Source organism: Vipera berus, assembly GCF_964194415.1.
Source record: "Vipera berus genome assembly, chromosome: 1".
In the NCBI taxonomy this organism is placed as follows: domain Eukaryota; kingdom Metazoa; phylum Chordata; class Lepidosauria; order Squamata; family Viperidae; genus Vipera; species Vipera berus.
In genome coordinates, this window is record NC_138202.1 from 96,766 (window position 1) to 163,995 (window position 67,230).

The 67,230-nt window shown below is 56.6% G+C and overlaps 3 protein-coding genes across 3 annotated transcripts; all 3 read left to right on the forward strand.

The window, feature by feature from the left end:
* Positions 1-5,949: 5,949 nt before the first annotated feature.
* LINGO3 (leucine rich repeat and Ig domain containing 3) lies at positions 5,950-33,162 on the forward strand. The gene is made up of 2 exons (XM_081320360.1): positions 5,950-6,179; positions 30,873-33,162. The coding sequence occupies exon 2, from the start codon at positions 30,907-30,909 to the stop codon at positions 32,725-32,727; it is 1,821 nt and encodes a 606-aa protein (XP_081176486.1). The 5' UTR covers positions 5,950-6,179; positions 30,873-30,906; the 3' UTR covers positions 32,728-33,162.
* A 1,946-nt stretch (positions 33,163-35,108) lies between these two features.
* Positions 35,109-44,579, forward strand: LMNB2 (lamin B2). The gene is made up of 12 exons (XM_081313076.1): positions 35,109-35,739; positions 35,849-35,985; positions 36,932-37,088; positions 38,629-38,754; positions 38,875-39,045; positions 39,153-39,278; positions 39,543-39,763; positions 39,909-40,179; positions 40,295-40,402; positions 40,630-40,749; positions 41,341-41,463; positions 41,759-44,579. Exons 1-12 carry the CDS (start codon positions 35,515-35,517, stop codon positions 41,798-41,800), a joined length of 1,827 nt encoding a protein of 608 aa, XP_081169202.1. The 5' UTR covers positions 35,109-35,514; the 3' UTR covers positions 41,801-44,579.
* Positions 44,580-45,222: 643 nt separating this feature from the next.
* On the forward strand, positions 45,223-56,781 carry LOC308660183 (inactive serine/threonine-protein kinase PLK5-like; the record flags this gene model as incomplete). The annotated part of the gene is made up of 16 exons (XM_081314414.1): positions 45,223-45,339; positions 45,452-45,820; positions 46,554-46,661; positions 47,469-47,585; positions 49,832-49,961; positions 50,491-50,578; positions 51,017-51,112; positions 51,427-51,625; positions 52,451-52,589; positions 52,784-52,857; positions 53,299-53,402; positions 53,486-53,538; positions 54,125-54,290; positions 54,527-54,656; positions 54,765-54,875; positions 55,562-56,781. 16 exons carry the CDS (start codon positions 45,223-45,225, stop codon positions 55,748-55,750), a joined length of 2,190 nt encoding a protein of 729 aa, XP_081170540.1. The 3' UTR covers positions 55,751-56,781.
* Positions 56,782-67,230: the final 10,449 nt, after the last annotated feature.

A 67,230-nucleotide genomic window follows, 5' to 3' on the forward strand; every position in this document is an offset into this window, starting at 1 on the left:
CTATCCCCTCATCCAGATCATTGATGGAAAAGGTTGAACAGCACTGGGCTCAGGACAGAGCCGTGGGGCACCCCACTGCACACTTCCCTCCATGTAATAATAATAATAATAAGTTGGAAGGGACCTTGGAGGTCATCTAGTCCAACCCCCTGCTAAGGCAGGAATCCCTATACCATTTCAGACAAATGGCTGTCCAGTCTCTTCTTAAAAACTTCCAGTGTTGGAGCATTCACCACTTCTGGAGGCAGGTTGTTCCACTGGTTAGTTGTTCTAACAGTCAGGAAGTTTCTCCTTAGTTCTAGGTTGCTTCTCTCCTTGACTAGTTTCCATCCATTGCTTCTTGTCCTGCTTTCAGGTGCTTTGGAGAATAGCTTGGCTCCCTCTTCTTTGTGGCAGCCCCTGAGATATTGGAACACTGCTATCATGTCACCCCTCACCCTTCTCTTCATTAAACTAGACATACCCAATTCCAGCAACCGTTCCCTATATGTTTTAGCCTCCAGTCCCCCAATCATCTTTGTTGCTCTTCTCTGTACTCTTTCTAGAGTCTCGACATCTTTTTTACATCGTGGTGACCAAAACTGGGTGCAGTATTCCAGGTGTGGCCTTACCAAGGCATTGTAAAGTGGTATTAGTACTTCACGTGATCTTGATTCTATTCCTCTGTTAATGCAGCCTAGCACTGTGTTGGCTTTTTTGGCAGCTGCAGCACACGGCTGGCTCATATTTAAGTGATTGTCCACTAGGACTCCGAGATCTCTCTCACAGTTACTACTATCGAGCAAGGTACCACCTATACTATACCTGTGCATTTGATTTTTCCTGCCTAATTGCAGAACCTTACTTTTTTCACAATTGAATTTCATTTTGTTAGATAGTGCCCAGTGTTCGAGTCTGTATCTTAAGCCTATCTTCTGGAGTATTGGCTATTCCTGCCAGCTTGGTGTCATCTGCAAATTTGATGAGTTCCCCATCTATCCCCTCATCCAAATCGTTGATGAAGATGTTGAAGAGCACTGGGCCCAGAACAGAGCCCTGGGGCACCCCACTACACACTTCCTTCCATGTAGATGCAGTTCCATTGAGGACCACACGCTGAGTACGGCCTGTCAGCCAGCTACGAATCCATCTGGTGGTGATGCTATCTAACCCACATTTTTCTATCTTATCAAATAGTAGGTTGTGATCTACTTTATCAAATGCCTTACTGAAATCCAAGTAAATTATATCTACAGCATTCCTCTGGTCCACTAGTTTTGTCACTTGGTCAAAGAATGCAATAAGGTTTGTTTGGCACGATCTGTTTTTGACAAACCCATGTTGACTTTTAGTGATAACTTTGTTCGCATCAAGGTGTTCGCTGATTTGTTGTTTGATTATCTTTTCCAGAATCTTCCCATGTATTGAGGTCAGGCTGATTAGGTCTGTAGTTTCCTGGATCTATTTTTTTCCCTTTTTTGAAGATGGGAACTACATCAGCTTTCTTCCAGTCCTCTGGTAGTTCCCCAGTGCTCCAGGATCTTTGAAAAATATAGTTCAGTGGTTCTGAGATCACGTCTGCCAGTTCCTTGAGAACCTTGGGGTGTAATCCATCTGGTCCTGGTGATATGAACTCGTCTAGGCTGGACAGGTGCTCACTTACCATTTTCTTGCCTATCTCTTGCGTTTCTATTCTGTTTTTTATGGCACTGGTTTTGGTAGGTTGGTCTGTTATTTCCCTTTGTGTAAAGACAGATGCAAAAAACGAGTTAAATAGTTCTGCTTTCTCCCTGTTGCTTGTCACCTTCTTGCCACTTTCCCCCACTTATGGACCAATCATTTCCTTAACTTTTTTTTGTTTCTTATATGTTGAAAGAAGCTTTTTTTGTTATTTTTGACTTTGGTCGCAAGCCTTAGTTCATTTGGAGCCTTAGCTTCCCTCACTCCATCTTTGCAGGCACGGGCTGTTTGCTGATATTCTGCCTTAGTTATGTGCCCCTCTTTCCAATTCTTATACTTGTCCTTTTTATCTTTCAGTTTATCAGAGAGTTCTTTATGCAGCCATGCTGGTTTCTTTTGAGAGCTGTTATTTTTCTTCTTTGTTGGTATTGTGCTAGACTGGGCCTTTATTATCTCACTTTTCAAAATTTCCCAAGCTTCTTGAGTTGTTTTCCACTTTAGGATTCTCATCCATGGAATTCTTCCCAAGGTCTCTCTAAGTTTATTGAAATTAGCTCTTTTAAAGTCCAAGACTCTAGTTTGGCTGTGTTCTATTGCTTGTGCTTCCAGAATGTTGAATTCCAATATTGCATGATCACTTCCCCCCAAGGTTCCTGTGGCTTTGACACCTTCTATCATTTCATCTCTGTTTGTGAGAATTAAATCCAATATGGCTAATCCCTTAATTCCCTTCTCTACTTTTTGGGAGAGAAAGTTGTCTGCTAGGTTTGTCAGGAATCTGTTAGATCTTCCACTTGGTGCAGAATTTGTCTCCCAGTTGATGTCAGGGTAATTAAAGTCCCCCATTACTATTGTGATGCGCTTCCTACATACCTTAGTTAACTGACTAGCAAAAAGTTCATCTATTTCCTCTGTTTGGTTGGGCGGCCTATAGTATACACCTATGGCAATGTCATTTTTTCCCCTTTTATGTTGACCCAAATACATTCAGGTTTACAGTTTTCATCATTGTTGTGCTCTATTTCTGTAGAGATAAAGTTATTTCTTATATATAGAGCAACTCCACCTCCTCTTTTGTTTAGTCTATTTCTTTTAAATAATTTAAATCCCTCTAGCTGTGTGTTCCATTTGTGGGTTTTGTCCCTCCATGTTTCTGTAATGGCAACAATATCATATCCACCCTCATTTACCTGAATTTCTAGTTCACCCTGCTTACTGTTCATACTCTGTGCATTGGTGTACAGACATTTGAGTCCTTTATGACTGACCCTGTGTTTACTTGCTACGTAACTTTACTTGCTAGTGATGACCTATAAAGACCTAAATGGCTTGGGTCCGGGATATCTGAGGGAACACCTGTTGCCGGCATCAAGTTCCCTTCGTCCTGTGCGCTCCCACAGGGAGGGCCTTCTCAGGGTGCTGCCGGCAAAGGATTGCCAGCGGGCAACGCCCAGGGGGAGGGCCTTCTCTGTGGGCGCACCTGCCCTCTGGAACCAGTTACCTGTAGAGCTTAGGACTGCCCCTGATTTTCGTTCGTTCCGCCGGGACCTGAAGACCTGGCTCTTTGAGCTTTCCGGCCAGGACTGAGGATTTTTTAACTTTTTAACTTATTGTAATTGGGTTTTTAATCAGAGTTATAGGGGTTTTAGATTTTAATTAAGGATAATTTAATCTATTTTAATTGTTATTAATTTTTGTATTGTGATGTTTTAATTGCCTTGTGAACCGCCCTGGGTCCTGCAGGAGAAGGGCGGTATATAAGTTTAATAAATAATAAAAATAATAATAACTTGTGTGGTGCCTAAGTTCCCCTATTTTCTTAGATTGCCGGGGACAGTGATGTTCTGTATCAATTAACTCACTGTCCCCATTGTTTAGTTTAAATATTCCTTCAGAAAAGCTGTGAATTTAGATGCAGTTCCATTGAGGACTACACGCTGAGTACAGCCGGTCAGCCGGCTACGAATCCATCTGGTGATGATGCTGTCTAAGGATCGCCTCACATTTTGATCTAGGACCACCCCACATTTTGTTTGTGTACATTGCTGACATCCAGCCACACTATTTTCACACTACTGTGTTTTCAACTGAGCTGGTCCCTCTGTTGCAAAAGAGGGTCAGGTTGGAATTGATGTGACTTGATACAACAGGCCTCCAACTGGCCCTGTGCACTGAGCAGGAACCGTTTCCTGAAACTGCCACGGTGGCCGTCTTAGGCTTATCCATCTGTCACTCTGCAGCCCAGATTTGGCTTCCAGGCGCAGCAGACAAGCAGGCCGCCCTCAAGCGATCCCAGCCCTTACCGGATGCCCTGCTCCACAGCTGAGAGCTTGGTGAGGGCTGCTGCTGCTACTGGGAAGACAACCCTACGGCCCAACAATAGCCCCTCCGCAGCTCCTGGCTCTTCCTGCCGGGCATTGATTAGGGTTAGGTCAGCATGGAAATTGTCGGCCCTTTGCACCTCTGCAGAGCAGAAGAATTGGCTAGGACGGGTTCCCGACCCCCGATCCCTGGACCAGTATCGGGCCCCGGCATGCCAGCAACCGGTCCGCACAAACAAGCAACACCCCATCCTCAGATGCAGGCAGCACTCAAAACCACGCACTCTCCAGTCCAGGGAAAAACCTCTCTCCACGGAACCGGTCCCTGGTGCCCAAAAGGTGGGTGACCTCTGGGCTAGGAGGTAAGCTTTGAATAGAGGAGGCTGGGCAGGCTGCACGAGGGTCCCAACAGGGGTCCCAGACATTCCATTCCTGAGGTGCAGCATCTGAAGGGAACCCCCTCCCCAAGAGAATCAGTCCTGGGGAGGCCCTTGACGGCAGCCTGTCGAGCGAAGCGCAGGCTGAGCAGAAGGGAAGAGCACGTTCACAATGACAAGCAAATATCCTGTTCTGGGAGCTGTTTGGCACCCACTGTGTGTATTTGACAAACAGATTCCACTGTTTTGTCATTTTGCCTTTGAAAGGAGGAAACTAAAACTCGAAAGGGGGGGAAACGATGAATCCCAAAATATCCCTAAAATACAGTTAATGCAGATGACATAAAACGGAGGAGGGGCTGCCCGATATCCCAGAAGACCAAAAGGAAGGCCAAAGCAATCTGGAGGGGGCGGAGGGGAGGGGAGCCGCCTGCCAGGTCAGCTTGGAAGGACCCTTCCCTGCCCAGTCAGTTGGGGGGGCTACAGGAAGGGCCAAGGCGACATCCACAAAGCGACCCTTTCGGATCACTCCAATCGGGGAAGGAGAGCCCCATGCCCCGCTGCCCCCCTCCTGGGAAATGGGCCCAGGGAAGGGTCCATCAGAGGCTGGAAGAGGGGGAAGGCGCCGGAGAAGCCTCAAGCCAGGGTCTGCCGTCCGCCCCCTTCCCTTCTCCCTCCACAGCACGCGGCCGCTCGAAGTTCCCGAGTCCGGCCGAGGTACTTCGCGCACTTCTTCACGGGTCTGGCCCAGGAAACCCGGCCCGGCCCGCTTCTGGGCTCCCCTTCGGCAGGGAAGGGGCGCTCGCGATAGCCAGGAGGCGGAAGATGGCCGCACCAGGTGGCTACCCCAGGGCAGTCCCGGAGGGCGAAGGTGAGGGCTACCGTCTCCAAACGGGGACCCCTCTTCCGCCACCGATCAGCACCTCCCCCCCCCAAGCTCCAGCCCCGTGCCCTCCTTTTGCTCGGGTTTGGGCGTTGCGAATGGCGGGCTAGGCTGAGGCGGGCGGCGGACGAGTCTGCTCCTTTCCCAGCCACGCAGGGCTCTTCGCGGGCCCCGGCCACACCGGACCGCAGCCCCCTTGGACGCGCGGGTGGCGCTTTGGCCTTGGCAGCGGCCCTTCGCTTCTTCGAGGAGCCGGGGGCTGGGCTGGGCGCCTTCGGCTCGAGGCCAGCGACAGGGAGCCGGGTGCCCCATTAGTTTGCCTCCGCCGGCGCGGCTCCAGGGCCGGCGCTACCAGTCTAACAGGACACCAGGCCGTTCGCCGCCCGTCTGGCTCCACGTCGGGGCGCCCCTGCCCACCGAGGCTCGCTTACCGGAGGCGGCGCCCGAAGCCCCACACCGAGCCCGGAACGGAGCGCGCCGCGCGAAACGCCTCCCCCGCAGCCCCGTCCGTCCAGGAGGGCGCCCTGTCGGACGCGGCGCGGGCGCACGCACGGCGCGGCGGCCGCGGGAGCGAGCAGGCGGGCGCCGGCGGGGGGGGCTCCAGCCCCAGAGGCGCTCGCGGGGCAGAGCAGCATCCCAGGCGCGCCGCACGCCCCGCCCGAGCCACACGGTAGCCGGCCGGCGGGGAGGAGAGAGCCAGCGGGGCGAGCGGGCAGAGATCGCCGCCCCCGATGCGCCACGGAGCCCAGCCGGGGAAGAGGGCGGCTGGCGCGGGTCACCCTGCCGCTCATCCAGCCGAGAGCCGCCGCCGCCGCTCTTCCTCCTGGTGCGCAGCGCCGCTGCTGCGCGGCCGCCGTCCCGCTCGCCCCCCGCGGCCCTAAGCTGCTCGCCTCGGCTCCCTTCCTTTGCCCGCCGAAGCCCAGCTCCTCGCCCTGCCCGGTAGGTGTCCGCCGGCTCCCGCTCGGCTTCGGAGCGGCGGAGTCCCTGCGGGGAAGAGGGACGGGCGGGCGGGGGCAGGAACCGCGGCGCTCGGCGCCGATGAACCGACTCGCCGAGGACCGCAGCCGGGCGGGGCTGGGTCAGCAGGCGGGCGGGCGGCGGCAGTTGCGATTGTCCGCCGCCGACCCTTAGCAAGCTTCTTTCCTGCCGCAGCTGCCCGGAACTTTCGGCTCGGAGGGGGGGGGCGTTTCTGCCCGGCCTCCTGCTGCGCCAGCGACGAAGAGGAAGGGGCTTTCGGCGCGGGGGAATCAGACCCCCTCCGCGGAGCAAAGGGCCCCGGAGCGGGAGGAGGTGGCTGTGGAGGCGGCGAGGGCAGAGCTGGTCGGCGCCGGGTCCCGGCCGGGCCTCTAGAAAAGCCGGCTGCTGGTCGGGGGTGATCCTGCAGGGCTGAGGGCCCAGCGCTGCCAAGTCCCCCGGCTGGGCGGCCCAGGGGCTGCTTCCGATCCCAAGCCTGTCCTTCCCTCCCCCCGCCCCCCAGGCAAGGGGCAGCGCGTGGGAGGGGGAGTTCTTTGCCGAGAGCCCCGCTTATCCCCCCCCCCAGAAGAGGCTGCGGGCTGGTGAAGCGCGCGAGAAATTCAGAAATCTGGGCTCTTGTTCCCTCCTGGGTGCCTCTCTAGCTGCTCTGCGGCGGCGTTGGTCCCCCCCCCTCCCTCTTTTCTCTCCCAAAATGCGCCCCGTCCCTGAGGCTTCTTTCCCTGCAAACCACCGGGGACTTCTAGCTGTGCACGCTGCCTCCCATTCTCCCCTCCCCTTTAAACTTCTGCCCCCCCCATTTCCTCTCTGAGCCCCTTCCGGGTGTGGCACCTCTGCCTTCCAGTGCCCACCGACTCCAGAGAGGCAGAGCGGATCTGAGGCCTCCAAGGCTCTTCTGCCTCCCCTGAACCACCAGCCCCCCCCCCCCGTTTCAGATCGCTCACTGCACAAGGGGAGGGGGGTTGAGGCTGGCGTGGATCTGAAGGACGGAGGAGGGGAGCCTCTGCAAGGGACAGATCCCACCCCAACGGAAAGCCGGGCACAGAGCAGAATCCCCGGCCAACCTGGGGCACCTGGGGCTGCCCTGGCTGACGGTTCCCGTGTGGTTTTCTCCCGTCCGGGGTGCAAATCATTCCGGGGCGCTTCCCGGGTGCAGTCTCTGTTTTCTGGCAAGCTGCCATCTTTGCAGGCTCATCTGGCCTGTGAGGTTTGACACCCAATTGTCTCCGCCCACTTTGAGCCAGTTGTGGCCAGTTGTGGCCCAAATCTGTCTTCTGGTGCTCCAGTCATGTCCAATTGCCCAGAGCTGTCCAGTCCCGGGAAGGGCTGATCCGGCTGCACATTTGCATGGGACCCTCCTGCGGCTCCTCCAGGCACCCTGCAGACCGGGCTGGCCGGGACAGAGGGGGCGCTTGGCCCCTCCTCCCCACTTTCCCTGCCTAGAGGGAGAGCCTGCTCCTGGGTCAAAGCTTGGCCTCCCCAGGAGATGGAAAAGGCCCAGCACTCCTCCGAGTGGGGGGGGGGGCTTTACTTGCCTCCAAGTGGAAATTGCCTGAAACTGCTCCAGAGGGGACAGGGACTGGGCCAAGGCGATCCGAAGGCGGAGCAGTCAGACTGCCTGCCTCTCTCTGGCCCTGAGAGAACCAGGCCTGTCCCAGGGGACCCCCTTCTGCTTAGCCTGCAGTGGGTGGAGCCCCTGGACTCTTTGTGGATCCCTCCCGGTCTCCCTGCTCCTGCTGGGGCCTTTTCCTCTCCTGGGCTCCCCCCCCCACACACACCATGACGTGATAGACCTTTTTAATGGGGAAACTGACAGGGGCGGGCAGAGCAAAGTAAGTGGTGTTCAAGTGAGGGGAAATTAAGATCAGGGACTGGTCTGTGCACATCTGGTTTACATTTCTTAAGAGAACATCTGGGCTGCCATTCTTAGGGTGCTGTGGAGCTTCTCGGCGTCCCCCAGTCCTGCCATAGCCTTTGCCTCTCTTTCCGCCTCGGAGGGGTCTTATCTCTGGCGTGTCATGCAGGATCCTTTAGGCTGCCCCTCCCTGTCTAAGGTGGGGGAGGGTCGCCATGTGTTCCTCGGCCCATGGAGGCAGGTCCACACACACTTTGTGCCCCTCTGATTCCTGCCTCTGTGCCAGCTGGCGATGGAGGGGAACTTAGGGGGGAGAGGAGGCTGCAGTCAGCTGCCTGCCTCAGTCAGGGCTCGGGGGGGGGGGGCTCTTCCTCCATGGATGCCGAGGACAGGCAACCTACCTCGGAACAGGAAGAGTCCCTCAGAGGATCAAGCAGTGTGTGTGTGGGGGGGTGACTATTCCTTGGGGCAAGAGGCAGGGCAGAGACGGCCACATCCGCATTTTTCCGTGGCCTCTTGGGCTTCAAGGAATGCCAGCCTTAACGATGGCAGTGGTCCCACGAGACAGTCCCTGGGCGCCCCTCCCCTTCGCTTTTCCAAATCAGCCCCACTGCAGCCCTCAAATTGTACCTGCGCCTTGTGCGATGCGCTCCTTTGACGGCATATAGATATAGGAATATAGCCAGCCGTACCAACAGGCTGAAAAATAGCTTTTATCCGTGGGCTGTTAGGCTTTTAAATGGAACATAATCTCTGTGAACGTATGCAGAATTGACTTGGGAGGCCGGTGTGTGTAGTTGGTTCACATGGTGTAGTAGGATGGAGGGTTTGTTGTCACTGTGTGTTGGGGGGAAGAGAGCAGGGGGGGGGGGAGGCTCAGCTAATCTCAATGTACACATGTTGTACTTTGACAATAAAGGTTTATTATTATTATTATTGCCACTGCAGGGTAGGAGATCCCACGTGGCCAAGGAACATTTCTCAGATGGATCTGAATACTTTGATTCATCCGGCTTGCTACCTGCCCGGTCCTGGTCAGGGGTCAATGGGAGGATGCAGGGATAAGCAGGGCTGCCTGGCTAGGTGTATACCTTTCAGCCTAAAGCTGGACCAAGGAAAGATGGCCCCGACGGCACCCATTTCCTGGGTGGGCATCCCCACCTTTGCAAGAGGCTGCCATCCCCCCATGTTACCTTAAGGGAGAGAATTTCTCATCAAAACCCCTTGGGCTGTCAATCTGGCCCCTTTTCTGGGTGGTGGCTGGTCTGGGCAGGGTTGTCCTGTAAGAGGAGGGGCTGCAGATGGACACAAAAGGCCCATGGGGCACAGCAGGACCCAGCAACCTCTCAGATTCTCCAGTGACCTTCCCAGAGGGGCCTCCCCTCCCCCCCATGGCTCTCCCAAGCATTTATCCTGCCTTAGCAAGAGGTCTAAGGCTGCTGGAAGGCCAGAGGGCACTGAGGTGTGCACGAGGAAGGTCAGGTTCCTGCCCTCAACCCCCTTTGGCCCCAAGGAGTGGATGGAGGCTCCCAAGAAGGAGCTTACCAGCTTTTAAGGCAAGAAATTCAGGGTAAATGGAGAAAACATATCATGCTGAACCTCCAGTATCAGAGCCAGTCTACCTTGGATGTGTGTGGATGTGGGGGCCCTCATTTGTATTGCAGGAGACGTGCTCCTTACAGCTCCGTCCCAGACTCCGATGGCCATCCTCCCCCCTTCGCAGCTCTTCCTTCCTCCTGTTCTGGGCGGCACACCCAGACTCTCCGGCCGGGGGAGGGGTCCCCTAACGAAGGCCTTTCTTCACTGAGCTTAGGGTTGCAGCACCCCCCCACGCCCCCCCACGTCTCGGCAACCTCAGGCGAGTCCTTATGCTGAGATGACCCCCCAAAAGTGATGGCCAGGTAGGTGGTGAGGGATGCTGAAACTCAGGCCTCCTCCACCCCCAGGGATTTACGGGTGCCACCAGCGAGGAGAATTCCTCTGTGCAGATGGCCCCAGAGCTGGGAGGGAGCCCCTGCTTTGGACTGGCTATCCCAGGCCTCCCTCAGCATCGGCTGACCAAAGGCCGGACTGTAATCCATCTTTTTCCAGTCCTTCCTTGCAATCCCCAGCTGCCCCTTCTGCTCCTTCACACCCCCCCCCCCGCCTTGCTCCCCCTCCAGTCTGCTGAGCATCCCCACCCCCAGCAGGCAGGCAGATGGCTGTTAAGCCTCCAAGACACCAAGAGCCAGGGGCTCAGAGACACCCCCCCTCCCCCACACCTGGTCCTGGGCTGGATGGGGCCAAGAATGGCAGGAGGGCAATTCCTCATTCCAGCCAGCTGCTCCCTCCCTCGCCCTGCTCCCCTTTTGGAAGCTGCCTGGACTTCCCTCCCTGCTCCCGGCTGGCTGCAACTAGGATTTTTTAAAAATAGCTCTGGCCTTAGTGAGACAAACGGAGCAGCTTCCCCTCAAGGCTGGCAGCTGTTTTATCCACTGGAAGGATTTCAGGAAGGGGAGCTGCGCGTTCCAGGAGCTGCGTGTTCCAGATGTCTCCGTAGGTAGACTTTCCAGGTAGGGATAAAGGAGGATATTCGTAGCTCGGGGGTCCCTGGTGCTCTCTGAGCTGGGCAGTCTTCTTGCAGAGCCTTCATTACCCAAACTAGGCAACGTCAGTGCCAGAAAGGAGGAGGGGGGGGTCTTGCTCTCAGCTGATGTTCTAGAGTCTCGCCCTGCTGGCGTCGGTGGGGGTGGTCTCGGAGCTGCTCTCCTTGGGCTGGTTTGGCAGTTTCTCACTGTTCACTGTTTTTGATCTGATGTTAAATCTTGGAGTTACTCTATGCTCACCTGGGCCTTGATTGCTGGTGGGGAAGTTGTTCCCTTTTTGGCTTGTTGAGTGTTTCCTTTGCACAATATGTAGATCTGGTTTGTGTGTCCTTTTGATGGCCAATCAGTCAGAGTGCGAGCCTTGTGCGCACCATTGATTCCATGTGGCTGTAATAGTCTGTTGGTGGTTTCTTGATGTATGGCAGTGTGATCCTTTTTATGGCTTGTGTTGGTTGTGCTGTATACCACTCAGCCCAATATAGCACCACCAACACAAGCCTAAACACCCTGCTAGACGAACTCCAAATTAACATCAGACCCACAACCAAGAAGTAAACAATGCCCCAATCCAGGAATGGCCAAACAAGCCAACAGTAAACAATCCAACCAGAGAACCTCTGAGACCATCCTCCGACAACACTGACAGGGTGAGACACCAGAGAAGAAGTGATAGAGGGAGTTGAAGTTGCCAGAACCTTGGGTAAAAGTGACCAGGTCGACCACGTCATACTGGAATTTAATATAACGCAAACACTAGCAATAGAAAACAATCCAACCAACATCCTAAACTTCAAAAGAGCTGACTTTAACAAACTCAGAGATAACCTAGGAAAGATCCCATGGATGAAAATCCTAAAGGGGAAAACAACCCAAGAAGCGTGGGAAACTCTGAAAAATGCGATCATGAAAGCCCAGACCAGCACAATACCACTGAAAAAGAAAAACAAGAAATTCAAGAATAAACCAGCTTGGCTGCACAAAGATCTCTCTGACAAACTGAAAGACAAAAAGGACAAATACAAAAATTGGAAAGAGGGGCACATAACTAAGGCGGATTATCAGCAGACAGCCAGAACATGCAAAGTCAGGAAAGGAAAGGCTCAGAACAAAGACTTGCAACAGAAACCACAGATAATAAAAAAGTTTCTTCCAACACATTAACAACAAGAAAGAAGTCAAGGAAACTGTAGGTCCCCTAAAGAGAGAAGATGGCAAGGAAATTACAGGCAACAGGGAGAAAGCAGAGCTGCTTAACTCATACTTTGCATCAGTCTTCACACAAAAAGAAACGATAGCCCAACATACCAAAAAAACCACTGCAAAAGACAAACTTGAAACAAAAATTAAAATAAGCAAGAAAATGGTAAGAGGACACCTATCCGACCTTGAGGAATACAAATCACCGGGACCCGACAGATTACATCCCAGACTTCTGAAGGACCTGGCAGATGTTATCTCAGAACCCTTGCACCACATCTTTCACAAATCCTGGAGCACCGGGGAAGTACCTGAGGACTGGAAAAGGGCTGATGTGGTTCCCATCTTCAAAAAAGGGGAAAAAACGAATCCAGGAAACTACAGACCAATCAGCCTAACATCAATACCTGGGAAAATCCTAGAAAAGATAATCAAAAAACAGATCTGCGAACAACTAGAAGCAAACAAATTTATAACTAGCAGCCAGCACAGGTTTGTTAAAAACAGATCATGCCAAAACAATCTTATTTCATTCTTTGATAAAGTGACTAAACTAACAGACCAGCAAAATACTATGGACGCAGTATACTTAGACTTCAGTAAGCATTTGATAAAGTAGACCACAACCTACTCTTTGGTAAGCTAGAAAAAGATGGAATAGGTAACATCACCACCAGATGGATCTTTAGCTGGCAGGCAAACTGTACTTAATGAGTAGTCCTCAATGGCACTACAGCCACATGGAGAGAATTAAGCAGTGGGATACCCCAAGGTTCCGTCTTAGGCGAGGCATTAGTACCGCTTTATAAAACCCTAGTAAGACCACACCTGGAATACTGCAGCCAATTTTGGTCACCATATCACAAAAAAGATGTTGAGAGTTAGGAAAAAATTCAGAGAAGAGCAACTGAGATGATCAAAGGCCTGGAGACTAAAACATAGGAAGAACGGCTGCGGGACTTGGGTTTGGCCAGTCTAAAGAAAAGAAGAAATAGGGGAGACATGATAGCAGCATTCCAGTATTTGAGGGGCTGCCACAAAGGAGGGGGTCACATTATTCTCCAAAGCACCAGAGGGAAGGACAAGAAACAATGGTAGGAAACTCATCAAAGAGAGATGCAACCTGGAATTAAGGAGAAACGTCCTGACAGTAAGGACAATTAACTAGTGGAACAGCTTTCCTTCAGAAATTGTGGGTGCTCCATCACTGTAAATTTTTAAGAAGAGGCTAGACAGTCACTTGTCTGAGATGGTATAGGTTCTCCTGCTTGAGCAGGGGGCTGGACTAGAAGACCTCCAAGGTCCTTTCCAACTGTTCTATTCTACTCATTGCATTATTCTATTCTATTCTATTCTATTCTATTCTATTCTATTCTATTCTATTCTATTCTATTCTATTCTATTCTATTCTATTCTATTCTATTCTATTCTATTCTATTCTATTCTAAACTAAGACCAAACTCTACTCCCTTCTAACACTAATGATGTTATCTAGTTGGGTAATGAAATGTCTGCAAGAACAACCCAGCTCTGGGAGCCCGAAGCACCCCATAGATTCTCCAGGGGTGCCCTCTGCACCACCTGCTATGTCAGGCCAGATGGTGCTTTCTACGCATCACACAAGTCCTCTGCAAAGGCTCCTCCCCCATGGAAGGTGGAGAGCAACCCCCCCCACTTAGCAGCTGGCAAGAAGAGCTTGGCCCTTTTGCCTAACCTCTGCCCCCCCCACCCCGGCCACAGACAGCGGGTGATTTCAACTACTGTTGAAGAGGGGGGGCAGCAGGGAAGAAGGCCCCATCTTGCTTTCCACAATGGATTTCTGTTTGCTAGAATAAACTCTTAGGCTGCAACCCTTTAAAGCTTTCCCCCCCCCAGTGGGCAGTTGTTGTTAGTTGCAAAGTTGTGTCCAACCCATCGCGACCCCATGGACAACGTTCCTCCAGGCCTTCCTGTCCTCTACCATCTTCTGGAGTCCATTTAGGCTCACACCTCCTGCTTCAGTGACTCCATCCAGCCACCTCCTTCTCTGTCGTCCCCTTCTTCTATTGCCCTCAACCTTTCCCAGCATGAGGCTCTTCTCCAATGAGTCCTTCCTTCTCATTAGGTGGCCAAAGTATTTTGAGTTTCAGCTTCAGGATCTGGCCTTCTAAAGAGCAGTCAGGGTTGATCTCCTCTAGGACTGACCGGTTTGATCGCCTTGCAGTCCAAGGGACTCGCAGGAGTCTTCTCCAGCACCAGAGTTCAAAGGCCTCGATTCTTTGGCACTCAGCCTTTCTTGCGGTCCAACTTTCACAGCCATACATTGCAACTGGAAAGACCACAGCCTTGACTATACGCACTTTTGTTGGCAGGGTGACGTCTCTGCTTTTTAGTGTACTGTCTAGATTTGCCATGGCTTTCCTCCCCAGGAGCAAGCGTCTTTTAATTTCTTGGCTACAGTCCCCATCTGCAGTGATCTTGGAGCCCAGGAAAATAAAATCTGTCACTACCTCCATTTCTTCTCCACCTATTTGGAGAATAATTGAAGCCTTGGTGGAGCAGTGGGCTAATGCCTCCTTAAGTAACACCAGCTGCCTGCAATTAGTGCAGGTTCGCATCCCACCAGGCTCAAGGTTGACTCAGCCTTCCATCCTTCCGAGGTAGGTAAAATGAGGACCCAGATTGTTGGGGGCAATAAGCTGACTTTGTAATAAAGCCGCTTGGGGCCCCCCGAAAGCCCTAATAAGCAGGCATATACATAGAATGAAGGCTATTGCTAAGCACATTGATTTGTGCTTAGATTGTAAGCCGCCCTGAGTCTTCGGAGAAGGGCGGGATATAAATGGGATTAAAATAAAATAAAAATAAAATAAAAATTTGCCAGGAATTGAGAGGGCCGGATGCCACGATATTGGTTTTCTTAATGTTTAGTTTCAACCCAGGTTTTGCACTCTCCTTCTTCACTCGCAGCAAGAGGCTCTTTACTTCCTCTTCACTTTCTGCCATTAGAGTGGTATCATCTGCATATCTTCCCGGTGGGCAGACAGGAGGGCAAATCTCTGCTGAAAACACAGATAGGCCTGGAGGTTCCAGGGGCTCCGGCCAAGGGCCCGCCCTCTCTGAAAGCCCCAGAGGAGTGTCAGGTTAATTTGACCGCTCAGCCCAGCCAACTTGCAAAAGGCCTAAAGGCTGGCAGCCCCTCCAGCTGGTCTTTAGACTGGAGAGGAGAACCAGGCTGCGCAGAGGCAGCTTCCAGGCGAGCCGCTTGCAAGCCTGAGTGAAACGATCGGGTGGCTTCTGCCCAGGCAGGATGAGGCTGCCAGCCCAGAGCCGTCCCTGCTCGGGTGGAAAACACACCCTCCGTCCCCCTCCAGCAACCCTGCGATGTTGCCGGCCTTTCCCAGGCAGTCGGGCTCTGCCGCCCTGGATGCAACCGGAGCCGAAAATCCCTGCTGCTTCGGGTGGCAGGTCACCAGCCTCCCTCTGCCAGCCGGGCAGCTTGGCCTTTCTTCTCCTGAGCGGCCTCTTCCTGTGATTTCCCTGCCCCCGCAGGAAGCACCTTTCCCCCCCCCCCAGCCCAGGAGGACGCAGGCCCCGAGCCCGCACAGGGCCCCTCCTGCCTGGCTCTCTGGAGCAGAGGAGTGGGGGGGGAGCCGGCTTCTCGGCTGCTGGGGGGGGGGGGTGGCAGCTGCACAGAGGTCGGCTCTGGAATGGGCCTTGGCTCTGGAATGGGCCTTGCTCTTCGGCACCCCTCCTCCATGGGGGGAGGCGGAGGGGAGGCGGGTCCCAGGAGGCAGGCGGGGGAAAGGATCAGGTCCCCGGCTCTGCCTTGCATCCTCAGAGCTGCGTGTTTGCTGCATGTTTTCCTGAGCATCGGAAGAGAAGCCGGGCAGTGCCGGAGGGGACCCTGGCCTGTCTAGTCCAGCTGCCTGTTCTCCCCACGGCCCATCAGCTGCCCAGAGACAGCCTCCAGGGGTCCGCCTGTGAATCTGAAAGCCGCCAAGCCAGGATCCTGGCCGCTTCTCATGACAGGTGGAGAGAGAACCGAGCAAGGACCTGCTACACCAATACATTCAGTTCCCCCCAAGCTTCTCCCTCCCCCCCAAACCTGCTGTTTTTAGTGACCTTTTAGATGTTGCATGTCCTGTGTCCCCCCCCCACGCACGCAGTTGTGTGTTTGGATCACTGCCAGCAAGAGTGGGAATCCCTTGCTTTGTGGTTTCTGCTTTGGAAACGCTGGGATGAGCTAGATCTCCTCCTGATCTGACGGGGAGGGAGCTGGACCTCCTCTGACCAACTCAAAGCAAGGCTCAATCCTTGTGGTGGGGAAGGGGGGGTGTCCGCACAAGCTGTGTTTGGATTGTGTCTGGACCGAAAGGCTGCCTCTACATCTGGCCACAGCACCGAATTGCAGCACTCGGCCTAAGGGGGGGGGGGCCTTCCGAGCACCGAGATGGGATCCACCTGCGGAGCCGGCAGCAGCGGCCTTTCTTTTGCCAAGCAGACAATCCAGGGGGGGGGCTCCCTCACCTGCAAGGTGCTGGCCCGTTGCTAGGCAACCATGACCAAGGTAATTTAATGCCTCCTCTCCTCCTCCTCCTTGAAAGGCAGGTGGGGATGTGCCTCTGCAGCACTGCAACCACTCCGGCCCCTTTGATCCGGGGACCCCTGGGGGGGGGGAGAGAGAGAGAGCTCTGAAGCACGTGCCCAGCCCCTCCCTCCGCTTCCCCACCAGGGAGCCACTGCCGGAGGCCAACATTACGGCCAACCAAGGAGCAGCGGGGCGGGGGGGGCCCTCCAGCTGTTTCAGGGGAGTTCGGTGCAGGGGTGGCAGCCCGGGGAGGGGCCTCAGTCCCAGGCAGGGGGCCTTGGGTCGTACCTGGAGGCATCTGAAGGGGGGGGTCTCTCGGTTTGGGCGGGGCTGCGCTTAGTTGCTGGCTGTCTCAGAACGGCCAGGACGGGTTGGGGAAAGGGGGGCGACCTCGCGTGAAGCCCCTTCAGGCTGGGCTGCTCCCCAGCCGAGGGCCAAGAGAAGGCGCGCCTTTGGAGGGAGCGTGAATGCCTTCCTCGCGGCAGGGAGAGGCGAGAGCCCCGGGGGAGAGCGTGTGCCAGATCTCGGCGCTGCTATCCGGGGCAAGAGGCTCCCGGGGCCTCGCCTCGATTGTGGAAGGCCGGCCGGGACAGAGAGACCCATTTAGCGGCGCGTCCCCGCCGCCCTGCGCGCCCGCCCTCGTCCTTGGCCCGGGAGTGGAGAGCGCCGGCCGGGAGACTGAAGACGGCCGCCAGCCCCGGCGGCTTTTTGCCCCCCCGAGTGACCCGGAGCTTCTCCGCCCTGTCTCCCCGAGGGGCCGACGGCTGCAGCCGAGGACGAGCGGGGCAGCTCCCTGCTCGTTTCCGGGCGGCGGGGAAGGCCGGAGCGTCTTCCTTCCAGCCCCCACCGGGTACTTCGAAGGGCGGGGGACGAGCCGTCAGGCTAGGGAGGGAGGCGCTGGCCGGCCCACGCGGGACCCTGCCGCGGGAGGTCTCCAGGGGAAGCGCGGAAGGGCTCCTAGACCCACAAGCCGGGAATCGGAGGGGCTTTCCCCAGAGGGCATCGGCCGCCCGCCCAGGAGCCCTCCTGAGCTGGGCCGCTTGGATGGCGTGGCCACCTTCCCCCCACCCAGCCTTCTCCGAGAAAGTACTTCCACCCCCCCCCCCACAGCCACCCTGCCAGCCAAAGAGTGGGTAATTGGGGGGGGGGGTGAGGGTTGTACTGCTGCTTCCCCTCCTGGCAACTACTGAGTTCTGCAACCTACATAATGGATGAAGAACAGCAAAAAAAAGAGCCTTGGTGGAGCAGTGGGCTGATGCCTCCTTAAGTAACACCAGCTGCCTGCAATTAGTGCAGGTTCGCATCCCACCAGGCTCAAGGTGGACTCAGCCTTCCATCCTTCCCAGGTAGGTCAAATGAGGACCCAGATTGTTGGGGGCAATTAAGCTGACTTTGTAATAATGCCGCTTGGGAGGTGTGTGAAAGCCCTAATAAGCAGGCATATACATAGAATGAAGGCTACTGCTAAGCTTGTAAGCCGCCCTGAGTCTTCGGAGAAGGGCGGGATATAAATGGAATTAAAAAAAAAAATCCTATGCCGTATCTGCCAAGTGCCTGTTGGCCAGTGTCAAGGAGGCAGACTCAAGATGTCTAGGTTGGCTCCCCCAATTTCCCTGCTGCCTGGAAGCCTTCTGACACCCCTCCCCCCAGCACTTGACCCTGGAGAGCTCAACAGCCCCCAGCTACCCCCCTTCTTTTCTTAGTTTTTGGCTTTGAAAAATTAGGGACTTAATTCCCCCCTCTGAGAAAGGTGTGTGCGTGCGTGTGTGTAATTCCAAGACATCTCATTGTCCTCACACGAAACTATATGGAGCAGTGGTGGCACAGTGGTTAGACTGCAGTATTGCAGGCTAACTCTGCCCACTGCCAGCAGTTCAATCCTGACCGGTTCAAGCTTGACAGCCTTCCGCCCTTCCGAGGTCGGTAAAAGGAGGACCCAGATTGCTGGGAGGGGGCAACAGGCTGACTCTGTGAACCGCTTAAAGAGGGCTGTAAAGGGCTGTGAAGCAGTATGTGAGTCTTAGTGCTGTTGCTACAGTGCAGATGGGGCAGGACGAAGTGTTGGCGGTGCTAGAGTTCGATACGGTCAACCCAGTGGGAGGCCTTTCTGTGATCAATGAGACGGAGCCGGGTCAGCCTTTGGCCCTCTCGATTACCCAGAATGCATTAGCCGCATTGCTCCTCAACCTTTCCTAAAACTGGCCGGAGCATCTGCCGCCCACCGGCTTTTCCATATCTGGACTCTAAGCTGCCTCTGATGACCCTAAGCGCTCTTGCTGGCGTCGTCCCAGAGGTTTTTTGTGCAGATGTGCTGACATCTCCACAGGGCAGAGTCTTCGTGCGCTTCTTCCACCCCTTTCTCTCCGCCTGTCGGGCTCCTTTAGCAGACCCGCCTGAGGTTGGGACCTCTTTCCGCCAGGCCCAAAATGTGGTCAGTTGACTGCGGGGTCAGCTGTCTCTCAGAATTTGGAACCAGGCCATAGGTAGCTTTTGGGAGGGTCGGTTGTAACTTTGAATGGCCACTAAGCGACCAAGTCTTAAGTTGAGGGATGTGTCAGGACCCACTTCAGTCCCACATCTTAAGAAAGCAGAACTCTTGGAAACGATTTCTTCCAATAGGAACTTTTATGAAGAGTAATTGATAGCAGGCATTTCCTGCCCAGAAGGTATCCCCAAGCAAGACCCCACCCCATAGTCCATCCGGCCAGTGTGGGACAGCCAATCCCCAGGTGTTAGGTCCATCGTGGGAAAAGGGGAGATAACATCGGCCTGTCTCCGGTTCACACACAGCGATGGTCTGGTGGGCGGCTTCTTCACACCTTCCTCTGAGCGGGTAGAAACAAACAAGGCACGGAGGTTACATTCCTTATACCCTCCCTTGTTCTAGCTGACAGTTTAGGGAGAGAAACATGGGAAAGCAAAATGTTACATTGTAGCAGATAGAGGAAGCAGAGGCCATAACCCCTTGGGCACATCCCCCCTCCCCCTTGGGAGTATGGCAGAACCCAGGGAGAGGCGAGATTTGATTCTGGGTCAGAGGGGATAGATAGAAATGGGATGGGATGGGTTGTGACAGGATGGCTGGAATGGACAATTCCCCCCCCCAACTAAAGCTGTAACTCTCTGCCCTGGATAGGCACATTCTGAGAGAGTCTAGAGGAGTGAGCCCCTTCCTCTCTGTCCCCTCCCCCCCTTAGCTGCGGTCCCCTCCGATCTCTTAATCTGGGCTTAACCCAACCCTCCCTCCCTCCCTCTCTCTCACACACACACTTCCCCAGGTGCACCTCCTCATTTTGGAAGACTTTCCTTGGGTTTCTGTTTTCATTTCCGCTGCTGACAGATTTGGCTGTAACACTCCTACACATCTCCTCTAACTGCTCTCTGAAATACTTCAAGATCCTTTCTGAGTTTTATGTCTGTGAGGTGTTCTCACGAGTGAATCGTTAAAGGGGCTTCCAAGCAAAGGCATCACGCAGAGATGCAATCATATTAGCTTTATTCATGATAGATCAAAGAGAAAGAAATACTTGGCATGAAAGCATTCATGCCTGCATGTGAGAGAGAAATAAAATAAAACAAGCTAGCATTACATAACTAAAATAGAGGTTAGGAGTAGAGATAGAACTAGAAGGAAGAAGGCTAGAACACAGAACAGCCCCTCGTGCAGAGGTATTTATGGGGGGTCTTGGTCCCTCCCTGACCATAAAACTCTCTCGCCAATGGGGCTGTGGGTCCGAGACCCTTGGCTCATCAGTGGAAGCAAAGAAGCCTCTTTGCCTCCATCTGATGATCCTTTTGGGGAACTGCCAATGGCTGACACTAAACATCTAACAATTCCCCTTATTGCCAGCCAATGACAGGGACCAGTGAATGTATGTGAGGGGTGAGCAGGTGTCATAGACATGCATAAAAACATTCAGAAGGCCAAACACAAACGCTTACACAGAAGGTTGTGCCGGTCAATGGGAACAGGTTTGGTGAACAGATCAGCTATCTGGTCAGCTGTGTTACAGTGCTCAACATGTATAAAACCCTCTTTCGCAAGCTGCCTGACATTTTTATAGCGTATGTCTATGTGGTGAGATCTAGAGCCTACTGCATAAGCGCCCGAGATTGCAATAGCGGCTGTGTTGTCCTCTAGAATTTGGATGGGCAGAGGGGGAGATGCCCAGATGCTTGTTATCAGCTCATTGAACCAAGTCAAATCATTGGCCGTGTCTGACAGGCTGGCATATTCAGCCTCAGCCGTGGAGCAAGAAATAAATTTTTGCTGCCTAACATGCCAATGTATTGGGCAGCCATTTAGCAATATGAGGAAACCAGAAGTGCTCCGTCTACTTTTGGTGTCGCCAGCCCAGTCTGCGTCTGAGTAAGCGGAGAGCTGGGCCGTCTTCCCCTTCTCTGGTTCTAGCATAAGGAGAGCATCAGCTGTGCCCTTTAGGTATCTAAGCACCCTTTTAACAGCAGCCCAAAGAATTCCTTTGGGTGTTCCACGTGCCTGGACAATAGATTCACAGCTAAAGCTATGTCAGGTCTGCTCCAATTGCTGATGTATAGCAAGGAGCCAATCACAGATCTGTAAAGCGTGTTATCTGTGAACTCAGGACCGTCCTTATGGGTGTGGTTGTAAAAGTCGCTTTGCATTGGGCTATGCGTAGGATTAGATTCTGTCATTTTGCATTTGGCCAGTAATTCCTCTATCTTTTCTTTTTGAGATAGAGCGAACCCCCCCTTAGTGGCCAAAATTTGCACACCCAAGTACTTGTCAACCCGCCCCAAAGACTTCAGAGTAAACTTTTCTTCCAGGACCTTGGCAAATTCATCACACCTTTCCTTGTTAGGCCCTACATATAATAGGTCGTCCACATAAACTAACACCCGTTCTGTGGTTCCCTTGGAATTGCGTGTGAAAACACATTGATCTGCATGAGATTCTGAGAAACCAACTCGTTCTAAACTCTTTCTAAGACAGTCATACCATAATTTCCCTGACTGCTTAAGACCATATAACCCTTTGTGAAGCAACCATGTATTTCCCCCTTCTTGCTGGTAGCCAGGAGGAGCTCTCACGTAGATCTGCCGGTCCAAGTTGGCGTGGAGGTAAGCCGTCTGGATGTCAAATTGGAAGACTTCTTCTCCCAGGGCGGCTGCAGTCACGAGGGCGGCCTTGACGCTCTCTGCGCGGACGGTTGGAGAGTACGTCTCGGCGTAGTCTTCCATATAACGCTGAGCGAAGCCCTGGGCTACCAAACGGGCCTTATATAGGTAGAGGCCATTGGCAAGTGGTTTGGCCTTGTAAACCCACCTTGTGCCAATGACTTTCCTCTCTTTTGGAGGTTGCTGGGGGGTGAAGACTTTGAGTTTCTTTAAGCTTTGCATCTCCTTCTCCATCGCGAGCTGCCATTTCTCCTGCTCTTCGATGGGCAGCTCCTGGATGTCAGAGAAGGATTTTGGGGTGACCACAACGCTGTTGACAGACGCGATGTGGCCAATGTCAATTCTCTTTGGCGGGACCCCTTTGTTGGACCGCTTTGACCTCCTTACCTTCTGCCACTCACCGCTCTTTTCTTCCGCGGGTCTCTGAGGTGTCGCTGGGGGTGAAGACGGCGTGTCTTCTTCCATGGGACTGGACGCATCTTCGTCTTGTTCCTCACTTTCGTCGATGGCAGGGTATGTGGTCGTCTCAGGTGATGTCGTGGTCGGTGTGCCTCTGCTGGGTCGGTTGGCATATGGGCTCAGATCATTTGAGTGGATCTGGGTCTAATTGGAATCCTCTTCGAAAGAGGCAGATTGGGAAGTCACAGGCCTGCCCCCTTCTCCCAGGAAACGATAGGCCTTGGAGCCAGGAGCATAGCCCAAGAACCTTAGTCTCTGGAAAACAGATCTCCCCTTCTTCCGCAGCTGCTTGGGGATGTGCACCCATGCATAGGAACCAAAAACACGCAAATGTGCCAGATTTGGTTTCCTACCGTGAACCAGGAAATATGAGGTCTGGTTCACAACACTGCTCCAGGTGCGGTTTAAGGTGTAATTGGCATAATGGACCGCCTCTCCCCAGTATGATTCTGCGACACCTGCGTCTGCAATCAGACTACGCATCATGGTTTGCAGGATTCCATTCCTTTTCTCAGCTACACCATTTTGCGAAGGGGTGAATGGTGCAGTTAGAAAATGGCGGATGCCCTTACGCCTTACCCAGTCCTGGAACTTCTGAGACATGAACTCAGCCCCGCGATCGCTCTGCAATTGTGCGATCTTGGTCTTGTACTGGGTCTCTACGAAGTTGTACAGTGACTTTATGGCGTCAAAGGCTTCAGATTTTTCTGTGAGAGTATACACGTGGCCGTATCTTGAAAAATCATCAACGGCAGTGAGAAAATACTTTTTCTTTCCTAGGGATGGTGTGAAAGGCCCAACTAGGTCAACATGTACTAGTTGGTATGGGTATTGAGTCTTACGTAATGACACCTTTGAGGTCGGGGCAGCCTTCCTCTTTGTTTTCTTGCAAATGGCACAGTCCAGAAATACGTCACAGTCCTTGAGCTGGACTCCCTCAGCAAATTCTCCCATCTTTTTAACTACAGGGAAGCTTGCATGTCCTAGCCTTCTGTGCATGAGGTGGACGCACTTATTGTGAATCGGCTTCCCCATTGACACCCTCTTGGCTCTAGTTGCTTTGAGTGGTGCTGTAGGTGCCTGCTGAGATTCAGGCTCCTTGCCCACACTGCCCTTGGAAAGCCTTGGGGCAGGCTGTGGTGGCTTGGGAGAAAAATATGGTAAGCCGTTTATGATTGTAATATTTCCAATGACCCTCTGGTCCCTGGTGACATGACCTCCCCCCTTGCGAAATAAAACTTCCACTTTGTCATCGTCACACAATTTGGTAATGCTTAATAGGTTGTTGGCTATGGAGGGAGCGTGCAAGACACCTTCAACTTTCCCAAGACCAGGTACAGAAACAAACCCCTCCCCAACAACTGAAGCAGTATCACCGTTTGCAACCTTGACAGATGAGTTAATTTTCTTTAACCTTTTAAAACCTTGACTCATATTAGTAATGTGAGAAGAAGCTCCAGAGTCCAGTAACCATAAGTCAGTGGAGCTATCAGCCTTTGTTGTGGGGGTGAGGGAACAAGTATGCAGAGAATTTCCCTTGCCCCTGCCACGCCCCCTTTCTTGCCCCTTGCCACTTGATTGGGACCACGTTTAGGGGCTTGATGTTGATGGGGGCAGTCTTTCTTGAGGTGCTCCTCAGAGCCACAGATGAAACACTTAAGCAGAACATTAATTTGCTCTGAGTTGTGGCGCCCCTTTCTGGCGTGCTGAGTGGTGACTCTGGCGTATTCTCCGGCATCTCGTCTCCTTCTATCCTCTTCGATCAGTCTTCCTGTGAGGTAGGACAGATTTATGTTTTCCCTCTTGACCGCTTCGAGTGAAACAATGAAATTGCTCCAACTCCTGTCTAGGGAAGCAAAAATGATCGCAACCATGCTCACATCATTTACAGGAAAGTCTCTGGATATTAATTCTGACCTGAGTGCCTTTAATTTTGCAAGATGTTCAGGCATGCTGGCACCAAGCCTCAGTCTGGTTGTATGAAGCTCAGTTGTAAGTCTGGTGACGGAACCAATGGTATCGCTGTTGAATAAATTGTATAATAGCCGCCACACTTCATCAGCTCTGAGCCCCGCTGGTATGCTGGAGAACAGGTTATTATCCAGAGAACTGAGCAGGGTCGAGTAAGCCTGCAAATGTCGCCACTCTTCTTGACGTCCCCATGGGGAAGGGGGTGGTTTCTGAACCATTTGTAGAGTCCCATTCTTTAAGAGATATAGCTGTATATCTTTACTCCAACTGTTATAATTTTCCCCTCCCAGTTGTAGCTTTTTAAAATCGTTTGGAAGATTTGCTGCCGGAATATAGTCCTTATCAGACCCACTTTCAAAAATTTCTGAAATGTCCATTGACATAAAAGGGAAAGGGAAAGGCGTTCCCACAGTGAAAGGGGTCCCTCTAGTGGTCGAGGAGGGAATCCTTTCTTGACTATTTAGTAACTCCAGATGGGCGTGCCCGGAAACCATGTGATCCGGGGGAAGGCGTTGTTCAGGATTTCTCCCTTCTTCCCATGAGGCATTGGGGGGGCGGAGCCCAGATTTGCCAGCTCGCAGATTGCAGCCACATGGATTTTCATCATTGCCTGGTTTGCCCTGAGGAGCCCATTGCTGGTCCTGAAGACCTGAAGAGAAGGTGGGAGGCCGCGGGGGTTGATTGTTGGGAGGCTGCAGGCTGGATTTCCCCCGGCAGTTGGGCCCTGGGGAGAGGATGGGAGGCCTTGGGGGGGGTGTGGGCACCCCCGACGTCTGCTTGGCCCCCAGGGCCGTAGTCAGGACTTGGATGGCCGTTTTAATTGCATTTGTATTTGTATTAGTATCGGCTGGGCAGATCTCATCGCCATCATAGGACTTTAGGCTTTGTGGTGGGGAGAACTCAGGAATTTGCATGCTGCCTTGGTCGGATGCCAGGAATTGCATGTCATTTCTGCTGTATGCCAGGGACTGCTGGCTGTTTTGGCTGGATGCCGGGGACTGCTGGCTTTCCAGGCTTAAAAAAGTCTTGTCTTTGTTAGACCGTGTGGGGTTACAGGGGGCCGCCATCTTGTTTCCTGTTCCAGACCATGTGGGCAGAGCCATTTTGTTTCCGCTTGCCCCAGGAAGCTGTAGCTCACAGCTGGGCAGGGGGGTTCGCGCCAAAAGCCCTGGGGTCCCGGGGTCACTAAGGGTGGCGGGCGCCATATTTGGAGGCCTCGTGGCCGCTAGGGAAAGACTCACCGCGTGTTCGGAGGCTTCCTGCGCGGTTTCCTGGGCTGCCTCCCCCCTCCCCTGCATTGCAAAGATCTCTTTAAGCAGCTCTTCACGTTCCTGTGCAGTCAGCTTACTCACGCGGCGTTTGGTTTCAGCCAGGTCCGTCTCTGCAGCATCTGAGCAGTCTTGGACAGTCTGCAAACCTTCTATGCTCTCCTCTGTGGTGTTCAGTTGTAAAGAGGCATGTGAAGGGGTCCTAGACGCTCTGCTGCGTACGGATCCTCTGACGGAATGAAGGTCATTTGTGCTCTCATCTGCAGCTGAGATTGCTTCAGGGGCTGGGGCTGTTGATCTTGATTGAAGACTTCTGGTCACAATCTTGGATCTCCGGCCATCCATTTCAGTTTCAAATCTAGGCATCTTACTGCTATCTGCAAGCTTGGAAGCTTTACCTTAAACCATCCTCTGCTACCAACTCGTGAGGTGTTCTCACAAGTGAATCGTTAAAGGGGCTTCCAAGCAAAGGCATCACGCAGAGATGCAATCATATTAGCTTTATTCATGATAGATCAAAGAGAAAGAAATACTTGGCATGAAAGCATTCATGCCTGCATGTGAGAGAGAAATAAAATAAAACAAAACAAGCTAGCATTACATGACTAAAACAGAAAGACTAAGAGAATAGAAACTAGAAGAGAAAAAAAGACTAGAACTAGAACAAAGAACAGCCCCTCGTGCAGAGGTATTTATGGGGGGTCTTGGTCCCTCCCTGACCATAAAACTCTCTCGCCAATGGGGCTGTGGGTCCGAGACCCTTGGCTCATCAGTGGAAGCAAAGAAGCCTCTTTGCCTCCATCTGATGATCCTTTTGGGGAACTGCCAATGGCTGGCACTAAACATCTAACAATGTCTTTGACGTCTCTTCTTGGCATCGGGTAAGGGTTTGTTCTGGCAGCTTCTGTCCATGGTGGATTTCATTTCATGGCTCCCCATTCCTTATCAATGAGATTCAGAACTTCAGAGCAATTCCTGGTACCTTCCTTGAAAATGGAGGGCACATCATCCAGTAATGTCCAGGTATATACGCATCTTTTTGGTGGTTTGAAGAATGTATCGGCAACTTAAGAATCATTGGACTGGATCTTCAACTGCATCCATGTCCTTCCTATGGCAGCCGTTCCCCTCCCCTTTTCACGTCCTGGGCAGTTAGCGCTGCGATCCTCTGGCCGAAGGCACCCAAACCCATCTCAACTCGCTGATGAGTAACACCATGACCCTCTCCTGCTCCTGCTTTCGTTCTCTCTTTGGCTGCGTTGAGCTTTCTCTGCCGCCCGTGCTTCTTGCCTTCCGTGTTCCTGCTGCAATTCTGTCTTTGCAACTTTGGGTCTCTTTCCTCAAACGGCGACCTCGGCAACCGGATGTCCCGAACCTACCCGCGTTGTAAATGCTACTAGGACTCAGAAAGCTCCTCAGCCCTTCTGATACGAGGGTCCATTCGTCATCCGGCACCCTCTCCGCCATCAGCTCCCCTTCTCTGTGCAGGGTGGGGTCTTGGGCTTCCCGTGGCCTCCCCCCCTTTCCCATCGCCACTGAGTGAGTCCCACCTCCAGCCTCCTGTCTTGCTGCTGCCCAAAGAGGGGCCTGCTGGCTTTAGTGGGCCAACGAGATGACCGTCACACCTTGGGTGACCCAGCTGGGATCGGCCGCTTAATTTGGCAAGGCTCAGTTCGGCTTCCAGTAACCTCCCACTGTGCTTTCCAAATTCTCACAGCCTGGTTTCAATACAGTCTGTCCAGAAACAGACTTTTTTGTAGTTTGCCGGACCCCCACTTTTTTGATGAAAGGGACAACCATCATCCAGTACTTTGTCCTTTCAGCAGGACAAAGGGCACCGCAGGCCACCATCTCCTCTGCCCAGTGTACTGGGCTGTGATTCGTCCACTCCTGTAGAGGGGTCACCTCCTCCTTGGCAGGGTCCTGGGGGGGGGCTGCCACATCCATTCCCACAAGCAACAGGAGGAAGGAATGGTCAGTGGTCATTAAGAGTTGGGGGGGGAGCCCATCTCTCAGCATAGGCTGATGGATGGTTCCAGCAGTCTTTGGGGAAATCTCCAACCTCCCCCCCCTGCCCACCCATCCTTCCTTCTCTTCCTCCTCCACCCTGACCATCCTTCAGTTTCTAGATCAGGGAGCCCAGAAGCATCAGGAGGCGGGTGGTGCAGGCTGGGCCCCTGGGCCTGTTCAGAGAAGAGCCGGTCCTTTGCATCGATCGCAGCCTTCTCCGTCCCCTCACACACACACACACACACACACACACACAGACACCCCAAATCTGGCGCTTTTGCTGGGCCTTCAAGAAGCTGTCCAGGAAATCTTTTCCCAGAGGACAATCAGCCTGCACTGACAGCTCATCTGATGCTTCTGGTCTCCAGGAATAATAATAGTAATAATAATAAACGAACTACTAAAGTAGTAGATAAAGTTCGTTAGTAGGTAGTAGATGTCAGAACAAAGTTAGTAGATAAAGTAGTTGAAAATGAGCAGGCTAAAACGCTGTGGGATTTCCAAATACAAACCGATAGCCTTGGCTCATAACAGACCAGGTTTAACGGTGGTTAAGACGAAGTGTGGCTAACTGATGTGGGGGATGGTAGAAGGCAAATAATTGGAGATCACAGATATCAAGAGACGAAAATCCGAACTGAAAGACGAGGGCATAAACCAGCTCAGGTGGTCCCAGTGCTTGTCAGCACAATGGGCGCCAAACCCCAAAGCCTTGGACTGCACAATCCGTGTGTTTACAAAATCTCCCTCTGTCAGTTGCAAAAGGCCATCCTGCTTGGAGCCGCACAGATACAAGGCTGATACATTACAACATCTTTGGCGCTTGGGAAACCTCAGCGCGCACGGAGGCCAAAACTCAGGAACTGGCAGCTGTGATTTCACAGACGTGCGTATTAGACTAATAATAAGCTTTACTTGGCACAGCTTACATCCTGCAACGATACCATTAATATTGCAAAGTAACAACAGCTGCTTATCCCAGGTCCCTTTCTAGAAGAACTGGACAAAATCACCAAATGTGAAGACCTGCAGACAGAACAACTGTGGCCAAAGGCAAGCCGTAACCACAGACCAAACGCCCTAGGAGCCTTAGGAGCCCCCAGTCTCTTATCAACCACGGAAAGGAAGTGAGGGAGGACCTGCCCTGATGGGTCAAGCAGTTCAAAGTGGCCGGAGGGAAGTTCTGCCCTTCCGGATCCGAAAGACTCTGTTAATGCAGCTTTGCCATAAGGAAGATTTAGATAAACTGGTTCTGTTTCCTCTCTGGTTTATCTGGGCCCTGCCTCCACTTCGAAGTGATCACTTGAGTGAGGGTCTCTGTCTCCCTACCAAGGGTGCTGCTGAACGGCCAGCTCTTCCTCCTTCAGCTGAGCGAGGGGGGCATCCAGAGCTCAGGAGGGTCCACCTTTGGGAGAACGGGCCCTGCTCTCCCAGGGTCCCGAGAGAGGCCGTTCTTCGATCAAAGGAAGCGGGAGCACGCTTACCCTGCAGGGTCTCTTCAGTTGGATAGATACCGAGGGAGAGACGTGGTCCTGCCAGTAATCGGGCTCTGTGCCGCGTGGGGCTTTACGGGCAGCGACCAGCCCTTGGCACAGCCCTCGCAGCTCCCACGAGCACCTCCGCCATCACCTGTGGCTGGCGAGCCACAGGCGAGAGCAAAAGCACCCCCCCTTCCAGCTCTCGTTCGTGGCTGGCTCAGTGGGCCGAGTCCCAGGGGAGCCTGCTCTGCCGTGGATTTTCCCTGAAGCTGCCTCAAGTAGGTCATCAGCAAGCGGGGGCCCGGTCGGAGTGCCACTGCGGCCGGCAGTCGTTTCCCGAGGCTTCTGAGGAGCTCCAGCCTGGCCCTCCGTGGGAAGGGAGGCCCCGGGGCTGACGGACTGGCACGGCAACACTAAGAAGGCCACCGGAGCGCTCTTTCTTTCTTTCCTCAGCCACCCATTCCACAAGGTCCGTGGCTGCAGAGATAGGAAGGTGACACAGACGGAGGTCCTCGGGAGCCGTTCCCAGGCGAAAGTATCTTTCAGCCCGGAGCAGGGAGGCGGCATTCGGAAGAGGCTCGGACGGGTGCCTCCCTCATTCACTGCAGCAGCAGGAGGAAGAGGAGGCGGCTGGGCACAGGCAGATTGGCAAAGTTCTGCCCTTAAAGCTGAAGCCAGCAATGCAGGGGCAGTTTTAGCTTAAGCAAAAGCACCTTCAGCCTTCTGGTGGGAGTTTATTTCCTGTCACGCGAGGCCGAGAGTAGCAGCTACAATTCAGACCAAATGTTCATCAGACCAAAAGCATCATGCACAGTGAATTCACCAAATCACACAGATAGAATGAAGGAGAAATACGGTCCAGGTCTTGCACGGTGTGGGGAGGAAAGCAATTGCCTGGGCCAGAACTGGGCACCAGCGGCCGCCTGGGCAGCTTTCGGATGGAGTCTGGTCTGGCTCCGTCTACCGCAGACGGGCTTTGCTGTCCACCAGCCTCTGGAGAGTCCAGGGGCCCTTTCAAAGCTTAGGAAGCACCTGCTCTCCGCCTCCCCGCTTCTCTTGCCCTAAGTCCGGTTTAGACCGGGTGGCCCCCTTTCCCTGCCGGCTTCTGTCCTGCTCTGATGCCCGCAGGGGCCCGTGGAGCCAGCTCTCTCTCCTGCTCACCTCAGCGGCACAAAGCCTCTGGCATGCACTCCACACACCCCCTTGGCCCCCTGTTGATCCTGTAAGGGCCTAAAAGGGTTTCAGGGCAAACTCTGCCGGGTGTGGATCCCCTGCCCCAGAATCGGCAGCTGGGCAGTGGAGAGGCAGTGGGCCCATCCACAGGGCGGGGGGGGGGAGCTGAGTGGCCAGCAAGGGAGGGGGCAGGCAGGACAAATCGCCCTGCAGCAGCTCTTGCTGGTCCCTTTGGGGTCGCCTGCAAGCCAGGAGGCAGAAAGAAAGGGCTGAACCCCACACACACACACAACGCTCTGCCTGGGGAATCGGCCAGAGAGTGGGGGAAGCGCCACTCTGGAGTCTTCCCACCTTCAGGGAAACCCGCCAGCAGCCAGGGGGGTTCCCAGGCTCCATTTGGTGAAGGCCCCCTCCCGGGAGATAAGAAGGGACCTCCCCCATCCCGCTGTGTGTGTGTGGGGGGGGGGGGTTCTGAGCTTCTGCACTCTCTCCCTGAGATGCAAAGCCCCACCGCCACCTCTGATTCAGTCTGCAGTAGTAAAAACTCAATAAAGCCGGTTTGGGATTATTTTGTGACTGTAGCTATTTATGGACTAATCTACAAAGGATGGATCCTGGAATGCTGCCTTGGATTCTTGTGATCCGCAAAGCCACGAAAAGCCACTTGGTGCTCTGCATCAGGACGCGGCTTTGGGATGGGGGGGGAGCAGGAGGGAGGGAGGTGCTCAAAAAGGGTGTGTACACAGAAACACAAACACACACACAGTCCTTTCAGGGTTCACTTTTGTCTACACGCTTTGGAGGGCGGCCCAGACCGGCTCTTGGGCCAAGCGGAGAGCAAATTCAAGGCTCCAAGGGAGGCCTGTAAGGGAACGCCACAAACCCTGCCAGGGTCCGAGTAACCTCCTCTTTCTCTCTCTCTCCCTCCCTCTCCCAGGTGCGTGGGACGATGGTAAGGGGTCTGTAGGACCATGCCCCACACAATGCAACCTGGCTTCCTCCTCCTGGCCTCCTGCTGCTGCTCCCTCCTGAGCCTGGCCCCGGGGTGGGCCTGCCCGGCGCGCTGCGAGTGCCTCCCTCAACTCAAGTCCGTCAGCTGCCATCGGAAACGCCTCACGTCCGTCCCGGAGGGAATCCCCACCGAGACCAGGATCCTGGAGCTGAGCAAGAACCGCATCCGCTGCTTGAACTCGGGCGAGCTCTCCTCCTTCCCCAGGCTGGAAGAGCTGGACCTCAGCGAGAACATCCTCGCCAGCGTGGAGCCCGGGGCCTTCGGCAACCTCTTCCACCTGCGGGTCTTGCGGCTTCGACACAACCAGCTCAAGCTGATCCCTCCGGGCGTCTTCCACAAACTGGCCAACCTCACCCTGCTGGACATCAGCGAGAACAAAATTGTCGTCCTTCTGGACTTCATGTTCCAAGACCTGAGGAGCCTGAAGCACCTCGAGGTCGGGGACAACGACCTGGTCTACATCTCCCGAAAGGCCTTCTCAGGCCTGCTCAGCCTGCAGGAGCTGACCCTCGAGAAGTGCAACCTGACGGACCTCTCAGCTGAGTCCCTCTCCCGCCTGCAAAGCCTGGAGCTCCTCCGGCTCAGGCACCTCGGCATCGCCCTGCTGGAGGACGAGAACTTCCGGAAGCTCGGCTCTCTGCGGCTCCTGGAAGTCGACAATTGGCCGTTGCTGGAGGAGGTTTCGCCCAACGCCTTCCAGGGCCTGAACCTCACCTCTCTATTCATCACCTTCACCAACATCACGGCCGTGCCCACCGCGGCCCTGAGGAGCCTGGGGCACCTTGTGTACCTCAACCTCTCCTACAACCCCATCGGCACTGTGCCCAGGGGGTCCTTCCGGGACCTCACTCGGCTGAGGGAGCTCCACATGGTGGGCACCCTGCTGGTCTCCATGGAGCCCCAGGCGCTCTCTGGGCTGAGGCAGATCCGTCTCCTCAACCTCTCCAACAATCTCCTGTCCACTCTGGAGGAGAGCACCTTCCACTCCGTCAACACCCTGGAGACGCTCCGGGTGGACCAGAACCCGCTGGTCTGCGACTGCCGCCTGCTCTGGATGCTCCAGCGCCGAAAGACGTTGAACTTCGGTGGGCAGCCGCCCACGTGTTCCTCACCCCTCGAGATCCAGGGCAACGCCCTTCACGACTTCCCGGACTCTGTCCTCTTCGAGTACTTCACCTGCCAGAAGCCCAAAATCCGGAACCGCCACCTGCAGCACGTGGCGGCTCACGAGGGGCAGACGGTGTCCTTCCAGTGCCAGGCAGAGGGGGAGCCCGTGCCCTCCATCAGCTGGGTCTCCCCTCAGCACCGGATGATCACCTCCAAGAGTTTGGGCCGGCTCACTGTCTCGTCCAGCGGGACGCTGGAGATCCACTACGCCCAGGCCAGGGACAGCGGGACCTACATTTGCCTTGCCGCCAACCCTGCCGGCAACGACACCTACTTTGCCACCCTGACCGTCCAAGGGGCCCCTGTCGACGGCACCCCGGATGCCAACCGGACCTCGGTGCTGGGCGAGTTCAACGACACTTTCCACAACGGCAGCCGGGTCTTCATCAAGTTCACCCTGGACCTCAAGACCATCCTGGTGTCCACAGCCATGGGCTGCATCACCTTCCTGGGCGTGGTCCTCTTCTGCTTCCTCCTCCTCTTTGTCTGGAGTCGGGGCCGGGGGCAGCACAAGAACAACTTTGCCGGGGAGTACTCCTTCCGCAAGGTGGACGGCCCAACCTCGGCCTCTGGGCAGGGCGGGGCCAGGAAGTTCAATATGAAAATGATCTGAAAGCCCGTTGCCGGAGGGGGCTCCGTGGGGCAAGGCCCACCCCCTGTGAACAGCAACCCGCCGGCACCCAGCAGCACAACCGCCACTGCCCTGCCCCACATCAGATCAGCTGCACGGCGGGGGGGGGGGTAGGGCAGCGTCAAGAGCAAGGGCTTGTGACCCCGTGAGACTGGACACGTTTCCCGCTCCAGAGGACCCACTGCCACGGCACTTCCGCACTCCTCCCCCTCAGGGGTCTGGGCAGAGGGGTTGGGCTGCTCCAGACCCTCATCCTGCGGGGCTGCCAACGCTGGTTTGGCAAGCAAGTGGCCAGTCCCCTCCCTCCCACTGCCTGTGGCAGATGGCCGGAGGAGCAGCTTCTGCGGGGCGGGCCTTTGTCCCCCTCAGGACATCACCTGCACCCCCCCACCCGACTCCCCCTCACTGTGCTTCCATCTCCCCTCCTCCACGTCTCTTGGCCAGGTGGGGAACACAAGCGAGGGGGGAGGGGAATTCCCCCCCCCAGCCGAGTCAGTGTTTTCTATCTCAACTATGCATTTTTCAACCACTGAGAACATTCCGTTCGGGCCCGGAGGCCCCTCTTTTTTTAGCAACAATTTTGAAAAAACCCTGGTTTAGTCAACGGGTTCATTTTTAAACTGTTTTATATGCACGTTCAGCGTCTTCCTAGGTGGTAGGGCTGCAAGGGGGGGCAGCTCCGCCTCCCTCGGCCCGTCCAAGCAGAGCCGAGCACCGGCAGCCTCGGCCGGCCTTGAAGCCTTTCCAGGCGCAGGTCGGCAGGGGGTCCGCGGGGCTGACCGGGAGCCCCCCCTCCCCTCCCAGGAGACGGGGGTGGCAAAGGACAAAACCTGGCCGCGAGCGAGACAGGTGCTTCCGCGGCGCCCTGAAGGGGGCGCTGCGGAGCCACGGCCGGCCATCCCCCGCCTGCTTGCATGGCTGGGGTGGGGGAAGGCTGAGCGTGCCAGGCTAGACGGGGCTTCCGTAACCCCCCCCCCCGCTTGGTGACCTAGCGCCCCATCTCTCCCCCGGCAGCTAAGGGCAATTAGCCATACTGTCTTCGGTCTCGGCTGAGCAAGCGGCCTGAACCACGCCAACGAAGGCTTCATCGACAAGCCATAGGAATTGCTGAGCGTGCCGCTGAGCCCAGTTTGCATGCACGTGTGCGCCTGCGCGTGTTTCTGTGTCTGCCCGCGTCCCCAGCCGTCCTTCTGGATTCTCCCGCCCTCCTCCTGGCCGCCGAGCCTCCTTTCCGCAGCGGGCCGTGGGAAGCTGGCGCCGGCGCCTCCTTTGGCCGTGGGCAGCCGGCCTCCGCTGAGCCGCTCCCCTCGGCCGGGCCGAGAGGGCTTCCCGGGGGGGGGCACCCGGCCTGGAAGGAGAAGGCGCGGAGGGAGAGGCCTTCTTCTGTCACTCCTCTCCCACGGGGAGGAGGGCGGAGAACAGACGTGGGGGCCGGCAGGCCTTTTTTCATCTGGTTCTTCCGACCGAAACGATACGCCAGCCCCCCTCCCCCGTTGGGGAAGAGCTTTCAGACTGCAAGCCCCCACCGGGAAGGGCCTTTTCCCGCTTTCCCCCCCGCCCTCTCCCCACCTGGCTCCATCGTGGGAAGCAGCCCCCACCCAACGGCAGCCGGGTCTCTTTCGGGACACGGGCCGCACCGCGGGAGCCGAGCCAGCGACCTGCGCTTTCTCCAGTCTAGTGCGAACCCAGCCCGAGAGAGCGTGGGGACGGGGCGGGGATACTGGGCTGGGACGGCCCGGGTTCACGTCGGCCTTCAGCCGCGGGACCTCCCGGGTGATCTTGCCCCCAGCCTACCTTGCAGGGCTGTTGTGCGAAACGGGCCAGTATAGACCCAAAGGAACACAAGTCTTCGCTGGCATTACCTCTGGCAAGATCCCCTCGCCCTCCCCAGACCAGCAATCCGAGGCAGGCCCCGGCCAAGGAGGAGGGGTCCTCCGGGCTCTCGGTCGGTCGGCGCGGATTCCTGCCCTCCCTTCTGGCTCGGAGTCTGCTCTGCCAGCCCCCCCGCCATAAAAATCACCTTCTCCCGAGCGGGGGGGAGGGCACAGCTGGGAGAAGGGGGGTCCTGCGTGTGGGGGGTCTCTTTTCCTTCCTTCCTTCCGGAGCGCCCCCCTCCCCGGGAAGCAGAGCCCGTCGCAGCCCCCCCAGCGCGCCTCGCTCTCGTGTCCCTGTGAGTTAATAAAGAAGCCCTTCCACACGAGCTCCGCGCCTCCTCCTCTTTCTACTCTTTCCTGCGCCCCGTTCCCACGCGCACGGACAACACGCAAAGGTTCTACGGGGAGCCCGTAGGAACGCGGACCCGACACGCGTGGCGCTGAATCCCCAGTTCCTAGGAAGAAGGGGCGCCGCCCTCCTGCCAGAGCAAAGGGGAACCGGGATCCGCCCCCCCTTCCGGCCAGACGCTCCAGAGGCCATCCAGCCTGACCCGCTCCGAGCAACGACCCTTCGGCTCCCCGGAGTCCCGCTCGGCCCCCTCCGAGGCACCGCGGCGAGCGGGGGGAGGGGCGAGGGCTCTGCGGACGAGCGAGCGCCGCCTCCCAGGGAGGGGAAGCCCCGTCGGGTCGGGCGGAGGCCGCCGGCTTCGAGGGTTCGAGACGGCGGCCGCGCGCCGCACTACATCCCCCAGCAGGCGTCGGGCGCGGCCTCCCCCCCTCCGATTGGACGCGGCCCGTTTCCCGAGGGGCGCCGCGAGGGGCGTCGCCTTCGGCCGGCCGTTGGCGCGCGCCGCCATTTTGTGCGATTGAATGACCCGCGCCGTCCGCTCGCGCCATGTCCGCCTCGGCCGCCGCCGCCCCCCCGCCGCCCCCCGCCCCCTCCCCCGCGGGGACGCCCCCCTCCCCCCCCTCGCGGCTCTCGCGGCTGCAGGAGAAGGAGGAGCTGCGGCGGCTGAACGACCGGCTGGCCCTCTACATCGAGCGCGTGCGCGCCCTGGAGCTGGAGAACGACCGGCTGCAGCTGCGCGTCTCCGAGAAGGAGGAGGTGGTCACGCGCGAGGTGAGCGGGGGGGGGGGAAAGGGGGCGTCACGGCGGCGGCCCCCCTCCCCCCTCGCCCTCCCCCCTCTCACCCCCTCTCTTCCGCCCCCCCTCCCTCCCCCCGGGGCAGGTGACCGGCCTGAAGGCGCTCTACGAGGCCGAGCTGGGCGACACCCGGCGGGCGCTGGACGAGACGGCGCGGGAGCGGGCCAGGCTGCAGATCGAGGCCGGGAAGCTGCGCGCCGAGTTCGAGGAGCTGCGGCGGAGGTGGGCCCGGCTCCCTCGGGGAAAGGCCCGGCGGGGGGTCCCGCCCCAGCCCCCCCCCCCCAGGCGCCCCGGAGCCCGGCTTCTCTTCGGGAGGGAGGGGGTCGGCGGCGGCGGCTCTTGGCCCTCCGGCCCCCTCTGGTCTGCCTGGCACTCAGCGGCCGGATTGGGGGAGGGGGAGGGGTTTTTGCCTCTTGGCGCTTTGCCTTCGGACCCCCTTCCTCTCCCTTGGGGTGTCTCTCTCTCACACCCCCCCTCTGGGGCTCCCCCCCCCGCAGAGTCCAGTGTAACCCCTGGATCACCCCACTTGATCGGGGTGGAGCTGTGGAAGCCCGTTGCCCTCATCCCGTCCCCATTGGGGGGGGAGAGGCTGCTGCTTTGCCCTGTCCGCCCTGGGCCTGCTGGGGAGATCTCTCAGCCCCTCTCCCTGCTTGCAAGAAGCGCCTGGAGCTCTCCGGCTGCCACAGCAGCTGCAGGGAGGTTGGCCGGCAGTTGCTCGCCTTCAGCCTGGGGAGCCACGGAAGGGCAGCAGCTGAGTTGGAGAGTGGCGCTCTGCCAGCCTCCTCTGTGCCCATATGCTGCTGCCCGTAGCGGAGGTGCCACCTGAGCCTGGGCAGCCCAGGGATGCACGCGTCCTGGCCCCTGCAGACAGCCAAAAGCCTGGAGCCCCTTCACTCCTGAGGAGCCAGGAGTATTTCCAAATTAAACACCCGAGGGAAATGCCTCTGCTTGAACTCATCTGCACTCTTTCTGCCCCCCCCCCCCAGGCTTCTCTCCCGTGGGCCTCCCGCCGCTCGCTCTGCCCTCCGCCCAGGGAACGGGCTGGTCTGAGCTCAGAAGCACCCAGCGGTTGCCCCGTCTTGGCTGCTTGGAAGCACTGGGGGAGGGGGGTGGCCGGGGCTCTCTTCTGCCTCCTCCCTGAGCTGAGCCCTCTTGCTTCTCTCTTTAGCTACAAAAAGAAGGAGGGCGAGTGCTCCACGTCCCAGGGCCGCATCAGGGAGCTGGAGGTGCTTTTCCATCGGAGTGAAGCAGAGCTCACGGCCACTCTGAGCGAGAAGCAGAGCCTGGAGGCTGAGGTGGCTGATGCCCGGTCCCAGCTGGCGAAGGTACAGGCGTGGCAGGCCGCAGGGCAGCTGCCGAGTGAGGAAGTGGCAGGGGATTGGGGGGGGGGTTCCTTCTAACGGTCCAGCAGCTTAGAGAGGAGCCAGAATGGTCCCTGTGGGTGGCTCCTTTCCTCTGGGCAGCCTCAGAAATCACAGACCACCACACACGTGCCCAGTGAGGCCGGGCAGCAGCGAGAGATTTTGGTGAATTTGCTTCCGCAAATGAGATGACAGTTGGGTGTGAGTTTTTGTGGCCATGTCATCGGAGTCTATGCGAAGGGTTTCTGCAAGTGAATCTCCCTCGTGGAAAGCTACCTCTGTGCCGTGGACCTTGGGGAAAAAGATAGCACAGCGGCCTACAAGGAGAAACGGAGCGCAGAGCTGCCAAGCCCTTTGGCCTCCGGCGGTCCCTGACCGGGCAGGGAGCAGACAATGAGATGAGGAGAGTTGCTGCCGAGGCCCGGCTGCAGTTCTCTGAGCGGTCAAGAGCGAAGGCTGGCAAAGGACCCCCTCCCCCTTGGGGCCTGGTCCCTGTGGGGAATGCCCCAGGTGCCCCCCAAAGGCTCAAGCTTCCACCCAGGGTTCCTGGGCAGCCCAGCGGCTCATCGGGTGGCAGGCCCCATTGGGAGCCCTGGGGCAAACTCCGGGGGGGGGGTTCAGGGGGGCTCAAGTCAAATAGGGTGGGAGATTGGAGAGGGGTCTGGATTGTCAAGGGAGCTGAAAGAACGGGGCCACGGTGGGTGGATTTTCCTTCGGAATATAGGTCTTCCAAGTGTTGCCTGGGGTGACCAGATGCATAGTGGATCCTGCACGGAGCAGGTTGAGACTAGATGGCCTCTGAGGTCCCTTCTCTCCTGTGATTGGGTGCAGCTACAGGGACTTTGGAGGGATTGACAGGCTTTCTCTCGCCCCACTGGCCTGGAAACACCCTTTATCCAGAGGCCTCGGCCCCAGAGCTTCCTGCAGCCTCCTGCTCCCCCCCCCCGCCGTTTGCTGAGCTGGCGTGGGGGAGGCTGTTTGGGGGGAGGTCTGTGGAGCAGAGCTGCGCTGAGCTCTTTCCCCCAGAGGGGGCCAGGGAGCACCTGTGGTGCCACCCAGGAGGAGGGCTCCCCTTTCTCATCTGAGGCTCACTGGCTCATCTGAACCCGGGGTTTGTGATGTGGCTGCCCCCCCACTTTGTGCCCTCCCCTGCAGGACAGCCAGAGGGGCAGGTGCTGGTGCTCGGACGGGGTGGGGGGGAAGGGTGTTTCTCTGGGCGATGGGCAGCTGCCGTGGACCGGACCTGCCGTGGACCGGACCCGCTGGCTCCAATGGCCACCTGGAGGGAGCATCGGGAGCTCTGCGCTCCGCTTGGGGAGGGGGAGAGGTTTGGACGGGCCAAGGAAGGCCTCTCCAGGCTTGGAGGTGCTCCCTGGCCGGGGGGGGGGGGAATGTCAGTCTCTCCTGCCTGCACAAGTGAGCTCAGCCTGCCTGGCAAAGGAACAGCTGTCCTCCGCGAGAGTCCGAAACGCCCGGCTGACGCTCTCCTCTGGCCTCCCCCTAGTCGGAGGACGCTCACGCCGTGGCCAAGCAGCAGCTGGAGAAGGAGACCCTCCTGCGGGTGGACCTGGAGAACCGCTGCCAGAGCCTGCAAGAGGAGCTGGACTTCAGGAAGAGCATCTTCGAAGAGGTGGGCCGGGCGAGGGGCTCCGGGCCAGGCCTCCAGCGCCCCCCCCAGGGAGGGGGCTGCTCCTTGAAGACCTCCCCCTGCGAGGGGAACCCTGGTGCTGACCCAGCCCCCCCCTCCCAGGAAGTGAGGGAGACGCAGAAGTGGCACGAGCGCCACCTGGTGGAGGTGGACAGCAGCTGCCAGAAGGAGTACGAGTCCAAAATTGCCCAAGCTCTGGAAGACCTGCGCAGGCAGCACGACCACCAGGTGCAGCTCTACAAGCTGGAATTGGAGCAGACCTACCAGGCCAAGGTGAGGCCCTTCCCGGGGGAGGGGGAGGCAGTAGGAGGGGGGGCCGTGGCCTCTCGCCAAGAAGCCCACAAACACAGCAGGCAACGGGTGCTGTGCCCTTTCCTCAGTTGGAGAACGCCAAGCTCTGCTCGGACCAGAACGAACGGGCAGCCAGCGCCGCTCGGGAGGAGCTGAACGAGGCCCGCCTGCGGATTGAGGCTCTTAGCTACCAGCTCTCCGGGCTGCAGAAGCAGGTGAGGCATGCGGGGGTCTGTCTCTCTCCCTCCTCCCCTTTGCCGGTTCCAGGCTCGGGTTTGCCTGGGGGAGTTGCCTCGGGTGGGGCCGGCCCGCCTGCTGCAGTCCCGCGAGTCCAGAGGGACCCTCCAGAACGGCCTCACCTCTGATGAGGGGCCCCAGGGCCCCTGGAGAGGAGCAAGCTCCAGAGCCGGGCCTCTGCCTTGAGGACATCCTGGGGAAGGAAACTGGGGGGCCCTAACGGCCCCTCCCCCGCCCCTCAGGTGAGCACAGCAGAAGAGCGGATGCGGGACCTGGAGGAGCTGATGGCTGGGGAGCAGGAGAAGCTGCGGAAGATGCTGGACACCAAAGAGCGGGAGATGGCGGACCTGCGGGAGCAGATGCAGCAGCAGCTGATGGAGTACCAGGAGCTGCTGGACGTCAAGCTGGCTCTGGACATGGAGATCAGCGCTTACCGGAAGCTGCTGGAAGGAGAAGAGGAGAGGTGGGCGCTCCTGGCTGGACGGGCCCAGGGAAGGCGGCCGGCAGCAGCAGCCCCTCGGGTGGGTAGGGGGGAGAAGGGCCGGGGGTCCCAGGCGTGGCTCTGCCCGCCAGGAGGAGGACATGGCTCCCCCTTGCTTCCCCGCCAGGCTCAAGCTGTCCCCTAGCCCTCCGTCCCGCATCACTGTCTCCCGGGCCACCTCCTCCAGCGCCGCGGGCGCTCGCTCCTTGCGGGGGAAGCGGAAGCGGGCGGAGGCGGAGGAGCTGTTGGGGCGCACGCCCCCCGGGGTTGCAAGCAGGAGGGGCAGCGTCGGCAGCAGCCTCCGGGTCAGCCAGCAGGCCTCGGCCAAGGGCAGCGTCGGCATCGAGGAGGTGGACCCCGAGGGGAAGTTTGTTCAGCTGAAGAACCATTCTGACAAGGTAGGCTCCCCTGAACCCGGAGAAACTCCCGCCGGGCTGCATTCTGCGCCTCCTGCCCGTGGCTCTGCTGCTTGGGCAAGGGCTAACACCCCCCCCCCCCCGCCTCCCTCTACAGGACCAGTCGCTCGGAAACTGGAGGCTGAAGAGGAAGGTTGGGGAGGGAGAGGAGATTGCGTACAAGTTTACTCCGAAGTACGTCCTCCGGGCCGGGCAGACGGTGACGGTAAGTCCCGGAGCAGCCTGCCCTGCCCTGCCTCCTAGCGGTCAGGTCAGCCCTTAGGGTTTCTTCAGCCCCTCCACTAGATGGGAGTTCTGCTCCTAAACACCCCCTGTGAGCGCGCGCGCACACACACACACACAGCCGAGAGGTGCCCAATGCCAGGCTGCGGGTGGGCTCTGGCTGGCCAGGATGGGAGAGTTGGGCAAGTGCCAACCTGTCTGTCTTCCTAGATCTGGGCCACGGAGGCTGGGGTGGCACACAGCCCCCCCTCAGTGCTGGTCTGGAAGAACCAGGGCAGCTGGGGCACCGGGGACCACATCCACACGTGCCTGGTGAATGCCGAGGGAGAGGTACGTTGGGGGAGGGGCACAGAGGGGGTGGAGGAAGGGGGGGCAGCAAAAGGAAGAAGACGCGCAAAAAACTGCCAGTAAACACATCAAAAGCGTTGCTACGACGCCAGGGAAGGAAAGCTCTCGGAGATGGTCTGATCTGAACTGGGAGGCACCCTCCCCACACCAGGTGCTAGGAGAAGTAGTAACCCACCCGGGCCCTCCCAAACTCCGTGCCCAGAGGTGTCTCGCATTTGTGTTATCCAGAAGAAGGGGAGATTCTGGGTCGTGGGAAGCCGTCCTAGCGTTTTTTGCCACCCACGGTTGCACTCCGGCCTTCCGCCTCTGGTCTTCAGCAGAAAGGGGTGCAGGAACTGGGCTGGGGGAGAGGAAGAGGAGGGGTGTGTGGTGTGTGTGTGTGTGTAGTGAGCCTCTCCGCTGAAGGGAGCCCTACTGGACTCCTCGGGTTGCTTGTACTGGCAGAAAGAGAGAGGTCTGCCGGGGGGGGGGAGGGCTGGCTGAAAATGTTGCCGCTTCCTGTGTTTGGGGGGGTGCGTTCCCTGGTCCTAGGTGTCCCCTTCCTGAGGCTGCTCTCCTTCCTCTCCCTGCTAGGAAGTGGCTGTGCGGAGTCTGACCCAGATGACGGCCGGGCTGCAGGAGAACGGGGAGGAGGAGGAGGAGGAGGAGGAGGAGGAGGCTGCTGAGTTTGGGGAGGAAGATCTCTTCCACCAGCAGGTAGCTTCCGAAAGCGGCTTCTCTCCGGCCCTCTTTCCTCTCGGCTGAGGGGGGCAGCGGGAAGAGCGAGGCCGGGCCACTCCTGGGTGGGAGGTGTCCCCCCCAAGCCCCCCTTCTGCTCCCTAGGGGGAACGCCCTCGCCTGGAGGGGCCCCAGGGGGCCTTTGGCAAGAGGACCTCAGAACCACACACAGCCCCCCCCTTCATGTGGGGGAGCCCTGGCTCTCCTCCCCCAGAGCGTGGTGGAGGGACCCCGGGGGAGCCCCCCCTTCAGGCTGCCTTTCCTTTTGTCCTAGGGGGACCCCAGGACCACCTCCAGAGGATGCGCCCTCATGTGAAAGGAAGGAAACCGTCGTCTTTTGCCTCCCACCTCCCCTCCCCTTTTTTTTCTTTTGCCTACCTTTATGGGAAATTATTTTTCTAAGCCTTCTGTGGTTTATTTTTACTTTGAGCCGAACTGACTTTTAAAAAGCAGGAAGTGGGTTGGTCCGAACTGGGCCCGGTTGCCCCTCCTGCCCCTGCGGCCGCTTTTTTAGCCCCCAGCCGTGGCAGGGGCACAGGTGGGGGCTCTCCCTGAGCCTCCTCTGGGAGGGGCAGCAAAGGACCGGTTGGGCTCCGGAGCCCCCCCCCCCAGGAGCCCCTGGTGACGCCGGGACACGCCTGCTCCACCGCTCGGGATAAGGTTGAGTCAGGAGGAGGTCTGTCCTGCCCCGGGTGCTGTGAAGGACCCTCCCGCCACCAGCTCTTTGCTGGAAGGTCAGAGAAATACCTGTGGAATTGGGTCTCGCCAACCTTTTATGTGGGGCGATGGGACTCCAGATTAGTGTTTTGAGGCCGTTTCAGCCGGGATTCCTCGCCCTTCAGACAAAACACGCCCTAATGCTGGCTTGCTCTCGTGGCCCAAACACGGAACCCTAACAGTTATGTGATGTTTGTGTTCAGCTCTGATCTCCCTCCTCAAACACTAGGCTTGAAACACGCTGCCTCGGTTCTTCTTTTTATTTATTTTTTAAAAATTCAACAAAATTTTAATGGAAAAAAGAGTCTTGAAAATTTCAGTGGGCTACATTTCCAAGGGCAGCCAGATGGACGGGCTGGGCTGCCCGCTCTTACCCTTGGCACCCGTCCCGGGGACTGGACTGACCTTCCCTTTGGGCCGCCGGGCAACCCGCTTGCTCTGAAATCGAAAAGAAGCTCGGAAGGGCCTTTGGGACGATCCCCCAAAGGGGCTTCTGACCTGAATTCCCCCCGCCCCCAATTTCAGTGATGTCCTTGTGGCTTTAGCTCCGGCGTGAGGACATTTTGGCAGCGGGAAGAAGTGGTATCAGAGAAGATATTTTAAAAAGGAAAGGAGTGGATATCTCCGTCTCAGGCAGTGCTCGGCTTGTAGCAGGATTTGAATAGGAAGTCAGCAGCAGCACAAGAATAGCCTTTAAGCAGCAGCGCTCCAGGGATGTTTCAATGCTGCAGGATGTGCTGATCAGTGTGAATTAATGTAAGTGTGTTTTAGAAGTAGGAGGTCTGGCCCGCTTTCTGTGGAGCCCCGAGTGTTGCAGCTGAAAGGGGGACTTGAGGTGGGCTAAGGTTGCATCAATTCTTGTCGATCCCCTCCCCCCAAATAATCCTCCCCTTCCGTTTGCAGGAGGGAGGCAGGATGGGCCACAGCCACGCTTCCTGTGTGGCTCAGAATTGGGGGGTGGGGGTGTCTGCTCGAGTCCATCCTTGTGGTGCCTGGGCTGTGGACCCTCTGGCCTTGCAGCGCATCAGCTGCCACCCAGGACTCCCCCCCCCCCTTCACCCGCCCAGACGCTTAATTGGGGCCGGCCCCCCAACATAAGAGGCTGGGCAGGTTTCCCCATTGATCTGTCCACAGGAAGCAGGGGGGGGGACTTTCAAGGGCATCCCCCTCCGATAGTCCTGCCTGCCTTTCTTCACCCACAGACGTCCGTATCCTTCCCCACAGTTTATGGAAGCTAATAGTGGACACATCGAGGTGCAGATTCTTGCGGTGGGGGAATATTTGGACTGCCTTGACTGTCCCAAAGGTGCTTTTCCCAAGAGGCAACTGGAGTTGCTTCGTTTTTCTGTCTGAAGGATTTCTGTTCCTTGAAGACAGTCCTTCCGTTCCCCACCATCCAGTCAGAGCTGAAGAAGCTTCTCGGGCGAGAAGCGAAATGTCTTCAGAGAGAAAAACAAAGAAACTCCAGTTGCCTCTTGGGAAAAGCACCTTTGGAGACAACCCGGACCTGGAGGGGTGGGGGGACTGAGAACCACCAGAGGCCTTTGCCTGCCTTGATTTCTCTCCTCTCGCTCTGCTCCCTGGAAGGCCTTTCTGGGTTAACTGGGAAATCCATTTAGCCCCTGATCTGCATTTGGTTGTGACGTGGTCTGGTTGGTTTGCTCTGGAAATACGCCTTGCTTTGTACTTTAAACAAAATGTGACTTTAAGTGTATTTTAAGCCCATGTTTACACATAATTATTGGTAAGTCTTAACACCCTGTTGAAATACTAAAAGTTTAGTGAATCATTGTGAAAAGGATTACAGAACACTGGATATGGGGGGGGCTCTCTGGACCCCCCTGAGTTTCACTGCTGACAGCAGCAGCTTTCCTCAGCAAAACCCGCGGCCGGCAGGCACCCCACCGACTGGACTGGACTCTCCAGCCGCCTCTCTCCGCTGCCTTGACCCCGGGGCACCTTCCCTGCAGGGGGAGTGTTGGGGGCGCTGGGCCAGCCCTGCAGGGTTACACTACATTTTGCAAGCAATACCTTTCTGACACCCCCTGTGGAGAGGTGAGCATTGACTTGATACAAAGCCCTTTTCTTTGTTATTAGAAGTCTATTTTTGTAGCAGTGTTCTGTTTTTTTTGTTTTCTGGAGAGTTTCATCTTCCAAAATGGGAACAGCTGAAAGGAGTCACTGGAGGTGGTGGTGGGGGGGGGCACCTAATGTTGGCCAGTGCATTCATAGTGTCTTCGGGAGGAAGCCGACCTGGATGCTCTTGTGTTGTTATTGTGTTCTTATGGATATGCATGCTCAGTGTCTTTCAGCAATTTGTAATACATTTTTTTGGACGAAGCATTTTGTACAACTCAAATAAATGTTTTGCATTTTTATCTGGACTCTCGTGACAAATGGTGAACAGCAGTTCAGAGTGCCTGTCCTGGGATGGTGGAAGCTCCCCCCTCCCCCCTCCCCCCCCCGTTGGTTCTGGGGGGGGTGCAAAATCCTCTGAGCTGGGAGGGGGAAGAGGATTTTTCTCCTGGGCTGCTTTCAAGCCTTTGGGCAGCCATTTATGCTGTCCACTCCAGCCACTGGTGTCTTTCTCTGTGTGTGGCTAACGGCCACAGGAAGACTTGCCTTCCCCCCCCCCCCGCCCCGCCCAAGGTCCATATGGGAAGCCCGAGGGTTGGGCAGGGTAAGGAGGACCGCAGATGGGACTGGGGCAAATTCTGGCTTGGAAGACAAGGGTGCCTGTGCATCCTCTCCCCCACCCTCCCCGCGCATGCTCCCCCCCCAGTGGATGGCACCTCGGGGCAAGTTGAGCCCTGCAGCTGCCCCTCCCCCAGTCCTTCCCGGGGGATTTAAACTCTCGAGCTCCGATACCGCAGAAACGGAAGACTTACGTAGTCTGAAGCCGGCCGCGTGCCTCTGCCCTGGGCGGCGCTCCGTTATCCAACTGGCCCGCCTAAGCCCTGCTTGGACCGAAACCGGACGCCAAGGCAGCTCTCTTTCCCCTGGGACGGGGCGGGGGGGGTGATGGGCCGCTGCCCCTGCCGCTGCCCCCCTTCCCAGAGAGCCACGGTCTGCCTTAGGAAGAGGCCAGCGCGCGCCGGCGGAGATCGATCAGGAGCCCCCCACCCCCCCGAGCCGAAAGTAGCTTTGGACTGGGACCCGGGTCTCCCCCTTGCAAGCCTGGGCTGAGCGAGAGGGGGATTCTTGGGACGGCGGGACGGACGTCGGAGTAAAAGTCCTCTTCCAAATCTAGCCGCCTCCGCCACCCCGCCCGACACAAAGGGAGCGGGAGACCGAGGGCCCCTCCCTCCCCCGGGGACCCCCCAGGCGCTTCGGGCAGGTCTTTCCAACTGGCCGGAGGCCCGGGCGGCGGCGGCGCCTCCCTTCTGCCCCCCCCCCAGCCCCGTATAAGAGCTCCGGCCGGGGCGCCTGGCTGGCCAGACGCTCGGGGAGCAGCTGGGGGGAGGGTGGGTCGGGGCAGCTGGCCGTAGGCTGCGGGGCCGAGGCCGGAATGGGTCTGACTGCCGCCTCCCGGAGGAGAGCCGAGGGGGACGCCTTGAAATACTTCGTGGAGGATCCGGGCACCGGGACGCTGTACAAGCGGGGGCAGCTTTTGGGACAGGTAACCCGCCTTCGCCCTGAAGGCTGCGCGGGGCGCAGGGCAGTCGCGGCTCTTCCGAGGGTTGCGCCGGATTCCCGGCAAGGTGACCGGAGCGGCCGCCGCGAAGCGCACCGCGTGCTTTCAACGTTTTGCCCCGCGACGGCGGCGGCGGCGGCGAAGGGGCGGCGGGGCGCGGGGCAGCCGCCGGTCTCCTCTTCCAAGTCCCGAGGCGCCGAGCGAGCCAAGGTCACGGGCGGCAGCCTGGAGACAGACTGGAGCCGCTCGGCTCCTCCGCTCGGCCCGCCTTTCCTGCGCGGCCCGGGAGCCCGGAGCGCCAAGTCCTGCTTGCTATCGCAGCCGCAGGTCCGGTGGGGGGTCGCCTCTCGCAGCCCGCTTTGAAAGAGCGTCTTTCCCCCTCCCGAAAAGCTGCCCAAATATCGGCTGCTCTTCTGCAGAGCGCGAAGACTGAAACCCTGGGCGGGATGTCAGGGCGAGTCCCGCCTTCAGAGGGGGCCCTGGTGGCAGAAGGGCCGCCGTCCTTCGGGCAGGGGCCGGCACAGACTGGCCATCCCTTCCTTCCTCGCCCTCACCGGGAGGAGAGAGGCCGAGCAAGACAGAGGCTTTTCAACCCTGTGATGGGGGGGGGCAAAAGGAGGGGACGGGGGTCTTTTCAGACCCAGAACAAGCCAAGTGTTCTGGGAAGGAGGTTGCGTCTGAGTGACACCCCCACACACACCTTCCCCCCCACCACCAGGGAGCATTCGGACAATGCTACAAATTTACGGACACGTCCACCAACAGAGTCTACGCCGTGAAGGTGCTCTCTCAACAGCGAGTGGCAAGGCTGGGCAACCAAGGAAAGGTAAGTGGGATTGTGGCGGCAGGGGGGGGGATTTGTGTTCTTCTGCCAGATTCCTCTCCTGGGAGATCAGCTCCCACAAAGGGAGCGCCAGGCCTGCCTTATTGGAGTCAACTGACAGGGGAGAGGGGCGGCATGAACATTTAATGGAATAAATAGATGAACGAATGGCTGCAAGCTCCCTGGGCTGTCCTGTCTCTGGACTGGGGGCCAGCAGAATTAGGGTGCCCAGGCAGGAGCTGAAGCCTACTGATCAAGAGGTCAGGCGCCAGCTGCCCACCTGGACTGTCCACACAACTCCTTCCCCCTTTTCCAGCCAATTCATTTGCACTCCAGGGATGATGCGGCCTTCTGTTGGCTGACCATTTTCTTGAAGACCAGGGCAGTAAAAGTTCTGGAGGGGTTGCAGATCAGAAGTGGGAGGCAGCCCCACAAGGCTTCCCGGATGGACAAGCCTCTGGGACGAAGGGATGGGGACGGGACAGGGTCCCGCAGACAGCCGGGTCTGAAGATGCAGAGAAGGGCTCCCATGGAGCCAGCTTCCTTTTAGGAAGGGGGTGGGGTGGGAGGGAGATGAAGATGTCTGCTGAGTTGAGAGGGAGCATCTCGGCTCAGTGGGTCTCTGCTTCCCCTCCCTCGTCCCGCAGCTTCCTTCCTTCCTTCCTCCAAGTATCGGCTTTGGACCTCTTCTTTGGGTCTCCTCCCCAGGTGTGCGGGGGTTTCAGCTGATTCTAGCACTTCTGCTCTCTCTTGCATGCGCACCTGTGCCTGAAGCGTCTTATCCTTGTGACTCGGCTTAACTCTTTGCAGGTTCAACGCGAGATCGAGCTGCACAGCCAGCTTCAGCACAGGAACGTGGTGGGCTTCCACCGACATTTCGTTGACCAGGAGAACATCTACATGGTGCTGGAATACTGCAGTAGGAAGGTTGGGGGGGAGCCATTTTCTCTCTCTCTCTCTCTGCGGAATATTTAATGGGGAAGCTAATCAGAAGTCAGGAGCAGACTGACAACCTGGGCAGTTTCTAGAGGGTTTGCCCGCTCTGTTTTATGTCCTTGCAAGAAGCCCGCAGAGAGGTCAGCATAAGGAAGCACTCGGGCAGCTTGGAAGCAGAGCAGGGCCTGGGGTCAGGGGAGCATAGAACAGAGCAGAGCAGAATGAATGAATGAATGAACCTTTATTGTCAAAGTACAACCATGTGTACACTGAGATAGGCTGAGCCTCCCTCCGTGCCCCCACCCCCAACTTACAGTGACACAAACCCTCCATCTTATTACACTGTGTGAGCTAATTGCACAACACACCGGCCTCGCAAGTCAATCATGCATAAAGTTTATAAAATCATATCCCGTTCAAAAGTGGGAATGGAGCCGGAAGGGACCTTGGAGGTCTTCTAGTCCAGCCTCCTCATCAAGCAGGTGAACCTATACCGTCTTAGACAAGTGACTGTCTAGCCTCTTTTGAAAAACCTCCAGTGATGGAGCACCCACGATTTCTGGTGGCAAGCTTTTCCACTGGTTAATTGTCCTTACTATCAGGAAGTTTCTCCTTAATTCCAGGTTGCTTCTCTCTTCGATCAGTTTCCAACCATTGTTTCTTGTCCTGCCCTCTGCTGCTTTGGAGAATGAGACCCCCTCATCTTTCTGGCAGCCCCTCAAAGACTGGAATACTGCTATCATGTCTCCCGTATTTCTTCTTTTCTTTAGACTAGCCAGACCCAAGTCCCGCAGGCATTCTTCGTATGTTTTGGTCTCCAGGCCTAGCATCATCTTAGTTGCTCGTCTCTAAATTTTTTCCAAACTCTCAACATCTTTTTTGTGATATAGTGACCAAAATTGGCTTCAGTATTCCAGGTGTGGCCTCACTAGGGTTTTATAAAGTGGTACTAATGCATCGCATGATCTTGATTCTATGCCTCTGTTTATACAACCCAGGATTGTATTAGCTTTTTTGGCTGCTGCTGCACATTGCCAGCTCATGGTTAAGTGACCGTCCACTAGGACTCCGAGGTCCCTCTCACAGGGGCTGTTTTTAAGTCACGTCTTGGCCAATCTGTACTTGTACCTGATTTTCCCTGCCTAAATGTAAAACTTTGCTTTTCTCCACACTGAAACTGATTTTGTTGGAAAGGGCCCATTGTTCAAGTTTGTCAAGATTGTTTTGGATCCTGAGTTTGCCTTCCGGGGTGTTGGCTATTCCTGACAGTTTGGTGTCATCTGCAAATTTGATGAGTTCCCCTCCAATTCCCTCGTTTAAGTCATTGATGAAGATATTGAAGAGTCCTGGGCCAAAGACGGAGCCTTGTGGTACCCCACTGCTTGCTTCTCTCCATGTGGATGTGGTGCCGTTGAGGACTACTCGTTGAGTACGGTTTGTCAGCCACCAACAGATCCATCTGGTGGTGATGTTGTCTATTCCACTTTTTTTTTTAGCTTACCAAGGAGTAGGTGTGGTCTACTTTATCGAATGCTTACTGAAATCTTAAGTATACTGTGTCCACAGCATTACGCTGGTCTACTATTTATCAAAGAATGAAATAAGATTGGTTTGGCATGATCTGTTTTTGACGAACCGGTGCTGGCTACTAGTTATAACTTTGTTTACTTCTGGTTGTTTGCAGATCTGTGTTTTGATTATCTTTCCTAGGATTTTCCCAGGTATTCATGTTAGGCTGACTGGTCTGTAGTTTCCTGGCTCCATTTTTTTTCACTTTCTTGAAGATGGGAACCACATCAGCCCTTTTCCAGTCCTCAGGTACTTCCCCAGTGCTCCAGGATTTGTGAAAGATGTGGTGCAACGGTTCTGAGATAACATCTGCCAGGTCCTTCAGAAGTCTGGGATGTAATCTGTCGGGTCCCGGTGATTTGTATTCGTCAGGATCAGATAGGTGTCCTCTTACCATTTTCTTGCTTATTTTAATTTTTGTTTCAAGTTTGTCTTTTGCAGTGGTTTTTTTGGTATGTTTGGCTATAGTTTCTGACGCAAAATATGAGTTAAGCTTGATGTAGTCAGAAGCTTAATAGAACAGGGTGGGCCAAAGGCACGGGCCTGTGAAAGGCAGCTCCAGGCACAGGCATGCTGTTCTTTCTGTTGCGTGAGCCTCCTCTTCCTCTCCCTCCTCCTCCCCCTCCCCCTCGTCATCTCCTCCTCCTCAGCCTGTCTCTTCCTCCTAGTCCCTGGCCCACATTCTGAAGGTCCGGAGAACCCTGACGGAGCCAGAAGTGAGATTCTATCTGAAGCAAATCACGAGTGGCCTGCAGTACCTCCATCAGCAAGGGATCATCCACCGTGACCTCAAACTGAGTAGGTGGCAAAGACCGGGGTGGGGTGGGGCAGAGGGGTGTGTGTCAAGTGCTAGGCGGTGACCCACAGTCTGCCCCAGGCACCAAGAGGCTTCTTCCTGGGAAATTCCTGGTGTGGCTTGAAGCCAATGTTCCTTTATTTATCAGTCGCATTTGTATGCCCAGCACAGAGACAACAACCAAAATCATAAAAAAGATGGGGGGAAAAGACAGGCAAGGACACGACAGAATAAAAAGGAATCCGGCCAAGAACCTCCAGCCCTTCCCAAGAGCCCCGTCCACCCATCACCCAGGGCGGGGCCACTCTGCTCGCTCCCCGGGGCCCTCCCTCTGGGCTGGCAGGAGGAGATCAGGACGCAAGGGGGCGAGTGCCTTCCAGGGTGACCCCACCCCGCTTGGCGGATGAGGGTGCTGGGAGCCCCCGGGGCTGCTGGGGGCCAGGGAAGCTCTAGGGCAGGCAGGAGGGTCTGTGCAGGCACAGTCGGGACCCGCCCTCAGACCGCCGCGTGCCCCGCACCCTCCCTTTCCAGGCAACGTGTTCATCACCAAGCGCATGCAGGTGAAGATTGGCGACCTGGGCCTGGCCAGGCGGGAGGAGCAGCCGTGCCGGAGGAGAGGGTGAGTGCTAGATTGGGGGGGAGGGCAGGCCAGGACCCCTGGGGGAAGGGGGAGGGGTGGTTGGCTGAAGCAGCTCAGGCCCGGCAGGATGGCAGCCTTAGGCCAGCCTCAGTGGGCAGGGCAGCCTCTCCTGCCTGGCGTCCCTGCCCGGATTCATCCCTGGCAGATGAAGGAGCTGCCCGGGAAGCCACTGCACAGCCGTGCCGGTTGGGAGCCCGAGAGGAGAGGGAGAGCGGTTCCCACGTGCCAGAATAGACAAGCCCCACCTGCCCTGCGGACCTGCATTTTGCCCCCCCCAGATTGAAACTTCCTCCCCTCCTCCTCCTCCTCCTGCAAAACCCGCACATGCTCGATGCAAGGGATGCTGTCATAGAGAACCTGACCCCCCCCCACCAGCAGCTACATGCATGTTTCTGAGTTCACCTTTCTTCTCCACAGAGTGGTCTGTGGGACCCCCAATTACCTGGCCCCCGAAGTCATCGCTAAGAAGGGGCACTCCTGCAAGTCAGACATTTGGGCCCTGGGCTGCATCATGTAAGTCAGAGGTCCCCCACCTTTTGGGCACCAGGGACCGGTTCCTTGGAGAGAGGTTTTCCCGTGGACGGGAGAGTGCGTGGTTTTGTGTGCTGCCTGCATCCTACGGATGGGGCTTTGCTTGTTTGTGCGGCCCTGTTGCTGGCATGCCACGGCCTGTTACTGGTCCACGGACCGGGGGTTGGGGATCCCTGATGTAAGTGATCCCCACGGTAAAGGAAGCGCGTTCCTTTCGCTCCTCTGGGGGAAGACTGGGCAATGCTCATGGGGGGGGGGGCGCTCAGGGCAGGTCTGCCTGTCCCTTTTCTCCCCAGGTACACCACCCTTGCCGGCTTCCCCCCCTTCGAGATCACGCACAAGCAGGAGCTGTTCCAGGGGATCCGAGAGGGCCGCTACACCCTTCCTGACCGCCTCTCCCCAGCCGCCCGCAGCCTGATTGGGAGGCTGCTGGCCCCCACCCCAGCCGCCCGCCCCAGCCCGGAAGAAGTGATCCACCACCCCTTCTTCACCCAGGTGGGTGCAGCTGCCCTTGGGATTAAAGGCCAAAGCGGAGGGAGGGGGAGGCCAGTGTGTGTGCATGTCCCCCGAATGCAGCCAGCTCCCCCAGGGAGGACGTGGGGCTGCTCTGAAGACCGGCTTCTCAGGGGATGGGGGGGCTCCTCCTTCACAGAGACCCCTTTGCTCCTTCTCTAGAAGCACCCCTGAGTTGGCAAAGCTGTGAGCCCTCAAGGGGAAACCAAGGAACTCCGGAGAGGGGAATATGCAACAATAATACTACATCTTAACAAAACCGTCTCTGGACCCCTATTAAGCAACTTTCAATCGGTCAAAGCCAGCAGGATTAAAACAGGGCGAACACGAAAGTCCGCACAGAATTCAAAGCCCAAATGCGCAACAGAAGCGCCTAAACGGCTCTCCTAAAATTTAGAGCCCGGAGGAAGCTTGAGCCAGGGAGGGGCTCCCTCTGGCCTGCTGCCCCCTCCCCTCGCAAGGCAGCCATCCCGGGACGGAGGGCTGCGTTGGGTCCCCTCCAGAGTGGAGGGGGGGGGTGTCTCTGGCCAGCGGATTCTGGGGCTGGCCTCGGAGGCGCCGGGTGGGTCAGAGCCCCCAAGGGCCTCCTGTGGGTGAGCTGCTGCTGCGGTCGTGGCAGGGATCCGTCCTGACGGGCATGGACATCCCCTCCCAGCCTCCCCCTCGGAGTCTGCCCCCCCTCCCTGAAAAGGGGTCTGGAGAGCCGCCCCTCCCCAGCTGTCACTGGGGCAGAGCCCAGCCTCCCTCTGGAGGGTCCTGGGCAGGAGCTAGTAATTCGGCTTCCGTTCTGCCTCTCTCTCTCCCCAGCACTTCACCCCCGCCAGGCTCTCCTCCCGCGCTTGTCACTCTGCCCCCATTTTCCCTTTCGCAAACCCGCTTGGAAAATTCTTCCAGAAAGCAGCCATGTTCCTTTTCCGGGGTTCCCCTTGCCAGGACCCCCAGGCGGGTGAGTGCTCTTGGGAGGAAGGGGGGAGGGGGGAATTTGGCAGAAGGAGGGGAGGGCAGTGGGGAGGGGAGACCAGTCTCCTGCTCTCCTCCCAGTCCCTTTGCAGCTAACAAACTAGGTTTCTAGTCCTCAGTGTACTACAGAAAGCAGGCTTATTATCTAATCGTGTCCCTCTACTGCTGCCCTCCCCCCAGTGAGCCCTGCGCCCCAAGAACAGGAGGAATCCCCACGGCTACAAGGATTGGGACCTGCTGCCCCTCCCCAGTGGGTAAGAAAGCCCCCCGGCTGCGTTAGGGGTCCCGCCAAACTTCAGCAGCTTTCTGGAGCTCACGATCACGTTATCGCCGTGATTATTTAGACGACCCTCTGATTGGGGACTAACTGAGAGCCCGGGAGCCATGCAGGTGGGTGCTGGTGACTGAGTCCCTTTCCCAGTGGAAACCAGTCCTTCCCACTTTGCTGGGATCGTGGTTCGCTCCCACCACCTCTGTTTAAATTGGGGCCCCACCGAACTGCCTTTGCCGGGCGGTCTCTCGAGAGCGTCTCCTCTGGGTCCCCCACTGGCCTGGCCACGGTGGAGAGGGGGAGGCTGCTCCCAAAGGTCACAGCTGCAGGGCAGTTGTGGGGGGGGGCTTCTAGCTTTGGCATCGCTGCTTTGTGGGATTCATGGGTTGCTTTCGCATTGCCCCCCCCCGCCCCGGTCCTGAAGGAAGCCGGAGGGGGGAGCCCGGAGCCTGTGCAGGAGCCCAGCTGCCTTCCCCCACCCCTCTTGCTGCAAAGAGGCTCCCTGCGCAGCCATCTGCCCGAAGGCGAGTGGAGGCGCTGGGCATGCCGCCCCTGTTCCCTCCCTCCCTCCCTCCCTCCCTCCCTCCGTCCGTCTACCTCTCCCCTGACAGATGCCAGCTGGGGTCCCGGCGGCTGTGCCGCTGCTTGCAGACCATCCCACTCGGTGAGGCTGCTGCCCCCCAGTCTCCCTGGGGTCTGCCTTGCCTTCTCCTGGGGGCTTTGTCCCCTCTTCGGCCGGACCCTCGGCTGCTGCTCCTTCTGACTCGAAGGGACCGGCCAAAGGCTGGGAGCCTCCCGCCTGGGGGCTTCGACCCCTCTGGCCGTATTGTGCCAGCTCCCCTCCCTTCCGTGTTGTCACCTGGCAGCCCTGAGGGGGGGGGGCGAGACCTCTCTGGAGCTGCCCCCAGCCCCCTCCCTTTCCAGGACCCGAAGACCTGAGTGGCATGGGAGGCTGTACGGTTTTTGTGCTGTTATTTTTCGATAGCCATTTTATATTGCATAGATAAAGAAGTAAATCCTGCCCATCTGGGAAGGGGTGACTGGGCAGCGTGCCAGGTGAGGAGCTCCGGTGCTCTCCTTGGCACAGAACCTCCATGGGAATTTTCTAGAAAAGACCCGCACCAAATCTTGGAGGACTGGAAACTTGACAGGGCCAGGGGGTGGGGAGCAGGTGGTGCTGGGCCTCCCTCCAGTTTAAGCTGAGCAGGGCGTCTCTCCCTCCCTCCCTCCCTCCCTCCCTCCCTCTGCAGTGGAAGAGCTGCCCGAAGGCCTGCCACCCGGTGCCAGTCCTGCCCACATGGCCACCAAGTGGGTGGACTACTCCAATAAGTTCGGGTTCGGCTACCTCCTGTCCAACGGGTCGACCGCGGTGCTGCTGCCCGATGGGACCCACATGGCCTTTTGCCCTCAGCGCCAGTGAGTTTCCCCCTTGTGAGTCAGGCACCGCCGCACGGTCCCTGCTTTGGGTGAGGGCAACGGAGGTCCAAGCCCCCTGGGTTAGGGGGGGGCAGGGTGGACCAGGTCGGGGTCCTGGAGAGAGGGGTACCCCCCCAGGTGCTCAAGGCAGCTGGCCTGGCCTCTCCTGCCTGGGACTGCAGCTGCTCCAGCGAGGGCCTGCATTGCGGCAGCGCCCCCTCTGGCTTCCCCCTCAGGCGCATCTGCTACCGCAGCGAGGCGGAGAAGGCCGTGTCCTTTGGGTGGCGAGAGGTGCCCCCCTGGCTGGCCACTAAGAGGAGCGTCCTTGGCTTCTTTTCCCAGTACATGCAGCGGTGGCTGCAGGAGGTGAGAAGCCGGGAGGGAAGGGGCAGAGTATGGGGCAGCAGAGAGAGGGGGGCTGTGGGACACCCCCACTGTAGGCTGGGCCCCTGCCGACCCTGCCTCTTTTGCCAGGGGGCCCCACGGCAGACCCACCCCGGCAGACCAGCGTGGGACCTCTCCCTCCTGCATTTTGCAAAATCCAACGAAGCGCTCCTGATGCTCTTCAGTGACGGCACCCTGCAGGTAGGAGCCTGGCCCCAGCCGCAGTGGGCCGCCTGTGGGTGGAGGAGGCCGTGGGTCAGCCCTGAGGTCAAACCACCCGAAGAGAGGTAGGTCAGCTGGCTGGAACAATACAAGGCGGGCACAAACATTGGAACGAGTGAAGGGCCTCAGGCAGCGGCCGACGCCACTCTGGTGGCTGGACACAGCCAGCAGCCACAAAACAGGTTAAAAACAGAAATGCAGCAATTGTTCAAAGGAGAATCAGAGCATGGGAGGGTTTGCAGCTGCGGCTGAAGGCAGAAGCGATGGAGGGCCGAGGGGAGCTGGCTTCTCTGCATCTTTGCAGCCTCTCGGCGCCTGCACCATCTCCAGTCCTCCCCCCTCCGGCTTTCTTCCTCGGAGGCTCTGCTGGATTCCCAGAAGGGGAAAGGGCTGCTGGGTTATGTGGGGGGGGGACAGTGTTGGTTTCGGCTTCTTGAGGCCGCTTTGTGTCAATCCCAACCTCCTCACAATTCCCGGGATTCAGTCTCCGTGAGAAGCCGGGATGGCAGCAGAACAGAGCCAAAGGAGGCAGCCTTCCCCCCCCCCCCTTCAAAAGCTGGATAAACCTCAGCCTCCGTACGGAGTCAGGGTCTCCCCCTTAAGGGTGGTGCCGGCTTCCCCTTGCCCAATTCTGCCGACAGACCTCCTCCCCTTGTCTCTCCCAGGTGAATTTCTACCATGACCACACCAAGATTGTGCTCAGCTGCTCGGACAAGGGGGAGGAGCTTTTGACCTTCGTGGACCGCCAGCGTGGCAGCACCACCTTCCCTCTGGGCACCCTGGCATGGCGGGGCTGGACGCTGCCCCTGCACGAGCGGGTGCACTATGCCCTGCGGTTGCTGCACTGCCTCTAGCACCCACCTCCTCCCTCGGCCCAGTGTGCCAGCTAGATCCCATCCCTTCTGGCCACGGCCTCCGCTGGAAGGCCTGGGTGTCCGGGCCTCCATGGCTCGTCTTCCTTCCAGGGACCCAAAGGGCACACGCAGGCCTCCCACCACCACCCTGCTGGGGGGCAGCCAGCCAGAGGAGCCCCCCCCATTCCCCGGCAAGGTCTGTGGGCAAAAGGGGGGCAGAGACTGGGTCTCCCTCTCCTAGCCCAGCATCTTCACCGCAAGGCTCTCCGGGTGGGGTCGGTGCCTTGACCCCAGGTCAGGCTGGTGTGGGGAGGTGCAACCCGGTGGTCTCTTCGGGTGTTGTGGGGAGGCTTTGCAAGCGCAGTGGGGTGGGGAAGCCCTTGGCCATCCGGGTCAGACTCTGTGGCTGTTGCAGGGCAGAGTCTCAGCCGGGGGGGGGGGTGTCAAAGGTGGGCGCTTGGCTGAGGTGCACAGAGGGCAGCAGAAGGGGGAGGGTTTATATACTTGCAGGTTTACAGGACTGGGGGGGGCTACAGAAGGGCAGGAAAGCAGGGGGATGTGTTGGAGAGAGGAGGAGTGGGGGCGTTGCAGGCAAGTGGGGGGAGCCTGGGAGCCCTGCAGAGAGGGCAGGGCAGGGCAGGCGCAGGGAGGGAGGGAGGGAGGGTTTTGTGGGCAGGGCGGGGTGGCAGGGACCGTCTGGCTGTGAGGCTGCGTGCAGACAGTCTCTGCTGCTTGCCCCACGGTGGGGATACTTCAGGCGAGGTGGCTCCCCTCGGCCAAGCCAAGCGGGGGTTATGTTCTCAGGGTTGGCTTGGAGCAGCCATTAAGGGGTCCCGTGAGGTATGGAAGCCCCCCCCCCCGGCCGGCCTGGCACTAGTGGGGCGAGAGAGGCAGCTGGGCAGAGCGAAACCAGCTGGGCAGCACCTCTTTTGAAGCCTCCCTGGAAGTTGTCACCCCAGGGGGCCCAGGACAGGGGCCCCCCTTTTCTCCACAGTGCCAACATGATTGTTGTGATCTATTAAATGCGTGTGTGCCACATCTTTTCAGTCTCAGGGCAGCTTACAACACAATATGATTAGAAGCAACCAGAAGTCAAGTGGCATTATGACACAACCAAAACAAACCAACCCAAAACAACAGCAATACACAAATACACAAAGCGTCCGTGGGGTGTGATCCCTCCCTGGAGCCCTGAAGTCTGACCAAGCAGAGAGGCCAGGCTTCCGGCCTCGTGCCCCAGCTGTGGCTCCTCCTGGAGCCCTGTGGGGAGCCTTTGGGGGCTGGGGAAAAGCCTGCACCGCCCTCTGGCAAGCGGCCTCACCCTGACCCGAACTGCCACATCAGGCCAGCGGTTGGGACTGGCAGAGGCCAAGCAGGGTCTCAGAAAGCGGCCTGGGCACTGGGAGGGTCCCCGCAGAAGAGGCCGTGCCTGGAGAGACTTCCTTGGCAGGAAAGACGGGTCAGCGGGGATGCAGAGGTGGGGGGGGCACAGCTCCTCTCGCCTGGACTCAGCTCAGCCGCTGAGGCAACAGCAGAGATTTAAAAGGCAACTGCAGGTTTCCCCCCCTCCATTGGAGAGGCTCTGTTTCCACCCCCCATCTGGAGACAGAACCACCAGGACGCTCTGAGCCCCCTACCCCTATTTTAGTTCTCTTCACCAGATAAAGTAACTGGCCTATTTTGCACTTTGGTGGGAAAGATGACAAACGGCTGGTGCTTTATTTAGAATCCATCAGATATTTTCCAAGCCCCCCCCCTCCATCACCCCCGCCTCATTTCCTTGAGGAGCATAACTGTCCACAGCCAGAGCAGCTAAAGGCCGTGCTCGCTGCTTGGCTCCTGCGTGGCTTCCCCCGGATGATGGCGAAGGAGACCCCCCCCTCCGCTGGCCCAAAGGACTCCACGGAGCCCCCCCCGCCAGCCCCAGCTGTCCTAGGCCCTCCGGAGGTCATTAAGGGACGCCCAGCGCCGCCTTCGTCTTCGGATGTGGGGAGGGCAACCCGGGCAGGAACTTTCCAGCGCCGCCTCGGGCTTCCCCGCCGCTTTTGAGGGGCTTCGGCTGCGAGGCTTCTACGCGGACCGCGAGCAAAGCAGCTGCTGCCCCCTCTCCCTAGGGCGGCGGGGGGGGGAGCAGGTGCCCGAGCCCCCCTCGGAGCCCCAGCAGAGCGCTGCTAATTTGGACGCTGCTATTTAAATCGCAGACAGTCCGAAGCGAGACAGGAGGAGCGGGTCCGGCGTGCTAAATGCTGCTCAGGCGGTGGGGGGGGGAGGGGGCTCGCAGTCGGTTAGAGCAGCCCCCTCCCCGCGCTCTTCCAGACCAGGCAGGGAATGCCGGAGTTCCCGCTAGATCGCCCAACCTCCTGCCCCGGCCGTCCTCATCCTGGGCTGGCACGCAGATGGGACATGTAGTCTTGCGTCCGGCGGGTCAGGATCCATCCTCCCCCAGAACTGCGCAGCGCACCGTCGCAGCAGGGAGAGGAAAGCCCGGGGCGGGGCTGTGGATCGTAGCTACCTGCCTGCCTTCGCCGGACCCGGGGGGCGAGGCTTGGTCACCGCAGGACGGGGAGGCGCTGGGCTGTCCCCGGCCCAGACGCCTCGCTAGCCCGAGGCTCAGCCCTTCCTTCGGCTACAGAGATTCCCAGGCAGCAGGGCGAGGGGGTGGCCTGTGAGGTGGACTCACAATGAATCGTTAAAGGAGCTCCCAAGCAAAGGCAGAACGCAGAGATGCAATCATATTAGTTTTATTCATGATAGATCAAAGAGAAAGAAATACTTGGCATGAAAGCATTCATGCCTGCATGTGAGAGAGAAATAAAATAAAACAAAACAAGCTAGCATTACATGACTAAAATAGAGGTTAGGAGTAGAGATAGAACTGGAGAACAAAGAGCAGCCCCTTGTGCAGAGGTATTTATGGGGGGGTCTTGGCCCCTCCTTGACCATAAAACTCTCTCGCCAATGGGGCTGTGGGTCTGGGACCCTTGGCTCATCAGTGGAAGCAAAGAAGTCTCTTTGCCTCCATCTGATGACCCTTTTGGGGAACTGCCAATGGCTGGCACTAATCATCTAACAATTCCCCTTCTTGCCAGCCAATGACAGGGACCAGTGAATGTATGTAAGGGGCGAGCAGGTGTCATAGACATGTATGAAAACATTCAGAAGGCCAAACACAAACGCTGACACAGAAGGTTGTGCCGGTCAACGGGAACAGGCTTGGTAAACAGATCAGCTATCTGGTCAGCTGTGTTACAGTGCTCAACATGTATAAAACCCTCTTTCGCAAGGTGCCTGACATTTTTATAGCGTATGTCTATATGGCGAGATCTGGAGCCTACTGCATAAGCCTCCGAGATTGCAATGGCAGCTGTGTTGTCCTCTAGAATTTGGATGGGCAGAGGAGGAGATGCCCAGATGTTTGTTATCAGCTCATTGAACCAAGTCAAATCATTGGCCGTGTCTGACAGACTGGCAAATTCAGCCTCGGCCGTGGAGCAAGAAATAAATTTTTGCTGCCTAACATGCCAATGTATTAGGCAGCCATTTAGCAATATGAGGAAACCAGAAGTGCTCCGTCTACTGTTGGAGTCGCCAGCCCAGTCTGCGTCTGAGTAAGCGGAGAGCTGGGCCGTCTTCCCCTTCTCTGGTTCTAGCATAAGGAGGGCATCAGCTGTGCCCTTGAGGTATCTAAGCACCCTTTTGACAGCAGTCCAGTGGAATTCCTTTGGGTGTTCCACGTGCCTGGACAATAGATTCACAGCTAAAGCTATGTCAGGTCTGCTCCAATTGCTGATGTATAGCAAGGAGCCAATCACAGATCTGTAAAGCGTGTTATCTGTGAACTCAGGACCGTCCTTATGGGTGTGGTTGTAAAAATCGGTTTGCATTGGGCTATGCGTAGGATTAGATTCTGTCATTTTGCATTTGGCCAGTAATTCCTCTATCTTTTCTTTTTGTGATAGAGCGAACCCCACTTTAGTGGCCAAAATATGCACACCCAAGTACTTGTCAACCCGCCCCAAAGACTTCAGAGTAAACTTTTCTTCCAGGGCCTTGGCAAATTCATCACACCTTTCCTTGTTAGGCCCTACATATAATAGGTCGTCCACATAAACTAACACCCGTTCTGTGGTACCTTTGGAATTGCGTGTGAAAACACATTGATCTGCATGAGATTCTGAGAAACCAACTCGTTCTAAACTCTTTCTAAGACAGTCATACCATAATTTCCCTGACTGCTTAAGACCATATAACCCTTTGTGAAGCAACCATGTATTTCCCCCTTCTTGCTGGTAGCCAGGAGGAGCCTTCACGTAGATCTGCCGGTCCAAGTTGGCGTGGAGGTAAGCCGTCTGGATGTCAAATTGGAAGACTTCTTCTCCCAGAGCGGCTGCAGTCACGAGGGCGGCCTTGACGCTCTCTGCCTGGACGGTTGGAGAGTAAGTCTCCGAGTAGTCCTCCATATAACGCTGAGCAAAGCCCTGGGCTACCAAACGGGCCTTGTACAGGTAGAGACCATTGGCAAGTGGTTTGGCCTTGTAAACCCACCTTGTGCCAATGACTTTCCTCTCCTTTGGAGGTTGCTGGGGGGTGAAGACCTTAAGTTGTTTTAAGCTCTGCATTTCCTTCTCCATCGCGAGCTGCCATCTCTCCTGCTCCTCGATGGGCAGCTCCTGGATGTCAGAGAAGGATTTTGGGGTGACCACAACGCTGTTGACAGACGCGATGTGGCCAATGTCAATTCTCTTTGGCGGGACCCCTTTGTTGGACCGCTTTGACCTCCTTACCTTCTGCCACTCACCGCTCTTTTCTTCCGCGGGTCTCTGAGGTGTCGCTGGGGGTGAAGACGGCATGTCTTCCTCCATGGGACTGGACGCATCTTCATCTTGTTCCTCACTTTCGTCGGTGGCAGGGTACGAGGTCGCCTCTGGTGATGTCGCGGTCGGTGTGTCCTTGCTGGGTCGGTTGGCATATGTGCTCAGATCATTTGAGTGGATCTGAGTCCAATTGGAATCCTCTTCGAAAGAGGCAGATTGGGAAGTCACAGGCCTGCCCCCTTCTCCCAGGAAACGATAGGCCTTGGAGCCAGGAGCATAGCCCAAGAACCTTAGTCTCTGGGAAACAGATCTCCCCTTCTTCCGCAGCTGCTTGGGGATGTGTACCCATGCATAGGAGCCAAACACACGCAAATGTGCCAGGTTTGGTTTCCTACCGTGAACCAGGAAATATGGGATCTGGTTCACAACACTGCTCCAGGTGCGGTTTAAAGTGTAATTGGCATAATGAATTGCCTCCCCCCAGTATGATTCTGGGACTTTTGCGTCTGCAATCAGACTACGCATCATGGTTTGCAGGATTCCATTCCTTTTCTCAGCTACACCATTTTGCGAAGGCGTGAATGGTGCAGTTAGGAAATGGCGGATGCCCTTACGCCTTACCCAGTCCTGGAACTTCTGAGACATGAACTCAGCCCCGCGATCGCTCTGCAATTGTGCGATCTTGGTCTTGTACTGGGTCTCTACGAAGTTGTACAGTGACTTTATGGCATCAAAAGCTTCAGATTTTTCTGTGAGGGTATATACGTGACCGTAACGTGAAAAATCATCAACGGCAGTGAGAAAATATCTTTTCTTTCCTAGGGAAGGTGTAAAAGGCCCAACTAGGTCAACATGTACTAGTTGGTATGGATATTGAGTCTTGCGTAATGACACCTTTGATATAGGAGCAGCCTTCCTCTTTGTTTTCTTGCAAATGGCACAGTCCAGAAACACGTCACAGTCCTTGAGCTGGACTCCCTCAGCAAATTCTCCCATCTTTTTAACTACAGGGAAGCTTGCATGTCCTAGCCTTCTGTGCATGAGGTGGACGCACTTATTGTGAATTGGCTTTCCCATTGACACTCTCTTGGCTCTGGTTGCTTTGAGTGGTGCTGTAGGTGCCTGCTGAGATTCAGGCTCCTTGCCCGCACTGCCCTTGGAAAGCCTTGGGGCAGGCTGTGGTGGCTTGGGAGAAAAATATGGCAAGCCGTTTATTATGGTAATATTTCCAATGACCCTCTGGTCCCGGGTGACATGACCTCCCCCCTTGCGAAATAAGACTTCCACTTTGTCATCATCACACAATTTGGTGATGCTCAAAAGGTTGTTGGCTATGGAAGGGGCGTGCAAGACACCCTCAACTTTGCCAAGCCCAGGTACAGAAACAAACCCCTCCCCAACAACTGAAGCAGTATCACCGTTTGCAACCTTGACAGATGAGTTAATTTTCTTTAACCTTTTAAAACCTTGACTCATATTAGTAATGTGAGAAGAAGCTCCAGAGTCCAGTAACCATAAGTCAATGGAGCTATCAGCCTTTGTTGTGGGGGTGAGGGAACAAGTATGCAGTGAATTTCCCTTGCCCCTGCCACGCCCCCTTCCTCCCCCTTTGCTTCTTACTTGATTGGGACCACGTTTAGGGGCTTGATATTGATGGGGGCAGTCTTTCTTGAGGTGCTCCTCAGAGCCACAGATGAAACATTTAAGCAGAGCATTAATTTGCTCTGAGTTGTGGCGCCCCCTTCTGGCTTGCTGAGTGGTGACTCTAGCGTATTCTCCAGCATCTCTCCTTCTCCGATCTTCTTCGATCAGTCTCCCTGTGAGGTAGGACAGATTTATGTCTTCCCTCTTGACCGCTTCAAGTGAAACAATGAAATTGCTCCAACTCCTGTCTAAAGAAGTAAAAATTATGGAGAGCATGCTCACATCAGACACAGGAAAATCTCTGGAAATCAATTCTGCCCTGAGTGCCTTTAATTTTGCAAGATGTTCAGGCATGCTGGCACCAAACTTCAGTTTGGTTGTATAAAGCTCAGTTGTATATCTGGTGATGGAACCAATGGTATCGCTGTTGAATAAATTGTATAACAGTTTCCAGACCTCAGCAGCTCTGAGACCAGCTGGAATGCTAGGGAACAAGTTATTGTCCAGAGAACTGAGTAGAGCAGAATAAGCCTGCAAGTGTCGCAGCTCTTCTTGACGTCCCCATGGGGGAGGGGGTGGTTTTCGAACCATTTGTAGAATCCCATTCTTTAAGAGATATAGCTGTATATCTTTACTCCAACTGCTATAATTCTCCCCATCCAGCTGTAGTTTTTTAAAATCATTTGGCAAATTTGCTGCAGGAATACAGTATAGTCCTTATCAGACCCACTTTCAAAAATTTTTGATATGTCCCTTGATGTAAAAGGAAGCGGAAAAATGCTTAATTCTGAAGTGAATCCTTCAGTGAAAGGGGTCCCTCTAGTGGTCGAGGAGGGAATCCTTTCTTGATTACTTATTGACTCCAGGTGGGCGTGCCCGGGAACCATGTGACCCAGGGGAGGGCGTTGTTCAGGGTTTCTCCCTTCTTCCCATGAGGCATTGGGGGGGCGGAGCCCAGATTTGCCGGCCGGCATCCCTTTCTTATTGCTGCAAGCACATGGATTTTCATCATTGTCTGTTTCTCTTTGCCCTCGCTGGTCATGAAGACCTGAAGAGAAGGTGGGAGTCCGTGGGGGTTGATTGTTGGGAGGCTGCAGGCTGGATTCCCCCCGGAAGTTGGGCCCTGGGGAGAGGATGGGAGGCCTTGGGGGGGGCACCCCCGACGTCTGCTTGGCCCCCAGGGCCGTAGTCAGGACTTGGATGGCCGTTTTAATTGCATTTGTATTTGTATTAGTATCGGCTGGGCAGATCTCATCGCCATCATAGCACTTTAGGCTTTGTGGGGGGGAGAAATCAAGAATAATCATGCTGCCTTGCTCGGATGCCAGGAATTGCATGTCATTCAGGCTGGATGCCAGGGACTGCTGGCCATCCAGACTTAAAGAAATCAAGTCTTTGTTAGATTTAGTGGGGGCCGCCATCTTGTTTCCTGTGCCAGACCATGTGGGCGGAGCCATCTTGTTTCCGCTTGCCCCAGGAAGCTGTAGCTCACAGCTGGGGGGGCGGGTTCGCGCCAAAAGCCTTGGGGTCCCGGGGTCACTAAGGGAGGCGGGCGCCATATTTGGGGGCCTCGTGGTCTCTAGGGAGAGGCTCACCAGGGGTTCTAAGGCTTTCTGAGCTGTTCCCTGGGCTGCCCCTCCCTCCTCCTGCATTGCAAGGATCTCTTTAAGCAGCTCTTCACGTTCCTGTGCAGTCAGTTTACTCACGCGGCGTTTGGTCTCAGCCAGGTCCGTCTCTGCAGCATCTGAGCAATCTTGGACAGTCTGCAAACCTTGTATGCTCTCCTCTGTGGCGTTCAGTTGTAGAGAGGCATGTGAAGGGGTCCTGGACGCTCTGCTGGATCCTCTGACGGAATGAAGGCCATTTGCACTCTCATCTGCAGCTGAGGTTGCTTCAGGGACTGAAGTCTTGGATGTAGGCATCTTTGATTGATGACTCCTGGTAACGATCTGGGATCTCCGGCCATCCATTTCAGTTTCAAATCTTCTGCAAACTTGGAAGCTTTCCTTTAAACCATCCTCTCTGCTACCAACTTGTGAGGTGGACTCACAATGAATCGTTAAAGGAGCTCCCAAGCAAAGGCAGAACGCAGAGATGCAATCATATTAGTTTTATTCATGATAGATCAAAGAGAAAGAAATACTTGGCATGAAAGCATTCATGCCTGCATGTGAGAGAGAAATAAAATAAAACAAAACAAGCTAGGATTACATGACTAAAATAGAGGTTAGGAGTAGAGATAGAACTGGAGAACAAAGAGCAGCCCCTCGTGCAGAGGTATTTATGGGGGGTCTTGGCCCCTCCTTGACCATAAAACTCTCTCGCCAATGGGGCTGTGGGTCTGGGACCCTTGGCTCATCAGTGGAAGCAAAGAAGTCTCTTTGCCTCCATCTGATGACCCTTTTGGGGAACTGCCAATGGCTGGCACTAATCATCTAACATGGCCGGCCCTGGTTTTGGAGACTGTCCTCCCCCCTCGACGGCGCCGTCACTCTCCAGGCCGGGCCCGCACCAAGTTGCGCTTCAAGCCGCGCCTGGCTGCCCCGGGGCTGCCGACGGCCGAGGCTGCGATGTCCTTCGGGCCCCGAAGACCAGACGGGACGCTGCAGCCCAAACCGAACTTAATCAGCGTCGATGCACCCCGAAAATAAACGACCTGAATTTAGCCCGAGCTAAAATTAGCCCGGCCTCTCGCCCTGCAATGGCGGCTCCCGGATCCCCCCGGAGGGGCCGGCGGTGGGGAGGCGCCGGTCCCAGCGGAGGCCCGCAGACCCCCTCCGCCCCTCGAAGCAAGCCTTGCACAAAAGGCGCCGGGTGCTGGAAATCTTCCTGATCCCGTGGGCCCTTTATATAGGATCGCTCTGAAAACACCAATAGTATTGCAGTGAAACGGGATCTCAGCATGAGTGTTCCCGATTGGCTTCCTTCACAGGGGACCCACATCACAGCCCTGCTGCTCTCACGACCACAAATGGCTGCTGAGGGTCACCAGGCTGCAGACTCGTTCCTCTGACCCACATTTACGTGAGGTCCCCCCCAAAATATGCCCAGTGAGTTGCCCCATGAATGCCCCCCAAACACACAGCTGTTGGATGGGATCTATTACAGTACAGCACAATTGGAAGGGACCTTGGGGGTCTTCTAGTCCAACCCCCAGCCCAAGCAGAGAACCCTGTGTCATTCGGGACAAAACCTTCCAATAATGGAGCACCTGCAACTTCTGGAGGGAAGCCAAATGATTACTTGATCTCCCTGGCAGGAAATTTCTCCTTAGTTCCAGGTTGCTTTTCTCCTTGATTGTCTCCCCCCCTCCCCCCCCATGACAGCTCCTCAAATACTGGAGCGCTGCTGTCATTTCTCCCCTGGTCTCTCTGTGTTAGACATACCCAGTTCCTGCAATTGTTCCTCATGTGTTTTAGCCTCTTCTCAGCACTCTTCCTAAAGCCGTAATCTCTTTTCTGTGTCGTGGTGACCAAAACTGCACGCAGAGTTCCAAGTGTGGACTTGTCAGTGCAGTATAAAACAGCATAAACTCTTCACCTGATCTTGGTACCTTAATTTTCCTCCTTGCTGCTCTGTGGGGCACTCACAACCTTAGAGGCACATCCGCCGCAGCACAACTGATTCCGCACATGCGTTACCCAAATCGTGTTGATCTCCACAGTGCAGATCCACAAACGTCTGGGACGCATGTGGCTTGCAAAGAGGGATCCCGGGGGAGGCCTTGGGAGCCTTGAAGGCAACATTTTATGTCAATCCCTGCAATGTGGCAAGTTACACCTGTTGTGTGTTACAATACCTTTGTAGTGCAAAACCAGATGCAAGGATCACGCATGGAGCCAGAAGGCTCTCTAGAGGACATCTAGACCTACTCTCTGCATAGTGTAGGATCTCTACAGCAACTCTGAGCGAGGCCCAAACATCATCCGCTCGAAAACCTTGGCCCCAAAAGTGCTCACTGCTTCACATGGCAGCCTACTCTGCAGGCGCATCATTTAACAGAACGACAAGGGTGGGAAGGGACCTCGGAGGTCTTCTAGTCCAACCCCCTGCTCAAGCGGGAGACCCTGTACCACCCCAGACGAGTGGCTGTCCAGCCTCTTTCTTAAAAAGACGCCAGGGTTGGAGCACCCACAACCACCCACAACGTCTGGTGGCAAGCAGTTCCAATGGTTAATCGCTTGCCCAACCTGGAAGACGTTGGGACTCAAGGACCCCAAAGCCTGCACCTCAGCCGGGGGTCCAAGAGAGGTCACGGAGTGGACCGGCCCTCCTTCCTGGCCTCGTAGGTGTTCCCCGTGAAGCCACCACGGAAGAGGCTGGGGGTGGGGGTGACCTCCTGGCAGATTCCCCACCAGTTCAGGGGTGGACTCCACAAAAGTCCAGTTGGCTGGGATTAATGTGGGAACAATACACAACTGCGTGTACTTCCCAGGGAAGCCAGCCTGGATTTTCTCAAAATAGCCACGTTGCCATTTAGGACATCTGCAACTGGCAGGACAGAACACTGAGTGTTGATGCTGTTGGAAATCTGACACTTTGTGAAAGTAATTTGGCTGCCTTACAATCCTATTAGCTGCACGTGGCCTCGGCACAACCACCTGGCAAACATTGCCTGTGAAATGAGGGGGGGGCACGCTCCCCACACAGAATCTTATTTGGTTTTGCGCCTTAGCAGACACAAACACTCCAGGGGTCAGCTGGCGGGAGCTGCCCCCAGGAGCCCCTTCGGCCCTCTGGAGCACCAGCTGGATTAACCAGAGGGCCCTGTGCCCCTCCTGCAAGGGTGGGGGGAAAGCTCTGCAAAGCTTTAAAGACCGGATAGCTGCCTCGAGCGGTGTGTGTGTGTGTGTGTGTGTGTGTGTGTGGGTGTTTGAATGGATTTGCTGATCTGTCCACCCTCAGGGCCACTTTGTGTAGTTGTCATTCTCTGGGATTGATGTTTCCATTGTGTCAGCCACCCAGAATCCCATTCACAAAATGGCAGGCTGTGTGAACCCACTGGATCCCTTGCCAGATGTT

Bases quoted from the DNA above. Each gene is read 5' to 3' on its own strand.
- LINGO3 (XM_081320360.1), top strand. From the start codon at position 30,907: ATGCCCCACACAATGCAACCTGGCTTCCTCCTCCTGGCCTCCTGCTGC.
- LMNB2 (XM_081313076.1), top strand. From the start codon at position 35,515: ATGTCCGCCTCGGCCGCCGCCGCCCCCCCGCCGCCCCCCGCCCCCTCC. The intron at 40,750-41,340 runs GTACGTTGGGGG...TCTCCCTGCTAG, and splicing joins TGGTGAATGCCGAGGGAGAG to GAAGTGGCTGTGCGGAGTCT. The intron at 41,464-41,758 runs GTAGCTTCCGAA...CTTTTGTCCTAG, and splicing joins AAGATCTCTTCCACCAGCAG to GGGGACCCCAGGACCACCTC.